The sequence below is a fragment of the Camellia sinensis genome, chromosome 10 (genome assembly GCF_055761805.1).
Source record: "Camellia sinensis isolate YWXY chromosome 10, ASM5576180v1, whole genome shotgun sequence".
NCBI classification, from domain to species: Eukaryota; Viridiplantae; Streptophyta; class Magnoliopsida; order Ericales; family Theaceae; genus Camellia; species Camellia sinensis.
In genome coordinates this window covers 126635078-126707166 of record NC_138970.1, presented here as the reverse complement: position 1 = coordinate 126707166, position 72089 = coordinate 126635078, and the positions used below count along the sequence as shown (strand labels likewise).

At 40.4% G+C, this 72089-nt stretch overlaps 2 protein-coding genes across 2 annotated transcripts; both read left to right on the top strand.

Annotated features, from left to right (window-relative positions):
- Positions 1 to 44070: 44070 nt before the first annotated feature.
- On the top strand, positions 44071 to 45962 carry LOC145800679 (uncharacterized). Its single transcript, XM_082890407.1, has 3 exons — positions 44071 to 45304; positions 45348 to 45492; positions 45635 to 45962. Exons 1-3 carry the CDS (start codon positions 44071 to 44073, stop codon positions 45960 to 45962), a joined length of 1707 nt encoding a protein of 568 aa, XP_082746533.1.
- Positions 45963 to 47127: 1165 nt separating this feature from the next.
- Positions 47128 to 50325, top strand: LOC145800678 (uncharacterized). Its single transcript, XM_082890406.1, has 8 exons — positions 47128 to 47445; positions 47590 to 47866; positions 47977 to 48230; positions 48327 to 48551; positions 48987 to 49160; positions 49718 to 49768; positions 49898 to 49957; positions 50194 to 50325. The coding sequence occupies exons 1-8, from the start codon at positions 47143 to 47145 to the stop codon at positions 50323 to 50325; spliced, it is 1476 nt and encodes a 491-aa protein (XP_082746532.1). The 5' UTR covers positions 47128 to 47142.
- The last annotated feature ends 21764 nt before the right edge of the window (positions 50326 to 72089 follow it).

The following is a 72089-nucleotide window of genomic DNA, read 5'->3' as shown; positions in this document are numbered from 1 at the left end:
TGGTTGTCTCTTGCATGCTCATTGCACTTGTAGTGCAATTTTGTTCACTGGCCCATTGTATTTGGTGTTTTAGTCTACTGATCTAGCATGTGTATGCTCTACTCCAGCACATTTTTGGCTATGTTTTAGCATGCTTTAGGTCTGGTTTGAGTGGTTTTGGTCATGCATGCTTGGCTTTGCATAGCTATAGTGTATTCGGCCTTACTAGCCTTGCACTTTGGGACCCCTAGCATGCTATATTTGTGATGTCTACATGACATGGCTTCATTTGATATGTAATTTCAGAGCTTATATTTCTGCCATACTCTCATGTTTATTACTCTTTCATTGTATTTAAGAGTTGTGCCCTTATGCCTTGTTTGTGAGCTAGTACGGGAGCATATCTTTCTTGCCATCTATGTTGCAAGTCTAGCTTGTTTTTGCTACCATTTTGACTTGCCTTAGGTCTATTTTGAGTGCTTAAGGTCATTTGAGCATTGCTTAGTATGGTTGTAGTGTAAAGCCCTTGACTAATTTTGTATTTCAAGTCTCTTGGTATGCTTTATTTGAGCTATTTGCATGATATGACTTCACTTGGCATGTAATTTCAGAGCATATGTCATTGCCACACTCTCACATTTTCCACTCCTTCAATGTGTTTGAGAGTTGTGTCTTCATGCCTTGTTGGCGAGCCATCAAACGTGCATATTTTCCTTGTGTTATATGCCTTGATCTTAGTATATTTCAGCCACTATTTTGGCATATTTAACCACTGTCCGGGGTTGGTTTGGTCATTTAGGCTTAGTATTGTATGCCTATAGTGCTATGCTCTTTGCTAGCTTTGATGCCTTAGCTTCTAAACATGACATGCATGAATTGTTTACATGATAGAGCCTTGTGCATGCCACTCTAGCATCGATATATGAGCATGTTGTTTGCATGTGTGTTGCATTGCATTGTGTTTGGATCGGATGTTAATCCAAACACGAGAAACAAGGGGCATTTCATACTTGAAGTGATGAAACGTGCCTCATTTCTTGGTCTTGTCCCCTTGATTGTGCATGATAGGGTGGAGGCCTTTCGAGTCTTATGTGTGCATTCATTGAGTTTTGCGCAAGCTTGATCCTTTGGCCACCATGCATTGAAAATGCTTGGTTGTTGGCTCGAGAGTCAAGTGCCATACTCCTTCGAGCATGAGATATGATAAGGAGTGTGGAAGTGTATACATTTTCTTGCAAATACACTGTCTTGCCTCTGTTTGTGCTCTGTTGCAGCAACAGGAGGAATTTCAGCCCTCAAGGTGTTCTTGAGATCCGAAAGAAGCAATTTGGAAATCGGTGTAATTTTCAAAGATTCAAAAGTGTGCAAATAGAGGCGTCTTGAGGCAAGGCGGTGGATTTCCTGGAGGACGCAACCGAGCATGCATATCCCCCTCGCCCGCGAGGCCATTTATCGCTTTTGCTAGCTAGTTATAGTTGATTACCTGTGTTGTAATTAATTTAGCTTAGTACTTTGTAATATTCTAATTAGCTTAGATTAGCAAGTTATTCAATTTGGTTTGTAATAATTAATTAGCTAGAGTAGTTAGTTAATTGGTTGATTTGTAATAGTTAGCTTAATTAGCATGGCTAGTTAGCTTTCATTTATTCGGACCCTCCGTCGAGAGGGCAAATGCTGTAATAAGTGTGCGTGTGTGTGTGAATGTCTTCCAACCCCACGTCTTTCTCCCTTTTACTTAACTGCTTTTGATGGTTAGTTTTAGGGCATATTTCAATTAGCATCCTTATGCTTGCATGCGTGCATCATTCATTTGTCTTGCATGCACCGGACTCGGCGCATCATTCAAACTGCATTGTATTTTAATACATTTACTTGAATACGTGTTTAACAGTATGTTATCAAATGTTGCATTCATATGCCATCTTAGCTAGTTGAGCCTATTTTAGTTGTATTTTGCATTTGTTGCATTTGGCATCTTGTATAATTAGGATCATGCATTGATTTCTAATTGGTTTCTGTTTTGGCTCGGAGTACACTGTAAGTGTTTATGCTTTAGCATCCTTGCATGTGTGTAAGTGACTTCCATGATAGCATGCTTGCCATGAGGCTATTTGCTTAAGTGATTAACTGTCATGACCCGAACCCGCCCCCATGGGTTAAGGACATGACCGGCCAGTAATCACGAGATTACCTACGGCCTCAAACCAAATAAGACAAAACTCATCAAAGTAAAGAGGCCAAACGGAAGCAAATTTAAAACTTTTGTCCATAGAGCTGTGCTTATATGACACGTCGTAACAAACCATGCATATACATGTTAATAACTCACATCAAAATATGTGCTAACACAAAGTTCTGTACATACAGGATCATTCAAGTCTAGGTCAGCCAATCAAAACTATATACAATCAAAAACCAAAGTCCCCGCCAACATGACAAAATAAAACACGATAGCAAAAGGTCAAAAACGAGTCTCGTGCGTGAGACGTGAGGGATGATTCTTCAAAACCTTGGTTGTTCCAAACTTCACTGAGGCTGGGTTTGGACCTCCCTTGGCTCACCTACAGACACATGAATGAGCGTGAGCAAAAATCCAGTGAATAATATCAAGTAAAGAAGTTACACAAACGGTATTTAGAACAACGTACTTCAAACGGCCTTGGGCCCAATTCGTATTTCTATCTAGTATATATATATATATATATAAATATAGGTCAAGTGACTGCGGTTCCAAACACATCATACGGCCTCGGGCCCAATTCATTCGTGACAGACTGGGCTTTGGCCCATTCATTCTTCTATTCATGTCAGACTGGGCTTTGGCCCAACCATTCTTCCATTCATGCCAGACTGGCCTTTGGCCCATTCATTCTTTCATTCATGTGAAACTGGCCTTTGGCCCATTCACCCTTTCATTCACGTCAAACTGGCCTTTGGCCCATTCATTCTTTCATTCATGTCAAACTGGCCTTTGGTCCATTCGTTCTTTCATTCATGTCAAACTGGCCTTTGGTCCATTTGTTCTTTCATTCATGTCAAACTGGCCTTTGGCCCATTCCTTCTTTCATTCATGTCAAACTGGCCTTTGGCCCATTCACTCTTTCATTCATGTCAAATTGGCCTTTGGCCCATTCGTTCTTTCATTCATGTCAAACTGGCCTTTGGCTCATTCGTTCTTCATTCATGTCAAACTGGCCTTTGGCCCATTCATTCGTGTCAGACTATTATTCATGTCAGACGGCCTCCGGCCCATTCATTTATAGCAAATGACCTTAGGCCTAACCATTTGGCATAGCAAACATTTGTCCACAATTCAACGTAACAAACTCATAAGACTTATAGAGAAGTGAGTAATTGGACAAATAACATACTTTGAAATATCTTTATTAAGATATTACTCACAGTGATCGGTTGGATGATTTGCCCTGGAGCTCGACCCTACACATTCCATGAACGCAATGGGTCACAAAAAATTCAATCCGTTCTTAATTCACATATTCCTCTTTAGGCTTCATTCTTATCCCTTTAACTCATTTACAATGCTTAATGCATGGCTAAGAGTACTTAGAAGTGAAAGAGAACGGAAAATGGAACACAGAACACATCTACAAAATTTCAAAAACAGGGGTCCCCACTCGAGCGTGGGCTTCCCCGCTCGAGCGGACCCATTAGGTCTGTAAAAGTTCTGGTTACCTCATTATTACGCTCGATCGTGAACTCGGATGCTCGAGCTAAAAGTCTTACTACATGGCTCCCCGCTCGAGTGTGAATGTCCCCGCTCGAGCGGACACCATGTCTACAAAACTTCTAGGAGCTCGTATTTCCCGCTTGAGCGGCGCCTTCCCCGTTCAAGCGGACATCCCAAATTCTGGAAAATCCAGAATTGTTCTTGAGCTCAAATTCAACATTCAAAGGCTTTAAAGCTCAAATTAAGGCACTAAAAACATGCAAATACATCATATAGCATATGGATGTAAACAACATGATGCTAATTATTCAAAATCACGGTTCAATCTTCAAAATTAATCAACATTTCCTTGTATAATCAAGGCTCATGCATTCAAACTTCATATAATCTCCATATCTTCAATATTCATGCATGCATGCCAATTTTTGACTTCAATTCCATTTCAAATGATGCAAATGGTGTCTATTCTCATGAAACTCAATAAAACCATGCTTGCATGTATGATCAAACCCCCAATCTTGCATAATTGGCATGCTACATGTTAGATTATGTAAATTCATGGCAATTCATAGTAATTCTATGCATGCATGAACATATCAACTTCAATTTCAACTTAATCAACTCAACTCATGATCTAACTCACCATTTAATCTTCAATTCACAAAATCACAACTCACACTCATGAGTTAAGGGTTGATTACTCACCTAGGAGCTTTAATCTTCCAAACTTATGCTTAATTCTTGAGTTGGTCTTCAAGATTCTCAAGCTTCTTGATCAAACCTTCAATCTCCTACACTCTTTCTCTCTCTCTCTCTCTCTCTCTCTCTCTCTCTCTCTCTAATTCGGTTCTCTCACTTTCTAGAGAACCAAAATCAGCCAAAATGAAATAAAGGAGAGGAATTGAGTGTATAAAGGTCCTTTTATAGTCCCACTAAATCAAATTTTATTATCGCTAATTAATAGCACTTAATTAATTGTTCTGAATCTAATTATTTTGATCCGAATAAATTTTCAATTAAATTTCACTGTAAGCTCTAAAAATTACACTGATCACAATGGCGTAGTCAATTTCGGTTTCTATGGCTGATAAGGCCTTCAATTTAAATTCCAAAGCAGATAATCAAACAGATATTCTTACGGTGAACAGATAGAAATTCAAAACCACATATTTTCGCATAAATGGCACACAAAATCGTATCAAACACATAATCACATTCATAATAAGGACCAATTAGCATAATACGGAACAGGGTTTTCACTTTAACTGCATTAATGCCTGTGGATAAAGGCTTAGTTGCTTGAATTGGGACAAATCGATGATTGCGAGTTTTTTAAGCCCACTTTGCGAAGTGGCAAAATCATGTTTTAAGCCCACTTGACGGTGGCAAATTAAAACCTTTTTTCGAAAACAAGCATTGAATTGTTTTGTTCCAATTCAGGCGATCTAGTCTGTACTTGTATGCTGTGCGCATCACATAGTAATTCTAGATTAATAATCGGAATAAGGACACATGTGTTTTCAAAACAACATATCATGTTTAGTAGAGGCTGATCCTTTGATCGGGCAAGCGGGGGTGCTCATTTCATGACCTTCTCCCCTCGTACCCAAGTTCCCGAGCTGAGGCAACTTTGGTGATGACGGACACGTGGCCTTAGGCACGAGTCGGTTTTCCTTAATTTCCCCAAAAAAACAAAATATTTAGGTGGCGACTCTAAAATCTGGCAAAGTAGTCAATGTTTGGCACTTTTTGATTAAAATCGATTTTCCAAAACGATTTGCCGAATTTGGACTCTTTGGTGATTTATCAGTCTTACATTGCACTTTGTGAGATTAGATTCAGAACCGTGACAAGAGTTCGAACTGTAGTAGCTAGAACACAAATTCGCGCTGTCTCCGAAAGGAGGGCAGGAAAGCGAGTTCGAGCGGTCTACAGTTTCTGGCAACTTTGCTGGGGATTTAGAGAATTTGACTCAAACATCATGATATGTTGTTTTGTTTACACTTATGTGTTTCTTTTCATTGCATTTGCATTGGTGCACCTAGGACACCGTGTTTGTCATCTGCTATTCCTGAACGGTTTGCCAGAGGCTTGCTTGGAAAAGCATGCCATAAGGCTGACCGATTATGGGCTCTGCCACGATGGAAACACAAACCTTGGTTTTTATCGAGGCACCCTTTTTGACCATTCAACCTAGTTGCATATCGAAAGCCATAGTGACCATTCCAAATTAGGAAAGATTGCTTACTCGATTGTAGGTTGTTTGAAACCGTTGTGTGTGTAGTGAAACCCTAGCTCCTGACAAGATAGGACAGGGAAACCCTATCCCTCCATAGGGGTGTTTTGCTCTCACTTACTTGATATGTGCTTTTAGAGTGTGTCTCTACAAGAATGTATGTATCAGTTTGCAAGTCTGGGTATTAATCTGAAGACATCAGTATTTGGGGTATCAGATTTGAGGCAGTGATTTGGGGGTAGTGATCAGCGTTGAGAATAGTGTGTTCAGCTTACAATATCAATTGTGTGTTGTGTTTATTTAAGCCGAAATGCTGCCCGTTTTTCTGCTTGTTGTTTTCTTATTTTGCTTTATTTATCTTTTTGCAAGGTAGTATAGCATCATTGCTTCCGAGGAGGCAGTTTCCCCTATAGCACTCTGGGTTAGAGGTAGAAGGCTTCATTGATCTGAGGATCTAGTTGACGGACAAGCAGTGCTCTTTTCATTACCCCCGGTTACATGGCATAGGGCAGTTAGGCAAGGAATATCAGTACAGCAGTCGTTGGTTCAATGATCATTGTCCGTCCCACCAATGAGTAGTCGGGCTGAGGTTTTCGTTTCTACCACAGAAAGAGATACACCTGTTCAGTTAGATCAGTGCCTTATGGCAGGTATGGAGGACAGGATGCGTCAGCTCCAAGAGACCATGCAAGCCATATGTAGACACCCCATTTTTGACCGCCCTTAAGACTTGGGCGCTACTGATGGTTTTCTCGATGATGAAAGGTGTGCAGGGCAAAGGTTCAATTTCATCGGCAATGAGAGGGTCAAATCCCAACTTCAAACCCCATTTTGGACCAAAGCTATTTTGAATGGTTTTTAAACCTTAAAACCCTCTCTTTCAAAACATTTTTAAAATAAAGTTTCTACGATGTTCCGAGGCTCACATTTTGTCAAAAAATGTGCTTTTCGATAAACCGAGCAAGGACAAAGTGAAAATGAACGAAAGAGATATGAAATCTTTGAAAAATCTTTCAAAAACACCTTGCTTAGGGGTTTGAAGTTGAAGAAAAGAGGAGAAGAGGGGAGAAGCCAAGTTGGAGAAGAAGACAGGCAAGAACTGCTAAGAGAGGGACGAGCAGTCCTCGCTACATCAAGCTTATTTGTCTATACACTTTGAGTTAAGCTATGAGGCCACCACCGTTGGAAAGAAGACTTCCGGGGCTTCATTTTTCATTCAAGAATCTCATAAATCCGCGACCGGAGGGCGGAGATATGATTGGTTGAAGTTGGGCATCATCCTGGTTGGACCGAAACTGAGCAGCCTTCACTAAAACAAGCATAACTTTTTTCACAGTTGGAATTTTGATGCAAGACTGGGTCCATTGGAAAGCTTACTTCCGGGGCTTCAATTTTGACACAAGAATGACCTGAAAAGGAGTTCATATGAAGAAGTTATGCCCGTTTGAAGTTGGACCTGCAGAGCAGATTTTTCCTGCCGACCGGCCAAAACAAATGGCCGACCGGCCAAATAGATGGCCGACCAGCCAGAAAATATGGCTGACCGACCAAGTTTGCTAGCCGATGACCTTCCGGAGTATTCTACAGATTGAATGGATGCCAGCTGTGCCAGCTGGAATGCACAGACTATGCTCCCCATGCACGTGCGTGGCTGTTTTGCACCTTTTGCAACCCTTTTGACCCTCTTTTTTTGCACCCTTTGCTAAACGCTTCTTGAGGAAGCTTTCACCCCTTGTCTTGGCTTCCTCAAGAAGCTTGCACCTTTGCATTAGCTTCTCTTAGAAGCTTGGTCCCTTTGACCCTTTTGTATAGCTTCTTTGAGAAGCTTTATGCTATTTCCTTGCTCTATAAAAGAAACCCATCCTCCTCCATTGTTTTGGGTCAGCAAAATCAGACCTAATACATACATATAACATATATATCACCCTCTCTCTCTATATCTCCCTCTCTCTCTACATTTGGGTGTGTTAGAGTGCTCAAAGACCCTTGTTCTTGGCCTATTTGCACTACACCCTATAGCACCACACCACCACTCCATTCCAGCAGCTTGGAGGGCCTTCTGAGAGGCTAGGAGTCAGCTTTTCTTGGTCCAAGAGGTAGCAAAGGATTGGTCTTCAAGGGTGAGTTGATTTCTCCCTCTTTCTAGCTCATTTTTGCAAGTTTTCTTAGCCCCTTTTGCTTGCTGTTTTGAGCTCTGACCATAACTGGAAATATCATTTTTCTGAGCTCATTTTTTTGTTTCATTAAGGGTCTTACCCTGTTTGGGACCCCCATCCGGCACTTGCTTCATTACCCCTTTGTATGCCATAATCTTGCATAGTATTTTTGGCCTATGTGTGATCTGTTTTGGAGCATGATGTAAACTGTAGATAGGCTTATTTTGAGCCCTTCTTCAGCATTGAAGAAGGGCTCATCACTGTTTGGGACCTCCATGTGCCACTTGTCATTATACCCCTCTTTGGTCCCCATTTTTACATGATTTATTAGCCTATTGTGTCTCTGTTTTTGGACTTTGGTCCAAACTGAAAATGGCCCTATTTCGACCCCCTCTTCATGTTTCATTAAGGGTCCATGGCTGTTTGAGACACCCTTTGTATACTTTATGTTGTAGCTCTTTTTTGGCCTTAATCTTACATAGTATTTTGAGCATACTTGTATACTGTTTTGGGCTTGGCCATCAACTGTAAAAGGTCATATTTTGGGCCCCTCTTCAACATTGTTGAAGGGCCCTAATCTGTTTGGGGTCAGCAGCTGTGAGTTACTTCTTTATCTCACATTTAGGGCCATTTTTGCATGCTAGTTTTGCCCTATGTGTGTTTACTGTTCGGCCTTGCTTAAAACTGAAAAAATTCTTGTTTTGGGGCTGCCTAGAATCTGTCTTCACATGTCATAATCGAATAATGCATGTTTTATATAGCAATAGGCCAATGCATGGGCCTAGTTTTACATTTCGGTTTCATTTCATGCATCGGGTGCTATTTTGCCGTGATTCGGGGCTGTTTTATACCACATTTCAGTGCTGAAATTACATGCTTGTATGCCATATTTCACGCCTCGCCATGCCTTGTTAGAGTTTCATACTATGCCTTAGGTTTGGTCCTCGGTTTGCGTGCATGCGTGCACGCGTTTCGAGAGTCTCATTTTCATCTAATGGCCACCGATTTTGGCATGCTTGCGAGCTATCCATGTTAGTTTTAGTCCATCATCGCATGTTGTTGCATGCCATGTTTACTTGCATGTTTAGGTTGCGCGCCGAGTATACATTGCTCATTTGCATGTTCATGTTGCATACTTAGCCTCCATGCCTAGGTTGCATTTCATTGAGCATGCATCCCTTGCCTCTCGATCAATCATGATAGGGGTTGGGGCCCTTTGATGTGTTTTGTGCTTGCATTTCATTTGATATCAAAGTTGCAAAACTTCGCCTCTTAGGCCATCATGCGTAATTGATGGCCCGAGGGTCGGGGGTCATGCTCCCTTGAGTCCCTTGCATGATAGGGAGTGTGCCCGCGCATACATGTGCTTGAAATTCTATGCCATGCACTGTCTGTCCTTGTTGCTGTCAAAAACCAGCTTCTGCAGGAAGTTTCTGCCGACCGGCACTGAAGAATGCCGACCGGCAAAGGATATGAGGCCGATGGACTTGAAAGCAGCCGATGGAAATTTCCCATGGCCGGTGGTCATTTCACTTAGCCGGTGGCGTTACACAGTTCTCATTGAAGATACCCTGAGACTTTGGCAATTTTCAGAGGAGCAGGGCAGCATTAACAGAGGCAGCAGTGGCATGGTATGGGTTTCTGGGCTTTCGGGGAAAGATAAATCCGAGCATGCATCATTCACGTATCCCGAGGCGGGGGCTGCGGCCATCCTCTCTTTGCATTTAATTTGTTAATTAGATTAGAAATTTTGTAATAATTAATTTAGTATTATTTATTCGGACTGTAATATTTATTTGGACCCTCTGAGTGAGGGCAATTCTGTAATAAGTGTGGGTGAGTGTGTGAAAGTCTTCCAACCCCCACTTCTTTCTTCCCTTTTATTTACCTGCTTATGATGGTAGATTAGGGCATGTTTAAATTAGCATACCTTATGCTATGCATACGTGCATCCATACATTTGTTTTGCATGCACCGGGCTCGGTACATCATTCGAACTGCATTTGTATTTCAATCCCAAATTGAATACGTGCATTAATTGGTTGCATTTCACATGCCATGTTTAGAATAGCCGAGCCTGTCTAGATTGCATCTTTGCATGTGTTGCACTAGCCATTTTTAACATGAACTAGGATCATGCATGTGATTACTAACTAGTTTTTGTTTTGGCACAGAGTACGATGTAAGTATTTATACTTTAGCATCCTTGCATGCGTGTGAGTGTTACCATGATAACATGATTACCATGAGGCTAGCTGCTTATGTGATATAACTGCTTGAATGCCTGTGGGTGAAGGTTGGATTGTCTGAGTTGGAATGATTCATTGAAATCCGTGCTTTAGCTTACTTGCGAGTAGCAAATTTCAAAACATTTTTCCAAAACAATCGGATATGCAATGCTTATTCTCAAATTAGGCAATCTAGTCTATACTTGTTTGCTGTGCGCATAACATAGTAATTCTAGGTTAATAAATGAAATAAGAACACATGACGTTTTCAAAAACGGATATCACGGTTAGTAGAGGCCGATCTTCGGATCGGGCGAGAGGGGGTGCTCATAGATGACCTTCCCCAATCGTACCCAAGTTCCCGAGCCGAGGCAACTTTGGTGATGACGGACACGTGGCCATTGGCACCGAGTCAGGGTTTCCTAAATTCCTCCCATTTTAAAATATTTAGGTGGCGACTCTATATCTGGCAAAGCAGTCCATGTTTGGCACTTCTTTTCAAAAATCTGTTTCTCAAAATGATTTGCCGGATTTGGACTCTTTGGTTCAGATTAAGAACCGTGACACGAATCGAGTCCGAACTGTAGTAGCGGAGTCCCTCGCGGGCGTGGTACACCATGTAGCGGGATGCTGCCTGCCAGGCCGAGGTTACTGCACGTCAGGCAGAAGCGGTAACTCAACAGGCAGAGCTGATTGCCAGACTTTAGCAACAGCAGCAACCACAACAAGCCGAAGCGTCTGCTTCACATCCACCCCCGTCCCCACCTAGAGTTCCAGCACTCGGGGATACTACAAACATCCAAGAAGATACGGACGCCCCAACAGGACTAGTCCCGCCACCAGTTCTACCGCAGATTTCAAAGACACCGGTCTTCTCAATAGATATACCTTTTGAATCTGAGATGGATCCAACCGCTCTGAAGATGAGTAAGCTTGAAAAGCTGTTTAAACGGGGCCCAGGGAGTCAACTTGATCCCGGACATAGAAGATGGTTACACTGATTCGGCGGTAACATTGCCGGACAGATTCAAGATGCCCCACATAGACCATTTTGACGGCTCGGGCGACCCTATGGTTCATCTGAGGTTGTTCTCGGATATTTTACGCCCGATGGGCTTAACGAGAGTCCAGAAACTATCACTCTTCGATCGGACCCTGTCAGGTATTGCGGCCATTTGGTGCGCCAAGCAGGAGGACTCAGTGAAAAGGAACTGGGAAGAGATGGCCGAGGCTTTCCTTGCTCAATATTCATACAACACCTAGATCGAGGTTACGACTTGTGATCTCGAGACAACCAAGTAGGAGTCGAAGGAAGGCTTTTCTGATTTTGTTACTCGATGAAGGGCTAAGGCCTCCATGATGACAACTCGGCCATTGGAGAAGGATCAGATAAGGATGGTTGTGCGCAACCTCCAGCCCAAGCTAATGCAAAAAAATGATCATCTTACCCCTTCCCACCTTTGTGAACTTACACGAGATTGGGGTACAAATTGAGGACGCTATGAAGTAGGGTCTAATCGACCAAGATAGGGAATAACCCAAGAGAGCATTTACACGCAGTTCGAATGTAGGCCCGAGTAGTGCTGCAGCTGCCAGAACATCTGATGTGGGCATGGTCACCACCACCACTCCAAAAACACCTACAACTACACCCTTCACCTGTGCGTCCGGTACCAGTTCACAAATAACCAAATACCCACCCCAGGGCCAGAGGACTTTTACCCTGCTGTATATGCCTTTGCCCAAAGCCCTTGGGGTTCTAATTAGGAAGGGGCATCTGAAGCCTTTGGAACCGCGCCCACTACCAAATAACCTTCCACCAACCCATAACCCGGCCCAATATTGTGTCTTTCACCAACAACACGGTCACGACACCGACCAGTGTTTCGAACTGCGTCATGAGATCCAGGATCTCATTGACAACAAGGTGATTGGGCCTCCAGAAAAGAAGAATGTCACCACTAACCCTCTCCTCCCACATAATCAAAACCCTCCACCGAGGCAGGTAAAATTCATCCAAACAACGGCCATCCCATATGATCCAAGCATATACATCACACCCTTCCACCTACCCAAGCTTGAGGTGTTCATCCCAGACAGCACAGACTTGTGCATGTTGAGTGCCTCCCTAACCCAGCCCGAACCAGTGGTGGTGACTGTCAAAGACAGAACTGGGATGACTTTGGAGGCAGATGGGAATGTTGATTCAGAGTCTGAAGGGTCTGGGAGCTTTGCGTACAACCCGAGTGGTTATATTACATCAACAGACCAGGCTAAGCCGAGGGTAGAGTTGCCAGTTGGGGCAGAGATCCGTGTGGTTCGAGAAAATGGACCAAGTCAGGGATTAGATGACCTAACAGAGCTGGAAGAGGATATTTCCAATCTACAGTTCTTCACCGAGCAGGACTCAGGGGATATGAACATCAACTGGTTCGACTTGGATGGATCAGCAAAGAATACTGGGTGGCTCAGCAACGAGCTAGATGTTGTTGAGGCGCCTCAGCTAGAACAGGGGCAATCAGAAGTTGGGACATCAGCAGTGGCCGGAATGGCCGAGAATTAGGGAGTGTCGTCGAAGAGCACTAGTGTGAAGAATTCTGCTTAGGATTCGGGCAGCTTGAGTACAGTAGACACTGAACATAAGGCTGCATTGAAGCGACTTCAGCAAGAAAAGATCAAGGATCTTGAGAGGGCTAGGAAGGCCAAAGCCCCTGCAGGGACAAAATGTGCTGTGAGCACAGAAACAGTTACGACAGAGCCGGATAGCTGTCTGTCGGTTGCCGACGGGATGTGGTGGGAAGACGACGACTTGCGTCTTGCCCATACTGACGAAGATTAGGGACAGAACCAACCAGATGATACCCGGTATGTTGAGGAGGTTGACCATATGACCAGGAGTGGGCGGTATTTCAAACCCCCACACTTGGACCAGCTGGAAGCGTCCGGGAAGGACAAGGAAGCAGAGAGGCAGAAATAAAAGCTGCTAGAGGAGGAAGCTGTGTTGAAACAGCTAAAGAAAATTCAAGCAGACATCTCCATCTGGGGACTGCTTATGGCCTCGAGGGTTCACAGACAAGCCGTCCTTACAGCCATGGATAGGGCCTAGCCTTCAATTGATACAACACCTAAGCAGATGGTAGGGTTGGTTTTCCCGGGAGGAGCTTCCCCGACCTTGACCTTCACCGACAAAGAGCTATCGCCTGAGGGCTCAAATCATAACAAACCGCTCTATATCTTTGTGGAGTGTAGAGAGAAATGGATATCGGTGGTCCTGGTCGACACGGGGTCCGCAATCATTGTATGTCCGTCGAGAACGGCGTATGCTATCGGGTTGAAACCCGCGGATTTCGTGCCTATGGTCCAGGTGATTCGGGCCTATGATAATACCAGCCGGGAGGTGATGGGGACGATACGGATTAAGACTCAGGTTGGCTCGGGGCAACAGGACATTGAGTTCCATGTCTTGGATGTCCCAGCCACCTTCAATCTGCTCCTTGGGCGGCCGTGGCTACACCAAGTGAAGGCTGTCTCTTCCACCTTATACCAGATGTTGAAGTACCCCCACGGGAAGGGGGTGGCAATCGTTTTTAGGAATTATTCAATACATTCGCCGCCAGAGGTTTCTACACCAGTTCTGGAGGTTGAGCATGGCGCGGAGGATGTATTTCTGTCAGGATTCACCCTAGCTGAGGCTCGGGTTGTACAGGATATGCTAGCTATTGATGAGGGGCTATACGTCAGTGCAGAGTCTGTCTACCTTATGAACAAGCTTCAACACATGCCCGGAATGGGATTGGGACGAAGTGGCTGGAAGGGCGTTGCAGCATTAGCCGAAGTGTCGCGCCACCCATATACCTTTGGCCTAGGTTTTCTACCTACCAAAGAGGATTGGGCAAGGAAAGGGAGAGAAATGGCCAGAAGAGCCAGAGCCAAACAAGTCGGGAAGCATTACAAGTTGATGCACAGACCCATCCTGGGGACCCTGAACGGACGCTTTGTCCAGGAGGGGGAAGACTTCCCGTTTTGCAGCTTTCTAGAGCCCTAGATGAATTCAGAGAAGCGGCGCTTGCCCAACTTCGAAATCTTTTTTGATCTTCAGTTGTTAGGGGATGAAGTTGTCGAAGAGTAGACAGACCCACCAGCTGAGGCTGAGCAGTGCAAGGAAGAGGATTCTGAGAGCATAGAAATTGAGATGGGGGTAGCGCTGGCTTGTCTCCTCTCAGATCGTTAGATCGTACCAGAGTGCTTGGGGGATAACTTCTCAATTTCCATGATCGGGGATGAAGCGGCTGTGGGCCCATTTTCAGGCATTCTCGACGCATCCATCATATCCTCCCTCATCTGGCAGTATGAGAAGGGCTTTTTATCAAGCAGTTCTGGGTCAAGTAGTGAGCCGGAATCTGATTCCACAGACTCTATGGAGTCGGAATCAGAGTCCAGCTCTTCTGAGTCTGAGTCCGGTATTAATGGAGGTGATAACTCGGTTGCCACTGTCCTGTCCAGGTCATCTTTTTTGTTTTACTTTGAGTCTGTTGTAACCGAAGGATCGGATGGACTGGATGTGATTAATGAGAATAGACAGGTGTGGCTTCCGAGTACTTTTCTGTGCCTTTAATTTATTGCATTAATCAAGACTTTCAAAATTTTGATGAAAACGACGAGGAAGAAATTCCTTCGGTTTTAAAATATTTGCTTGATCAAGAGCAAGAGAGGTTTGTAAAACCTTTGGTTGATGAAATCACCACAATTAATGTTGGTACTGAGAAGGACTCGCGGCTGGTCCAGATCAGGTCCACGTTGTTTTTGGAGGAGCGCGAGCGCTTAGTCGCTTTATTAAAAGATTTCAAAGATGCTTTCGCGTGGTCTTATGAAGACATGCCTGGAATCGATCCTGAGATTATACAGCACCAGATCCCTCTTGACCCAGAGGCCCGACCTATTAAGCAAAAGCTCCAAAGGATCAGCCCGGACTGGGCTCTGAAAATCAAAGAAGAGGTCACCAAGCAGATCGACGCAGGGTTCCTGTTAGTATCTGAGTACCTAACTTGGTTGGCTAATATAGTGCCGGTGTCGAAGAAAGATGGCAGAATTCGGGTATGTGTGGACTTCAGGGATTTGAACAAAGCCAGTCCAAAGGATGACTTTCCTCTGCCGTATATCAACGAATTAGTGGATTTCACTGCTGGGCATGCGCTGCTCTCATTCATGGATGGTTTTTCAGGACACAATCATATTTTGATGGCACCCGAAGACAGGGAGAAGACAGCTTTCACTACCTCGTGGGGAACCTATTGTTATAGGGTGATACCGTTTGGGCTGAAGAATGCTGGGGCTACATATCAGTGGGCTGCAACCGCAATCTTGCATGATATGATCCATAAAGAGGTTGAGCTGTACGTGGACGACATGATTGTCAAGTCCAAGGAAAGAGAGGGCCACTACACCACCTTGCATAAATTCTTCCAACGGATCAGAGAGTATCGGTTGCGGCAGAACCCTCAGAAATGTACTTTCGGTGTTATAGCAGGGAAAATGCTAGGGTTCTTGATCATACAAAGAGGTATCGAAGTCGATCCTTTCAAAATCAAGGCCATCTTAGAAATGCCATCACCGAGGACTACAAAGGAGGTATGGGGCTTTCTGGATAAAGTGCAATTCATAAGATGGTTTATTGCAAAATTAACCTTGACTTGTGAACCACTGTTTGGTCTCCTGAAGAAAGAAAAGAAGTTCCAATGGGACAACTGATGTCAGGTTGCTTTCGAGCAGATCAAGCAATATCTGCAGAACCCACCTGTGTTGTCACCGCCTGAGCTGGGGAAACAGTTGATTCTGTACCTATCAGTGACCGAAATGAAAATCGGCTGCATACTTGCATAGGAGTCTAAGGACAAAGCGGAGAAGGCTATCTACTACCTGAGCAAGAAAATGCTGGATTACGAGACCTGCTACACTCCGCTGGAGAAGGCTTGTCTGGCCTTGGTATGGGCTACCAGGAAGCTGAGACAGTACTTGTTAGCTCACTCTGTAATACTGGTTTCGAGATTAGATCCCATCAAATATCTCTTTGAGAAACCAGCACTTACGGGTAGGCTAGCCCGTTGGTTGCTTCTGCTTTCCGAATTCGATCTGAAGTACATGACACGCAAGTTAGTAAAAGGGAGAGCGGTAGCGGAGTTCCTAGCCAACCACCCAGTTGAAGGAGATGAAGCAGTTGAATGTCTATCCCCAGACAAGGCCATTCTACATGTCGAAGAAGAGACTCAGACGATGTACTTTGATGGAGCGTCAAACCAATACGAGTATGGGATTGGGGGGTTGCTGATAGCACTCGACAATTCCCGTATACCCTTAGCTTTCAAACTCTGGTTCAAAGTATCGAACAATGAGGCAGAGTATGAGGCATGTATTGCTGGATTGGAAGCTGCCCTGGAACTTGGGGCAAAACTGTTGGATGTCATCAGGGACTCGAACCTTGTTGTATCTCAAGCTAAAGGAGATTGGAAAGTTAAAGAAGAAATGATGAGAATCTATCACCAGACCTTGGACGTTCTGATCCCTCGGTTTGAAAAATTGAACTTCACTCATCTGTTAAGAGAGAACAACAGGTTCACCGATTTATTAGCAACTCTATCTTCTATGATAGACATCCCTTTTGGAGTCCGGATGTGTCCGATCATCATTAAACAGAAATTCGTGCCAGCCTACAAGCTGATTGCTGCCATAGATGAGGTACAAGATCAAAACCCGTGGTATTACGACATCTAGAACTTCTTGAAAAAGGAGGCGTATCCACCAGGGGCAAATGCCAAATATAAGAGGGCAATTCGAAGAATGGCTGCTTAGTTCATCGTTTGCAGGGGTAAACTGTACAAGCGGGGTCATCTCAGGATGCATAAGCTATGCGTTGATGCTGAAGAATCCAAGCGCCTGATGGAGGCCATCCACAGATGAGAGAGCAGAGCGCACATGAGCGTGGTGATGCTAGCCCGGAAGATCCTTAGACAGGGTTATTACTGGTCAATCATGGAGGAGGATTGTATTGGCTTTGTCTGGCGATGCCACAAATGTTAGATCCATGCAAACCGCATCAACATGCCGCCGTCGAAGCTGTACAACATGACTTCGCCGTGGCCGTTTTTAGTCTAGGGGATTGATGTGATTGGGGCTGTTACTCCGAAGGGGTCCAATGGGCATGAGTACATTCTAGTAGCGATGACTACTTCACGAAGTGGGTCGAGGCCCAATCTTACGCTGTGTTGAAGGCGTCGCACGTTGCTAAGTTCATCAGGAACAACATTATTTGTCGCTACGGGGTCCCGAATGTGATTATTTCGGATAATGGTTCCCACTTCAAGAAGGAGGTGATCTACTTGTTGGAGAAATACAATGTGATTTTTAATAAGTCATCTACATATCGGCCGCAAACCAATGGAGCTGTTGAGGCCACCAACAAGAATATCAAGAACATTCTGCAGAAGATGGTGGAAACCTACAGGGACTGGCCAAATAAGCTTCCATTTGCTCTTTGGGGTTGCCGGCCTTCAATTCGAACTTCTACTGGGGCAATTCCATATTCCTTGGTGTATGGGATGGAGGTTGTTCTACCTATCGAAGTTGAGGTTCCATCATTATCGGTATTGGCTGAGTGTCAGATAGCTGAGGCAGATTGACAGCAAAGCAGGTTCGAAGAACTCATGCTCTTTGACGAAAGAAGGCTGAAAACACTGTATCACGTCCAAGGTTATCAACGAAGAATTGCCAGGGCTTTTAACAAGAAGGTTAAGTCTAGGAATTTGAAAGAGGTAGATTTGGTACTTAAAGATAATCGAGATCCCATCCATGACCCTTGGGGCAAGTTCAGACCCAATTGGACTGGTCCCTACATCATCAAGTCTATCTGGTCGGGTGGAGTTGTCGTTCTGATGGACCTAGATGGCCCAGAGTTCTCCCAGCTGATCAACATTGACAAGTTGAAGAAATACTATCCCTGAGTGGCTTGCTAGGCCGAAAACCCGAAAGGGCGACCTAGGCAAAAGTTAGAGCACAGAAAATTTGAAATAATAAAAACTGAGCTCACAAGGTTGAAAACCCAGAAAGGGTGGCCTTGGCAAAAGTTAGAGTGCAAAAGGAGAGTGTTAATACACGAGTGAACCTGAACCGAACTACGTAAGGCTTGATTCTCATCTTCGGGATACGTAGGCAACTTCATTATGAAGTCCAGCCATAAACACTTCCAAATCAACTTTGTCTGTGTGATCATGTTGGTCATCTTCGCCTTTTCTATATTCAAGAGCTCGGTTGTGATCTCCAGTGTAGTGCTATTTAGACTAGGGGCAACTTTCCAGTTGCTGGATCCGGGGTTGTACATCTCAGTGATAGATCTCGGGTGTGTCTAGTTGTGATCCATATCGAAAATGATTTTGAAAAGTTTTAATAAAAGTTGATTTTGTTCAAATTGAAATGGGAAGTAAAAGACACAGTGTGTCAGGCTGATCAACTGAATCCTGGGCTGGCGAGACATGTTGTAGCTCAGCGCCGGTAAATTAAGCCAGGGGCAACGCCAAGCAGTGTTGACAGCAAACAGACTACACATCCATTCGCACCACTGTAGACGCGCCCTAGGGCCGCATGCTACAGTTTGGACTCGATTTGTGTCGGTTCTTTATCTGATCTCACAATGTGCAATGTGAGATTGATAAATCACCAATGACTCCAAATCCGGCAAATCGTTTTGGAAAAAAGATTTTTGTAAAGAAGTGCCAAGCATGGACCGCTTTGCCAGATACAGAGTCGCCACCTAAATATTTTATTTTGGGGGAATTTAGAAAACCCTGACTCATTTGCCTAAGACCACGTGTCCGTCATCACGAAAGTTGCCTCGGCTCGGGAACTTGGGTACGATCGGGGAAGGTCAGCTATGAGCACCCCCTCTCGCCCGATCTGAAGATCGACCTCTACTAACCATGATATCTAGTTTTGAAAACATTATGCATTTTTATTCCGGTTAATTAGCCTAGAATTACTATGTGATGTGCGCAACAAAACAAGTATAGACTAGATTGCCTAATTTGGAACAAAGCATCGCATATCCGTTTGTTTGAAAATGATTTGAAATTTGCTACTCACGAGTAGGCTAAAACACGGATTTCAATGAGTTGTTCTAACTCAAACAATCCAACCTTCACCCACAGGCATTCAGGCAGTAATATCATGTAAGCATATAGCCGCATGGTAGGCATGCTGTCATGTTAACATTCATATTCATGCGAGATGCTAAAGCATAAATACTTACATCGTACTCGGTGCCAAAACAATGAACTAGTCAGTAATCATGCATGATCCTAGTTTAAAAATGGCTAATGCATCGCATACAAAATGTCATTAGAATAGGCTCGGCTAATCTAAGGGTGACATGTGAAATACAACAATTTTGATGCACGTATTCAAGTTTGGAATTCAAAATACTATGCAGTTAGCATGATGCGCTGAGCTTGGTGCATGCAAGACTGATGAATGATGCACACATGCACAGCATAAGGTATGCTAAATTAAACATGCCCTAACACTAACCATCAAAACAGGTAAGTAAAAGGGAGAAAGAAGTGGGGTTGGAAGACATGCACACACGACCCACACTTATTACAAATTCGCCCTCGCTCGGAGGGACCAAAAGAATAATACAATTTAATTAACCTACAAGCTAATTAAATATTACAGACAATTAACTAGTTAAACAAATTAACTAAGCTAATTAAGTAGTAAAAATCAGCCTCGGGAAGAGGGTCCAATGCATGCACGCTCGGTTTCACTCGGAAATCCGCCACCATGTACAAGTTGCCTCTGTTTTCCCTGCTCTGCTCCTCTGAAAATGGCGCAATTCCCAAGGAACGCTCCATGGACACTGTGGATCATCACCGACCAAGTAGAAACATCACCGGCCATGGTGGGATGGTCATCGACCATTTGTTGAGCTCTCGGCCATCCATCTTTGGTTGGTTGGCACTCTATTCAGTCGACCGGCCAAAGCTTCCTGCAGAAACCTGTTTTGACAGCAGCAGAGGGCAAAATATGGCATGGCAATGCATTTCAAGCAAATGTGTGCACCAACACATCCCTTATCATGCTCATGACTTAAAGGGGTATGTTCCTTGATTCTTGGACCACTAATCGCGCATTTCAATGCGTGATGCCCAAGAAACCAAGTTGTGCATTTTCAATGTAGAATGAAATGCACATAAACAAATAATGAGCTCAACCTCTGTCATACTCAATTCAAAAGACAAAGCATGCATGCAAATGCAATGCAACCTAGGCATGTGAGCTAGTATGCAACATGAGCAAGAGGGCAAGTATGCAAGCTAGACACACAACCTAAGCAAACAAGCATGCAAGGTATGAAAACCAACAAGTATGCAAGATGAAATATGGGTGTTCAAGCATGCAAACAAGCATGTGATAAGCCAAGTATGCAACAACATGCAAGGCTAATGGACACGCAAGACATGATGCAATCAAAGCATGCAAAGTGTAAGACATGTAACAACATGTGAAGAGTGGACTTAGACTAATTTGGGCAGCTCTATACAAGGCCCAAAACAGTGGCCAAAAGCTATGGGGATAGGTCCAAATGCACATACAAGCATGCATGCAAACATGGTCCATCACTTAGGCATCAAAGAAGGACTTTTAAGCACACTTAAAAGGGAATAATCATGGACATATGGCATACATATCAAGCTTTGAAAATCATGCAAAGGTGATGCCAAATCAACCTACAATGCAAACAAGACATGCAACCAAGCCCAAGGACTTAAACTATGATCATATGACACATGAAGCAAATGACCAAATTGAATTAAAACAGTCCTGAATCATGCACAAGTGAGCCCCAAAAAATCACTTAGATGGCATCTAAATGATCTAATCCTAGAGGCATACACAATAGCACAAGCATGGAGCATAAGAGAACAACCTTTTAACACATTAAAGGGGCATCAAATGCAAGCATAAAGGCATGCTAAATGGACTGAAATGGCATGGCAAGTGGTTCCAAACCACTGAAACAAAGCAAGGATGGCATGCTAGAGGGGTCAACGCTCAAGGCCTACAAGGGGGATTGCATGGTAACTATACAAAGCAATGCATGGACGACCCAAATGACCAAAAATAGACCTTTATCATACTAAGACAAGCATAAAAGCTTTACAAAGCTAGGCCAAAACACATGGGCATGGTAGTCTAAATGCTATGCACATGTTAAGGCAAATCATGGCGTTACAAGACATGTATGCAAGGCAAGCATGGTGTGTCTAAACCAACTTAACATAGTGCTATATCATGGCAAAATAACACTAAATAACAGCTAGGACATGGCCAACATGAACCTAAACTAGATGCTCACTCATGAGGCTTAAAATGGCCATTATTGAAGACAACAAGGAGAGGGGATGGCCCTCTCCTTCTTAGGACCTCAAACCACCATCCTCAGCACTGAAATCTTAGGTGGTCCCGGAGCTCACCAAAATAGCACAAAAAAGGGGGTCAAACAAGCCCTAAGATGGGTCAAACAACCCAAAGCTCAAAGCAACCTTAAACAACTATTTTAAGCAAGTAAAAACAAAACTTTTATATGTTATATACTAAGCTCAAAAACAGATGCAAGGTAGGAAAAAGGACTATGCAAAAATGGGGAATAAAGGGTGAAGTTCTTACCCTTGTTGACCTCTTTCAAGAACTGAGCTCCACCCCCTTCTTCAAGCTTGAATCCACTCAAGAACACCAAGAACAGCTCCTCGGCACCTCAGTAGCCAAGGTAAGGTGTAACACGAGGTGTTTATGCACAAAAGTAAGACACAAACACACTTAGAGCAAAAAGAGAGGGAAAAATAGAGATAGAATACATACACTATGTAAACCCTAATCTCAGAGCTCTCTCTGGAATTTTTTGTAACCCTAGTGGAGGGAGGAGAGGCCTCCTCTTTATAAAAGATCACTCTTGCAAAGCATACCAAACAAGCTTGGCAAGAGTGAAATCCCTCCATACACGTGTATGGAGGGGGGAAAAGGTGTATGCCAGCTAGCATAGCTGGCGTAAAAATATCTGCAAAAGCAGATGCACAGTGATCGACCAGCCAAAAATGCTATTTTGACAAAATAAATGGCCGACCGACCATCTAGAGTGCCGACCAGCCAAACATCTGGCCGATGGCAACAAAACACTGGCCGGTGGCCTCAAGCCATGGCCAGTGATGTGTGGGGATGGCCCACAAGCCATTCCCTGTCCCTCCAAGGCAAAACACAAGTGTTTGGTGCAAAACAAAACACAAAATAGTCAAGTCGAGAGATTATGAGGCAAGGCACGTGGCCGAGACCTCCAGGAACTCAAGACGAACACAAACGTGGATGATTACCGAGTGTTCGAACGGTGACGTCGAAGTCTTGAGGACGGTCAAAAATTGGGTGTCTACAGTTGCCCCTCTTTGACAGAACTCGAAAGTCATAAGAATGACGGGAGTGAATGTCAAAGCCCAGAGACGACCCATTTTTGACAAGGCCGAAGACTTAGACAAAGTATGCAAGGTAAGCAAAGATATGTGCCCGAAGGCAGGGGCAAAAAGCAACTGATAATGCAAGTAGCCGAACATAACCTATGATCATGCAAATAAAGCTGTAACAAAGCATAACATGCGACATTTTTAAGCAATCAAACACAAATTCAACTACATTATAATGCAGAAAGGATGTAAAAGAATTATGTAATTCTCGATACGTCTCACTCGGAGAATACAATACCTGCCCGATTCGTCTGGTTGCACCAGCCTCAAATGAACCGTACATACAATATCGTGCCTGAAAGAGAAAGAGAACTCAACAGGTGCAATATTGTTAGTAATCATGCATAACAATGCGAAATGAATGCAAAATGCTAAAGCAATATATACAAAACTATGTATAAACAATGCAAATGATATGCAATGTATTCGAAATAATGCAAATGATATGCAATGTATTTGAAACATGATCAAATCATAAGCAGTTCAAAACCACACAAATGTCATAGAGATGATGGAGATGCAAAGTCCGTCTACCATAGAAAAGATGCCGCAACCCTCAAACCACAATATCAACAGTGGAATAGGCGTGTACACATGCAGAACTATGAGTATTGCAGACGGACACAAGCACAAGTAATTGGGTGGGATGAGAAAAGTGGGGAATGACCCGCTAAAGAAAGAACATGATCCTAAATGCTGGACGCAACAAATTACACTACAATGTAATATACACAATGGGTATGGCGCTCTGGCCAAACCAAATCTTGCCTAGGAAAGACATGTACACAAACAAACCGCATCTAACACAGAAACAGTGCCGCAACCCTCAAACCACAATACCAACAGTGGAATAGGCGCTTACACATGCAGAACTGTGCTTCAACGCGAAAAGTATGGGCACATACCAAACCAAGCTCAACATGGAAAGGCGCAAGTCATAGATGGATGTGATGCAGTGGATGCATGCAAGCTACAATGCAATATATACAATATGCACTGGATGGGTAGGATACAATGGATAAGGTACGCGGGCCAAAACAAATCTTGCCTAGGAAAGGCATGTACACAAACAAACCGCGTCTAACATAGAAAAGGTGCCGCAACCCTCAAACCACAATACCAGCAGTGGAATAGGCGCGTACACATGCAGAACTGTGCTTCGACGTGAAAATATGGGCACATACCAGACCAAGCTCAACATGGAAAGGCGCTAGCCATAGATGGATGTGATACAGTGAATGCATGCAAGCAGCAATGCAATATGTACAAATATACGATGGAATGGAATATTTACAATGGATGAGGCCTGCGGCCCAAATCGTATCTTGCTTAGGAACAACATGGACACAAACAAGCCACGTCTAACACAGAAAAGGTGCCGCAACCCTCAAACCACAATACCAGCAGGGGAATAGGTGCGTATACATGCAGAACTATGCTTTGACGTGAAAAGTATGGGTACATACCAGACCAGGCTCAACATGGAAAGGCGCAAGCCATAGATGGGGGTGATGCAGCGAATGCATGCAAGCTACAATGCAATATTTACAAATATACGATGGAATGGAATATATACAGTAAAATGCATGACATATGCAATATTTACAGTAATGCATGACATATGCACTATTTACAATGATGCACGACATAATGATGCATGACATATGCACTATTTACAGTGAAGTGCATGACATATGCATGTTTGTTTTTTGAATGCATGACAATGCATGATGAAGGGAAAATGCATGATAACGCATGTTTTTTTTCTTGTGTTTTTGTTTTTGAAATGCAAATGATGCATGTTGTTTTTGTTGTTTTCTTTTTTTTTTTTGAAATGCAAATGCATGATGGTGCATGATTTTGAAACGCGTGACAACGCGCGGCTTTTGAGATGCATGACAATGCAAATGATCTTGGAATGCGCGACAATGCGCGGCTTTTGAAATGCATGTGAACTCGAATATGCGATGATGCGCATCGCTTGAAATGCATGGTAATGCACGTGGACTCGAATGTGCGACAACGCGTGTTGCTTGAGATGCATGATAATGCATGTGGACTCGAATGCGCGACAACGTGTGTCGCTTGAGATGCATGATAATGCATGTGAGCAGTGCACATCAATGCAAGTTGTGCTTGTTGCGACGTGTGTATGCATGCAAAAACCAAAGGTCTTACATCTTTAGAGGATTTAAGGTCTCCTAGGGAGAGCGTGTTTAAGGTCTCGCCAGACCGTTGTGAGGTGCATACAATGCAAGCATAAATTGTAAAGCAACGCATGTAAGGTGCGTATGACAACGCGTGATGAGGATCATGCATGACAATGCAGACCGACGGATTTAAGGTCTCCCAGACCGAGGGGGTTTAAGGTCTCGCCAGACTGCGCGAGGGTGCAAAACAATGCGAGTTGTGTGCATGATAATGCGTGTAAACATGCATAACAATGCAATGTATCTGAAGTAGTTCCCAAACCTTTGCAAGGTACAAAAAGGATACGAAAAGGATACACCTTGCACGTATTCGAGGATCGCGCACAGAAGACGCGGCCCGAGGTCAAAACGGAGACCAGTTAAGCTTCGGAAACGCCTTTCTTGCACTGTCTTGAGCAATGAAGGCCCCAAACCACACATATGACCCAAACAAGGGTGTAGGAGGCTCACCGGCCACTGGAGGAGATCACCGGCCATCCATCAGCCACCAAAAAAGTATATCGACAAAATATTTGGCCGACCAGCCAACAGTAAAACAACTCAAACGACCCACTGCTCAATCTGAACACACAGCCCATAACACAGTGCTTGGTTTACTCTGCATACAGCCTATACACACAGTTCATACAACGCATTGCTTATTTTGAACACACAGCCCATTCTGAACACTGCTCATTTGGAACTCATAGCCCACAGCAGCATATTACCCATTCTGGATACCCGATTCATTCTGAACTCTGCAGAAGTTGAAACATACTCAGATGCTTCAAAATTTCTTGCTCTGCAATCCGAAACCCAAAAGCTTCAGATAGGTCCAGGTTTTTTCTGTTCACACTTATTGGGGCTGGGCCCTGCAGTTTTATGAGAGAACCAAATCATGTTTTGCACAAATGTGGGGAATGGCACAGCACTCTGAGCACAAAATGATTTGAGGAGAGGGTTTTCAACCGAGTATTGAGCCTACGACTAAACACAGCATACTACGACTCAACCAAAGGTATACAACCTAAACACAACAAGACACGCTTGGAACAGACCCAAAACAAGAGTTAAGGTAAACAAAACAAAAGACACGACACACAGACCCGTTATAAGGATGAGAGACCCCAGAAATCACGAGGAGCCAGTTTCTTTGGGTATTATTTCCCACCCTTTCTTATTTGTGATTCTCACATCACTCGGCCCTCAGGCTCGGTTTTTCTCTCAAAACCCCTCTGCTCACTTTTCTCTCAACTCACACCTCTCTATTCTTCACTCTCTCATTTTTCATCCCTTCCCAGATATGGTTGGTGAATAAGCAAGAGGTCGTGGGTTCATGCCCAACACTGTTAGCTCGTAGCTATTTCCTCCAGTGACGTGTAGTCGATGTTCTTGATGAGGGAGTAGAGTATCTTGATCCATTCTGTTTCGTGCTTCGCACTTGGCTTGATACCTCGTTGCTCGGAGGTTGAGAGAGCTTTCAGCCCTTTGTCGACAACTTCAGCTGTGCCCTTCTGGCATGTGGAGTGCCCTTCTTGGCAAGTATGTTGAAAATAGGGGAAAGACAGGAAGCCTGACTCAACTGTGCCCCTAGTGCATTATTTTGACCATTTTTGTTTTTGGCTTTCTACTAAAACAATTTTGACCAAGATGAGAGTAAGATTAACATGCTTGTTCAATTTTTGATTTGAAATCATGCAAGTTAGGCTATGAGCACTAAAAATTTTCCTTTTTTGGGTGCAAGAAAATGGTCCAGTTTTAGAGAAATGAAATAATTTTTGAGAAAATAGTAAACCTCAGTAAAAAATTCTCAAAGATCATTTTGGCAAACAGCCAGTGCTCAACGAGCATGAAACTTACTCTCGAGATGTATAACCTCGGATCGGAGGTAATGGAAAATTGCCCCTTGTTCCAAAGGGCACAGCATGGCAACGGAAAATTGCCCCTGGTTTGGATGGTGACTCATGGCAATGGAAAGTTGCCCCCTTGTCTAGATGACTCCGCAGCATACTGTAAACGGTCCTTGTTAGTGATGATCGCAACCGAACTCTCGGATGAAGAGAAGACAAAGATGGTCAAAACCAATATATGGACATAGTCACTTTGAAAGGGCATGGGGCTAGACTTTAGGATGAATTTGCCTACGCATCCCAAACATAGGAATCAAGCCATATGTAGTTCCGATCATGTCACAACTGAACTATCGGATTCAGAAAAGGCAAGGATGATCGAAACCATTACATGGACACACTTTGTAACTTCCTCAAAATAATACATAAAACCCATCGCTTTAAACATGCATTGATATAAAAGAAACCAACCATTTCTATTCATCAGAGTAGTTCTTACAACAGTATTACATGTTAACAACAAAAGCAAATGCCCTGTGGGCTTACAGCTTTCCAAGTCAACACCTGGTTACACAAAAGAAGAGTACTAACTCTATACACGATAAGCCCTTGGCTTGATATACATGCAATACAAACAAAATAAACCAAAAAGAGTCCTCAACACTCATCATCATCCAAGCTATGTCCTTAGAGGTGGCATACTACCTATACCTAAAAATAATGTCCCATATAGGGTGAGCCAACGCCCAGTAGAAATATGCTAAACACAGTATGAGCAATAACTAAGACATTAGCAACTGATAAATGTTCAATTTCTATAAATCAATTCATTACCCATTTCCATTTCATGACCACTGTGTTCATATTTCATTTCATTTTCCATTTCTTATCAATTTCACAATTTACATCAATGGCGCAGAACCTGGCCAACCACTTATATAAGACAGTGACTCATATTAAACGTTTCCCATTTTACAATAAATGAACATACTAGTTGTATCAACATCTCAACAGATAAGCATATTAGCTATATCAACACTTCCAAAGATAAGCATATGAGCTGTATCAACACTTCCAAAGATAAGCATATGAGCTGTATCAACACTTCCATAGATAAGCATATAAGCTATATCAACACGTTAACTGACAAGCATATGAGCTGTATCAGCGGAGTCCATCCCCTATCTCCTCCCGAACAACATCCGGTTTAGAGGTCCATCCCCTATCTTCCCCTAAACCGTGGAGTACATCCCCTATCTCTTCCTACACACACAACGCATATACACATAGGTCATATACACAATCAATCAATACATAATGTTAATGTATTCTATCAACCATCATACTCTATGACATATCCAATTGATTAGTTTTAGTTTACGTAATCATCATGCATTGTCTACAACAATCAAAACTACCCTCCACCGGTAGCCCAATCAATTATTTCTAAACAGATAATAAAAGCTCCAACAGATAAAATATCAATGTTTTCAAAAGTGAGCGATTAATAAATCCAACTCCACTATTCTACTATATAATGAGTCAATTTCATTATTTCCAACTCAATTCCATATAACGACAATTTTCCCAAATTAATCATACCAATTAATTTATACAACCAATTAGGGTTTTCTACCCCATTTCCCAATATTGACCTAATGGTCTATATATCAACAACCAACAACAATACCATTATTTTCAAACCCACAATACATATTTTAGAATTAAAATAACAAAACCCTCTTTTAACATTTTGAAACCCCAAGTCCCAAAATTACCCAACTTCAACACTTTATCAAAACAACCAAAAATCTATGTCAAAGACCATAAGAGTGAATAGGAATCCCTACCTCAAAAGTTGACACCCAACGAAGAAGATGAAGAAAATGGAAATGCTCCAAATCCCGAGATTCTTGGATCAAAAGATAGCCCTTGACGATCAGCAACTTTTTTGTAAAGGCCAAAGGTGAGGAAACAACTCTTACTAGATCAATACCTAGAGAGAAGGCAAGGTTCTAGAGAGAGAAGCTCTCAAATGGCGTTTTGGAAAAGTAAGAGAGAGAGTGGAAGTGTAGAAAATGATTCAAAAGTGCCAAGCTGCCCTCTGTTATACGACATTCTCGCTCGAGCGAAAAACTTAACGCTCGAGCGTCAAGAACAAAAAACTAGGCCTGCTCGAGCGCCAAGACACAAGAATAAAGTACATCCGCTGGAGTGCGAAAACCAGTCCGCTCGAGCATAGATTTTCATCTCCTAGAACTTTTTAGAAAAAGAACTACCCGCTCGAGCGCAAACAAGCCCGCTCGAGCGCGACCCGCTCGAGCGCAGTAAACCCGCTCGAGCGTAGAAAACACACCTGCAGAAGTTTTGCAGGGACACGAAATACTGGAAGGGCGTAAACCATGCTCGAGCGCAGAATGACCCGCTCGAGCGGACCATACAAAAACTAGGCAACAACAATGGGAGCCAAAGCTCTACCAACCTGCAACAACCAAGCCCAACACAACCTATAACTCAAACGAAAGGAATCATAGGACGACAACAAGGTAGATACAACTACCAACTCCACGGAACCAAAGTCCGGAATACAACAGATACAGAAAGGGAAAACCAAGATCGCTATAACCTTCCCCCCTTAAAAAATTTCATCCCCGAAATTAAATTCAGGTTTTTCAAAAACAAGATTTTCTCAATTCCCAACATTATTACAATGTGAAATTTAACAACTCGACCCATTACCGGTCTTTCCATCTCTATTCAAGAGGCAATTCACCACATATCTCAATATGTATCAACAACATGCTTTTCCCGGAATTCAATAATTTCTACATACATGTTTCACAACTTTATATCATATTCAACATTCATGATATACTTCCATTTCTACAATACATTGATCATATGAAATGTTATAACAAATTTTCATTGACCAAAACATTCACAATGTTTTACAACTTAAGACATATATAATGCTCTTAAAGTTCAACGATATTACAACATTACCAATGCATGGTTACACATCAACAAACAAGTCCGGATATTTCTCGCGGACTTCCAACTCACGTTCCCAAGTGGCTTCCTCCATTCCGTGATGTTTCCACAAAACCTTTACCAAAGGAATGGTCTTGCCACGCAGGACTTGATCCCGCCTATCCAAGACCCGAACCGGTCTCTCTTCATACGAGGCATCCTCATCTACCTCTAAGTCGGTCCAATCTAACACATGGGACGGATACGGCTCATACTTCCGAAGCATACTCACATGAAATATGCCATGCACTCCGGACAATTGCGGTGGCAAAGCTAAACGATAAGCAACTTCTGCAATCCTCTCAAGGATCTCAAAGGGACTGATAAACCGAGGGGATAATTTCCCACTCTTCCCGAACCTCATCAAACCTCGCCTAGGTGATATTTTCAAGAAGACATGATCGCCTACCTCAAACGCCAAAGGCCTTCTCCTACGGTCGGCATAACTCTTTTGGCGACTCTGGGCTGTAACAAGCCTCCTACAGATAAGCTCAACTTTCTCCGTCGTCTCCCTAACCAACTCCGGACCCAACAAAGGTGCATCACCCACCTCGGCCCATCACACTGGAGACCTACACGGTCGGCCATACAAGGCCTCAAACGGTGCCATACCGATGCTATACTAAAAACTGTTGTTGTAGGCAAACTCCACCAAGGGCAAGTACCTCTCTCACGTCCCACTAAAGTCAAGGACATAACCTTGAAGCATATCCTCAAGGATCTGAATAGTACGCTCGGACTGCCCGTCAGTCTGAGGATGATAAGCCGTACTAAAGGTCAACTTAGTGCCCAAGGCACTCTGCAAACTCTGCCACAACCTAACAGGAAAACGAAGATCTCTATCTGAGACGATCGTCACTGGGACCCCGTGCAATCTCACTATGTCCCGAATATATAAGTCGGTGAGATGATCTACCGAATCTCTCACGCGCATAGGGATAAAGTGCATCGACTTAGTCAACCGGTCTACAACCACCCAAATGGCATCACTACCCCACTAAGTCCTCGAAAGACCTACAACGAAGTCCATAGTGACATGCTCCCACTTCCACTCAGCAATAGGCAAGGGTTGCAACAAACCCGCTGGCCTCTGATGCTCGGCCTTCACTTGTTAACAAGTAAGGTACCTTGCTACGAAAACAGCCACATCTCTCTTCATACCCCGCCACCAAAACTAGCGACCCAAATCCCGATACATCTTAGTGCCTCCCAGATGCACCGCAAGGCGTGAATGATGGAACTCTCAGAGTACTTCCTCTCGGCAAGACTCTGGCACAAACAAACGGTCTCGGTATCTCACACTCTGGTCGAGATACACCGTCAAACCCTTCTCAACTTTCCCACTAGAGATCTTCTCTCGGAGGGACTCTACCTCAAGGTCACCTCTCTGTGCCTCTAACACTTATGTCACAAGTGTAGGCTGTGCAACAACAGAAAACAAGGCCGCAGCCTCAACAGATTCACCCAGAAGCAAATCAAACTCGCCAAGTGCACCCAACATCTCCCATTCCCGGATGGCTATACAAGCTACATCACTAATGGATTTCCTACTAAGGGCATCGGCCACAACATTGGCCTTCCCCGGATGATAATGCAACTCAAAATCATAGTCCTCTATGAACTCCATCCATCTCCTCTGTCTTAAATTCAAATCTCTCTGTGTAAACAGATTCCTCAAACTCTCGTGATCTGAGAACACCTCGAATCTCTCACCATAAAGGTAGTGCCTCCAGATTTTCAAGGCAAAGGTCACTGCTGCTAGCTCTAGGTCATGTGTAGGGTAATTCTTCTCGTGTATTTTCAACTGACGTGAGCCATAAGCTACCACTTTCCCCTCTCGCATCAACACACAACCCAAACCCTCTCGTGAGGCATCACAATAAATCGCATAACCCAACCCTTTCTCCGGAATAATCAAAATCGGAGTAGTGGTCAATCTAACTTTCAACTCCTGGAACGGCTTTTTGCAAGTCTCACTCCACACAAGCTTGACCCCTTTCCGCGTCAATCTAGTCAACGGCGAAGCTAGCCTGGAGAAATCTTTCACAAACCGACGGTAATGCCTAGCTAATCCCAAAAAACTGTGGATCTCAAACACACTCTTAGGCTGTGCCCAGTCTTGCACTGTCTCTACCTTGGATGTATCAACAGACACCCCTTCCCCAGATACCACATGGCCTAAGAATTTGACCTCTCCTAGCCAGAACTCACACTTCCCAAACTTGGCATACAGCCTATGGGCTCTAAGCAACTCAAGCACCACTCTCAAGTGTTCCTCATGCTCCTCCCCAGAATGTGAATAGATAAGAATGTCATCCATGAAAACGACCACAAAGCGATCTAGGAATTCCGGAAAGATCCGGTTCATCAAGTCCATAAAGACTGCTGGTGCATTGGTGAGCCCAAATGGCATCACCAGAAACTCATAATGGCCATGCCGCGTACGGAATGCCGTCTTCGGAATATCCTCGTCCCTGACTCTCAACTGGTGGTAACCCGATCTCAAGTCTATCTTAGAGAAACAACGGGAACCCTTCTACTGGTCAAACAAATCATTTATACGGGGCATAGGGTACTTATTCTTAACTGTAGCCCGATTCAACTTTCAGTAGTCGATACACAATCTCAAGGCACCATCTTTTTTTTAGCAAAGAGGGCCGGTGCTCCCTATGGCGAAACACTAGGGCGAACAAAACCCTTAGCTAGCAATTCCTGGAGCTGAATCTTCAACTCACTCAACTCGGTTGGGGCAAAACGATAAGGTGCCATAGAAATCGGCGCTGTGCCGGGCACTAAATCAATAGAGAACTCTATCTCTCGGTGAGGTGGTAAACTAACGAGATCCTAGGGAAAAACATCTGAATACTCACAAACCACCCTCGGCAATACAATCTGGGTCTCATCACACTCATCGCTCATAAAGCTAGCAAGTAGACCACTAAGCTTACTCCACCCTCGCGGATCATACATCGGTGGCAACACACTACTAACCCGATCCCCCAAGAAATGGAAACACTCCTCGCTCAAGGTACAAACTGTGACCCTCTGCCGATAGCAATCAATAACAGCCCGGTATGACGATAGCCAGTCCACACCCAAAATAACATCGAAACCCTTCATAGGCATAACAACAAAGGGAAAAGGAAGCCTATGGTCGGCGACCTCTATATCACAACCTCTACATCCGTGTTTCAAAATCAATTCACCCCCAACAGGTGATACTACACAAATAGGAGATGCTAACAGTGCCAACTCTAACTCCAACACAGATGCAAATGCAGCAGATACAAAAGAATGAGACACACCTATATCAATCAATACACTAGCAACCGAGTTGCAAAACAGAAAGGTACCTCTCACTACTGATGGAGCCGGTACTAGGTCCTGCGCGGTAACAGTATACACGCGCCCTGTAGGCCCCTGATCCAGCTGCTCACCTCTAGGAGCAAAAGACTGCTGCACTGACTGGGATGACGAAGCTCCCAGATTGGCCCTCGTGGCCTGCACAGGCTGAGCTGGCTGATAACTCTACATCTGCCTAGAACCAGACGCTCCTGAAGTGGCACTCAACTGTGGGCAATACCTCTTTAGGTGCCCAGGCTGACCACACTGATAGTAAGACAAAGGCTGGCCCCTGCCCTGACTCTGGCCCTGAGGTCTAGCTGAAGAAGAAGCAGCTCGCTGACCCCCTCCCTTCTGCGGGAAAACCGAAGACTTGTGACCCAGCTGGCCACACGCAAAACAAGTCAAGCCTCCTTGACTACCTCTCCCAGAGCCCGCACTCGGCACTGGAAAGGTTGATCTAGCCAAACCACCCTGAGACTGCTGAGGGTTAGAACCCCTCTATCTCCTGCCGTCACCCTGACCATCTTGGCTCCTCTTGGAGCCTCTCTGCCCTTCATCCTCCTCCTGCATTATAATTTCCATATGAGCTGCAGCATCAACCAAATGTCTGTACTCTTGGATAAAGGACCCTCCAACTCTCAGCTTGAGTCCACGCCTCAACCACCGCTCAAACTCAAAGCAACGGCGTTCCTCGGACACCACAAGTTCTGGTGCAAACCTGGACACACTAGTAAAAGTAGCCTCAAACTCGGCCACTGACAAGCCCTGCTGTTTAAGCTGGCAAAACTGCTCCCTCAGCTTCTCCCTAGCAACTGAAGATAAAAACTTCTCCTGGAAGGTATTCACAAAAGCCTCCCATGCACCCCCAACGCTGCCCTTCTCGTACTTCCACCATTGACCCGCATCTCCCTTCAATTGGAAGGATGCCAAGGTCACCTTCAAAGCCCCGTCCTCGATGCCAAGCATCTCGAACGTCTTCTCCATCTATTCCAACCACTCGTCAGCCTTAAGTGGCTCCTTCGGATCCCCAACAAACTCGTCCGGGTTTGATTGGAAGAATTCCCTCTTCAAGAAGGAAGCCCCTGCCTCAACTGCGTGGGCCTGCTCCTGATTCCCAGCTCTGAGAATACCCAAAGCTCCTGATATTTCTCAGGCCAAGGCACTCATAGCCTGCTGACCCGCTGGCTCGGCCACATTGGCCTGACCAACTCCCTCTTGCTGTGCCGAAATATCATCGGTAAAGGCATCTCCTGCCTATCACGCCTGCCACGCCTACCACGTCCTCGTCCTGACATCCTAATAAAGGTAACCAAGACCATTAGCACATTCACAAATGTGCCGAAGCTATAACACTCACGTCCTAATGCATGGACAACTGTAATTCACTCCACGTAAGCACATAATCATATAAGCAATTACGAATTTCATTCCCGGATAATGATAGTCCCGAGGCGTTAATAGAGTTCCGGTTGGAAACAGCATTGATCTAGTGCTTTTCCAACAAGACTTCCAGAAACCCAAGGATCCAATCAACATCCTAGAAACTACATTCCATACCCACATAGTCACATAAACATGTTATCACATAAGCACATAACAGTACATCTAAGTCTCTAACCAAGCGAGACAAACCCATTGTGATCCTAATCACTTCCCACGTACCCAAAGTATTCGAACCCGGTAAGCTCTGATACCAAGTTGTAACGTCCTCAAAATAATGCATAAAACCCATCGCTTTAGACATGCATTGAAATAAAAGGAACCAACCATTTCTATTCATCAGAGTAGTTCTTGCTCTTTCATTAGTTACTGGCAACAATCTTTGCACAAGGTTAGAGTTTCTTGAGTTTGTTTGATTGAAATTTTGTTATTGGAATTGTGACTGTTATTGATTTGCAATATGATATAATATTTGAGGGGGAAAAAAAAAAAACAAAACAAACGTGATGGTAACATATTTGGAATAGTGAGATTAGATGGAATTGGCATGTGAAAATGGAATTTGATTTGGTGGGATTTGGAATTAATAAAATCTTTTCTAGTCTTATTACCCAAACTAATCTTATCTAGTCTTATTGCTTCTTGTAGTGAAGCAAAAGCAGGCACTGAGGAACAAGGAAGTGGGATGTAATAAAACTGACATGTAATAATAATCATGTATCATGATGGGATAGAGTGAATAAAAATTGACATAAAAAGAAATCATAATATAATCACTATATTTGATTTTAGTTTTTTAAAAATTAATTTTTTTTGTATTCATTTGTTTTTAATGAATATTTTTAAAATTTTAAACAATTTTTTATATTTTTTTAGATGCACCTTATTTAGATGTATGTAAATAGTAAAATATTTGTCAAAAAATACTTTTAAAAAATTAGTAAATACACAAAAATACGAAAAATGTATTGAATTTTCATATATATATATATATATATTGTATTTTTAGTGTTTAATAAATTGTTTAAAGATTATTTCACAAATATTATATACTTTTTAAGTGTATTTATGTTAGGTGTGCCTAAAAATTAAAAAAAAAAATTCTTAAAATATTACAAAAATTTCATTGAAAAGAAAAAAAAAATTTCTAAAAAATATTTTCTGACAATCAAAACCAAACAAGCAAGTAATTAATCAAACCAAATCTTGACTAGTGATTTTGCCACTTTCGTTTCCCTCACATGCTCTCATCTTCTTGTTGTAGTATAAAATAATGTTTCATATTACTCCTTAACTCACTCACTCTCTCTCTCGCTCTCTCTCTAAGCCTCGTTGATCTCCACTTTTCGGATTCATTGATCACTCACTCTCATCTCTCGACAGTTCGGGTTGATCTTTCATGTTTTTTTTTTTTTTTGGTTATATTTTTTGTTTTTACGAGTTCCATTTGTGGTATAAAATAATGTCTTATACTTACTTCTTAACTCTATCTATGAGACTCTTTGATCTCTCATTTGCTTATTGAATAAATTATATCAATAATGTCAATAATTTCTTACGAATTCTAGTTTAGTTCTTCTAATTTTGCACGTTTTATATTTCCTTCCAAAATATTAATTACAATTATTGAAAAACCATATTAACACCAAATTGAAAACGTGAGAGAAATGAATAAATTATATCAATATTCTTAATAACTCCTTAGGAATCCTAGTTTAGTTCTTCTAATTTCGCACGTTTTATATTTCCTTTCAAAATATTAATGACAATTATTGAAAAACCATATTAACACCAAATTGAAAACGTGAGAGAAATGGATAAATTATATCAATAATCTCAATAACTTCTTGATCTCTCATTTTTCAGATTCTCATCTCTCAGCGGTTTGGATTGCTCTCCTTCACCAACCATTTCAGAAGCTGCTCTCTCGGTACCATTTCGGTGAGGGATTTCACGGCTTTTTCTTTGTTATGTGCCTCGTTTGTAGTAGAAAATAATATCTCATACTTCTTAACTCTATCTCTCATTTTGTAGATTCTTATCTCTCGGCGGTTCGAATCGATCTCCCCCACTAACCACTTCAGAAACGATTCTCTCGCTACCATTTTGGTGAGGGATTTAATGTTTTTTTAATTGTTATGTGCTTTGTTTGCAATAGAAAATCGTTAGCTTTTGATAAAACTCTCTCTAGATTGAACTATTATTTTGTATTGAATTTAACTTGTATTGATCTTGAATTTTCCTCTTATTTGATTTCTTTGTCCATAGGCTTGGGGAAATGGCTTCAATATCAAATTCTATGAACCCAATAGAAAATCCTTTCCATAGTGTGGCATTGAACCTAAATCACCATGAACACAAACCTCTGCTAATAGGGAAAAACTAAAATATGAAGGCCATTGGGGTATGGCCATTGTTTCAATGTGGACCCAAAATGGTATAACTATAACGCCCTCAAAATAATACAATTAACCCAACTCATAAGAGAAATAAATCTAACATAATTGGTATACTTTCATATATTAGAATTTGTGTTAAAAGGGGATTACATGCGTTATACATTCATAAACATTCATTCTGAATCTATAACATTTAAATACAAGTTGATGACAACAAAATAAATGCCCTATGGGCTTACATCTTTCCAAGATAATACTTGGTTAAAAGTAAAAGAGAGTCATAATATAGCGACCCCGGTTTTTTTTTCCTTTTGGTTGTTGTATCCGGACTTAGGTTCCCTGGATTCTCTCAATGTATAATTGTGGTTGTCATCCTTTATTTTCTCTTTTGAGTTATCGGATGTGTTGGGCAGATTTGTTTTAGATTGGTTGGGTTTGGAAACTAGGTGTTACTGTCCAGAATTTGGATTGGTCGCTTGAGCGATGGTTGAGTTTTGTGTCTGGTGGCTCGATCTAGGGTTTCTTCGCTCGAGCGAGTGTTTGCGTCTAGTATAGACCTGAGTGCAGTGTTTCTTCGCTCGAGCGAGCGTTTCTTCGATCGAGCGAGCTTCTGGGTTGCAGACCTAAAGCATCGAGTTTTTGGCTCGAGCGAGCTTTTCTTTGCTCGAGCGAGGCTTTCCTGTGTCTGGTCGCTCGAGCTACCAAGTCTTCGCTCGAGCGAGCCTGTCCAGTTTAAATAGGCAGCAGCGGGTTTTTGATCAGTTTTTCATCCTCTTCTAGTTTCCAAACCCTAGGTCCGACTTCTCTCTCTCTAAACTCATCTTTTCTCTAGGTTTTCATTTACTTCTAGTGTGAATCCATCTTAAGTTCTTTGTAAGAAAGATAGAGGGCAGCTTGGGCTTCATTCTAATCTGAAAAATAGTGGATTAGGAGCACTTGGATTTTGGGTCATCTTCTCCATTTGTGTTCTTCGTTCGAGGTAGGGATTCTCCTTGTTTCTTTTCAATACTTCGTCTATAGATAGACATGTGGTAGTTTTTGCATTGCATAAAAATTGTATCATGATGGATTTGTGAAAATCATGGGACTGAACCTTGGGTTGGTTGTTGAATTTGGGTTTATTATCATTAGTTGTGGTTTGGGCTAATTGGAGTGTTAATTAGCATGTGGTTGTTGAAAGGAGAGGAAACCCTAAATTTTCTTATTTGATTTAATAAATTAATTGAGGGGTTTTGATCTTTGGGCAAATACTTAGGTATTTTGAGTCTAAATTGTGGTTATTGTTGTTTGTTGATGTTAATTGGGCCTTTTTGGTCAATATTGAGAAAGAGGAAGGAAAAACCCTAATTTATTGTTTATGACCTAATTTGCATAATTAGTTCGAAATGGCTTTGAAAAGAATGTAGTGAATTATTGAGGTATGGCTTTTGTCCATGGGAGTGATTTTGTGAAAACAAAGGAAGTGGAATTCATTTTGTGAAATGGGAAAGGTATTTTGAAACAAGTATAAGAAAATTGGAATGTTGTATTTTGAGTGTTGAACACACTTGTGTGGGTATAGCTTTAACTACCATGTTCATGTTGTTGCTGAGTTTTGTAATCTCATGTTAGTTGGGTCTGTTAATAGATGTACAATATGCATGCATCTAGAGATTTTGGTCATCGGTGGAGGATGATAAGGTTGCGTTGAATTGTTGTGTATGCATTACACCATTGTTGATTGAACATCGTATGTGATGAAATGCTGAATTACATTATATTTGTATACTGGTTGGGGAGAAGAGAGGGGTTGTACTCCAGTGTGTGTGAGAAGATAGGGGATGGACTCCACACACCTATGTGTTCATATATATATACTCTGCGCTTATAATAAAAGGTATCATACCCTTCCAGCTAGTGCCTGGAGAACTGACGCGCTGATAATCTAAGGTACCATACCCTTCCAGCTAGCGCCTGGTAAACTGGTAGATTGTTGTGAGAAGTGTATCTTTGGCTTACTACGCATATAGCTAGTAGAGCAGAGTTGTTTTGTTATTGTTTCAGTGTATCTGGAAACATTGTGGATTGTATTGGTTACAGTGTTGGAGGGACGAGTTGCCTCATTGATTTATTTTATGCATGTAGTTGAGTTGTTATCTCCCTTTTTATAGAGGTGTGCATGGATAACTATGATAGAATTGGGATTGAACTGAAATGCCCTTTAATCTTTTGGAAGTGTAAGAAAATCAAACATTTTAGAAATATGTTTTGAAAAGGCACATCTGTTGTATGTGTGGAAAATGGGAGAGAGTAATGGGCTTTGTGAATCTATTTTCCTAAGTAGTTGTTAATGTTATAAAAGATTGGGAACGGGGGTTAATGAAAGGAAAAAGGAAAGATGAATCGCTTATAGCGTTGAATTAAATAGTTGTTTTCGAGAAAAGTTCATATATATATACTTTGTATAAACTGTCACATTATTATTCTAGTATGAGAATGAGTGTTCATGATCATAGCTATCTGTAATGTTGTTATTGTTGAGGATCATGTTGAGATCCCTACTGGACTATATGTTCATCCCACGTTGTTGAATCTTTTTCAGGTATTTAGCAGGAGATGCTACAAGATTTGGATCTTTTTATTTGTTGGCCACGGGGCCTCTTTGTTGTTGGCAGAATGCCATATGTGTAAAAGGGTTACACCCTTCATTTGATTATTTAATGTTGTAAGCACTGAGGGCAATTCATTTAAGGATGCTCATGTTGTATTTAGTTTTCATTTGAATGAGAGAGTTGTTGTTCATTACTTCCAATTGAACATTTGAGTTTATTTCTGCATGTTATCTCTAAAATTGAATTAAGTTAAGGAACTTGGTAATGACGTCGAGTAATAAAAAGTGGGGTGTGACACATAAGCTCTACACATTTAAAGCCCTTGGCTTAAGTTAACATTTAAACACAAAAGTAGCAAAACAAAGCCTCTAACTCCTAAGTCCTCCAAAGCTACGCCTTTGGAGGGGGCAGGTCACCTGTACCTGAAAATGGTTTCCCAAGTAAGGTGAGCCAAAGCCCAGTAGAGATAAACTAACACAATATATGAGATTTAACTAAGATATAAATGTCAGATAAAAGTTCAATACTCAAGGCCAACTTACATTCTCCCCATTACCATTCAATATTGATAACCACATCTTAATCTATTTCCATTCATTCATTTCAATTCAATGCATAAGTGTAGTTCTGTATCATCTAAACAATCCCAAATAAGACTACAACTCATTCATTTATAATTCAATAACATTCATTATTCAAACACTTCAAACTTCTTGCCATTTTACGGATTCTCGTCTGAGGGAATCGGCACCCAAATATACACATATAAGGTTTCGAGACTTTCACCCTGGACACTCCGACCAACTGAATTTAAAATGGAGTCCATCCCCTATCTCCTCTAAAACAATGGAGTACATCTCCTATCTCCTCCCAAACAATGATACATATACAATGTATTTAAAAGCGTTGTCATATACAATGGCTATTCAAATCACATATTCAACGGTTTAATCAAACCATCATATTCAATGACATAATCCAAATGACCAGTTTCAATTCACCTAGTCCTCATACAGTTTCTACAACAATCATAGCTATCCTCTACCGATAGCCCAAAACAGATATTTCTAAACAGATGTACAATTTATCAAACATATAATTTATCAAATTTTTCTTAGGTGAGTGATTTATCAAATCCAACTACACCATTCATTCACACATCCTCCCAATTTCATATTTCTCATATCAATTTCATTATTTATACAAAATAACTATTTAACACAGATTAGGGCAATTTTTCCTCTTTTTCAAATATCAATCCCAAGTCCAAATATCATCATTTTAACCCATATAACCTCATATTCAATACCCCGTATATATATTCATGGAACCCAACATAAAAATCCCTCTTTTAAATTTTGGACCCAAACCCTAACACTACAAGAAATTGCACTTTTGGCCACTACTTTTGGCGACGACGTCAATTTTTCATCGCCAAAAGTATATTTTTGGCGACACAGTGATCAATTTCGTTGGTAAAAGTATACCTTTACCGACGCAATTTGTTGCCGTCGCTAAAAAGGCATAACATTATTTTAGCGCCAAATTTTTTGGTTGGCGCCAAAATTTCAAAACTTTTACCTACGAGGCTTATGTTTTAGGAACACAAAGAGCGTTCTATTAGTGTGCTTACTTTTGGCGACGACAAGTTGACGTGGGCAAAGAGTTAACCTTTAGCGACGATGACACTATTCGTCGGCAAAAGTTTTGCTAGTGGAATGATGTGATTTAGTGATTTGTGTTTTTGATTATAATTTTTGAAAGAGCTTTAAATATTTTAGTTACTGAATTGTAAAATTAAAATAATCATTGAATTAGATCACAAAATGAACCCATTGAGCCCAAACACACTCTTAAGTTGATATGATTAATTTGAGATAATTTAAACTTTTTCAAAGAATATGGTTAGATTATCAATTTCAATATGTTTGTTTTTATTTTCAGAAAATAGTTTCAAATTTTTTTTCCCTAAAAAACTAAAAAAAAAATTGGGTGAAAAAATAAACTTATTATTTTTGTATATTTTTATCTTTTAGGTCATAAATACTTTTTAGAATTTGAAAAACATAATTTTGATTTTTATTGCTTTCAAATTATTTTTAATTTTTTCAAAAAAAACAAATCTAAATTTTTTTTTGTTTTTTTTTAATCTTTTAGGTCATAAATACTTTTTAAAATTTTAAAAATATAATTTTAATTTTTATTGCTCTGAAATTATTTTTATTTTTTTAAAAAAAACAAATCTAAAAATTATTTTGAATATTTTATTTTATTTTATTTTATTTATTTTTTTGGGGTAGAGCAGGTAAAGATCAGGGGATCAGCGGTGACATTTCCCTCTTAAAATTCCCTCCTTTTTTTTTCCCTCATCAATTCTCCCCAAATCAATCACCACGATTTCACTCTTTTACATCCTTTTCTCAGAATTCGTAGTTCTCTCTCCCTCACGATTTCACTCTTGATCGTAGGGTTTGTGCTGTTTGCTGCTGCCGTGCGAGATCGGTGCATCAGTCTCCCATTACAGGTTTGTTCCCTTTTGCTTTGTATCTCAATGCCCCTGCTTCTCTCTCTCAATTTCTTAAATGAATCTATGTTTGTCTATTTTCACTTCTTCTATTATTTAGATTTTGGGGTTCTCTGAAGGATGCTTTTTCCAAACAAATTCCATGCTTGAGTTGGGGAAGATGGGGCCTTTACGGGTTGTCCAGTACAATATCATTTTGAAATGCAAAACTAAAAGGATATGAAATTTTAATGAACACCTAACCTGAATCCACATCAAACGTTTAGGTTAGAACATGGATTTGCCTCTGTATGAGAGAATGCCTGTGCCCATTCACCAGGAATTTATTCATCTTCTCAGTGGGCCTCTTACTTCAAATATTAATAAGAACCCACAGTGACTATTTATGTAAGGTAATAAAATAAGAACACTTCTACTGGTGCATTTGAATAAGAGAGGCTTTAAAATCCGTTCCATCTTAAACCCAATACAAGTCACCAATTCTGAGCCTGTTAGTGCCCCTACTATGAGTGTTGACATTTCATCCTTGCCCCCAGGGCATAGAGGTGGCTTATTTGTCATACCTTAAGTAACCCACTTCCATGCTGAAGCTTACTGGGATTCTCTTTCATGTAGCTTTGCTCACTGAAGCACCTATTCAGGAGTTGAAATTCTGTCTCACAAAGGAAATGGTCTATTGCATCCAGTATAAGAACACTCTGGAGACAATGTAATGTTAGAAATAGAGGATGCAGTAAGATATTATACCATAAAGCTTAAGGGCCAACTTCTGATTTTTTACATGTTTGAATGTGAATATAAAAGCATAAATACAATCTAGTAATTGAAAGCACATGCTTTAGTAGTTAAAATTTGCAACCAACTTAATTTAAAATTTGAGAACACATGCTTTAGTAGTTGTATATAAAAAGGCTGTTTGGTTTCCACTTATTTGCAACTTATTTTGTTTAAATTTTGAAAACACATGCATTAGTAGTTATACCTAAAATTGTAGGGTGTTTGGTTCCACTTATTTTGTTTTCAGCTTATTTTCCTTTTCAGCTCAAAAAAAGTTTAAATAGTTTAGTTTTTTAAGTTGGGTTTTAGATGGTTTTTTAAGCTAAGAGAGTGTTTGGGGTGTACTACAAAAGTGCACTTTTTATTTTGATCTTTTTATCTTGGGCGAATTATACTAACGGTCCCTATAGTTTGAGGTTTGTGTCACTTTGGTTCCCGACTTTTCAATTGGTTCATTAATAGAAAATTTAGAGGCAGTGGCTGGATGTAATTTGTGCTAGGGCTTTTTAGGAGAGCTGAAAATCCCTTTTAGATAAACATAGAAGTTTCATCAAAGAGGGGGTATTGATTGGTGTAGTGGTAAATGCTTGAGTTCCCGTGTATGAAAATATGGGTTGGAATTAAAAAATGTAGTCCCTTCTCACAAATATTACAGAGGTTAGGCCTGTAGCCACCCTTACTCCTTCCCTATGCCCTTAATTTGTAGGAGCCCATTAGGTAATGTCCTTTAAGAAAGATATTGGAATGAATTGGAATGGTACATTGCCATGCTAGCTGCCTTTTACCATTTAACAGACATTAAAAATATATATATTTTCTTGTTTTTTTGTTGATAAATGTAAAAAACACTTAACTTAATACATAATATATGCAGATATAATAGAACTTTAAAGGATTTGTTGGTCGAAACCTTGATACAAAATTAAAAAAGCCTATAGGTAGATGCACCTTTATTGACGATGATGTGTCACTCTACACTTATATTAACTGCTTTGTCTTCATGTTTAAAGAATAAATGAACAAAAAATAAAAAATAAAAGGTTGTGTCCTATTGATATTAACTACTATCTTATGATCAGACATGGACAGGAGTTGGATGTTAATTTCTGATAGATTCAGTCAGCCATATGTAGATGGGGTGAACTCATTTATTGAATTTGCAAAGGTTCATTTGGGTGAGGCTAGAGAGATTAAGTGCCCATGCATCAATTGTTGTAACTTTTATAAGCAGGAGTATGATAGTGTGAAGGCTCATTTGCTCATAAGTGGGATGATAGTATCATACACCACTTGGTTAGAACATGGTGAACTTCCAAAACACAATAACCATGATGAAAGCAATGGTGAGAATGATGAGGATGAAGATGAATATGATGAACTGATAGAGGACTATCAGAGAGGGAATTTTATGGAGGGTGATACTCTAGAAAGAGAGGATGTACGACATTTTGATAAATTGTTAGATGCTTCCCAATGTTGCTTGTACCCAGGTTGCAAAAACTCAGATACTTTGTTATCATTCGTTATTCAGATGCTACGTGTGAAGGTAGAAAATAGGTGGAGCAATAAGTCTTTTGACAAGGTTTTGGAGATACAAAGGCGATTCTTACCAAAAGGCCACGTGGTGCCAGGGTCAATTTACGAGTGCAAGAAGTTGCTACGTGACTTGGGCTTGGGGTACGAGCTCATCGATGCATGTAAACATGATTGTGTACTATTCTGGAAGGAGAATGCTCACTTGGAAAAATGTCCCACATGTCAAGCATCTAGGTACAGAGTGAATGATAGCAAGGGTAAGAAGATCCCTCACAAGATATTGCGTTACTTCCCATTGACACCTAGGTTGAGAAGATTGTACATGTCTAGGAAGACGGCAAAAGACATGAGATGGCATAGTGATAAGCGTGTGGATGATGGTGTAGGGAGGCATCCGGCTGATTGTAAAGAGTGGAAGGAATTTGATTTGCATTATCCAGAGTTTGCCCAGGAGACTCGTAATGTTAGGTTGGGCCTAGCCACCGATGGGTTCAACCCTTTTGGGAACATGAGCACTTCCTATAGCATGTGGCCTGTCATACTCATGCCCTATAACCTCCCACCTTGGAGATGTATGAAGGCCCCATTTTTCATGATGTCCTTACTTATTCCTGGACGTAATCAACCAGGGACTGATATTGATGTCTACCTAAGGCCATTGATTGATGAGTTGAAGGAGTTATGGGAGAATGGCGTGATGACTTACGATGCCTCCACTAAACATACCTTCCGAATGCATGCAGCTGTAATGTGGACCATAAATGACTTCCCTGCGTATGGTGACTTATCTGGATGGAGAACTAAAGGTTATTTGTCTTGCAGAACGAATTGTGTTCATACTTTGCAAGTTGGAGAAAAGTTTTCCTCCAGCTTTCTTTGATGTGATGGTCCATTTGGCTGTTCACTTGCCCCGTGAGGCCATGTTTGCTGGACCGGTGCAATATCGATGGATGTACCCGATCGAAAGGTAATCATTATGAACATATGGCTATTTATTAATTTGTTATAACTAAACTATTGTACAAAAATCCACCCATAAAAGACTAATGTTTAAGAAATAATTTTCTTGCATCAAGAAGCATAATTTTCATTGTCAATTTTTGTTGAAGGTTTCTCGGGACTTTGAAAGGGTATGTCAGTAATAGAGCATGTCCAGAAGGTTCTATCGCTGAGGCTTACATTGTGAAAGAGTGTCTTACTTTTTGTTCAATGTACTTAAAAGGGATTGATAAACCTGAACGAAATGATGATGGTGGTGAACGTGGTCCCGGGATGGAGGTCTTTACCCAAAATGCTCGTCTATTCTCACCTATCACAAGGGCTCTTGACCCTTCACAAAATGAACGAGAAATGGCTCACTGGTTTGTGTTGTACAATAGCTCAGAGGTGGAGCCATATATTGAGTATGTATTTAAGTTTAATTACGTTTATGCATAATCGTTCCATTTTGTTTCGAACTCTCAAAGTTAATTACATATATCACATTTCCTTGGGTAGGGAGCAGAAGAATATTTTACATAATCTACAAGGATGTGACATAACTCGGGTACAACGAGAAGAATTTCCAAAATGGTTCAAAAATCGTGTAAGATATACTAAAGAAAATAACTAAATACAATTGTTGAAACTTTCAATTCACATTAACTTAGTACACTTGTCATATGGTGTTTTATGTAAATGAATGATTTGCGAACGAAAAGGTCACCTGAAGCAACTGACGAATTGTGGTCATTAGCAAATGGTCCTGGATCGGTAGTTGACTTTTATTCTGGGTGCATCTATAATGGAATTCGATTCCATACTAGAAACCGTGAAAATCGTCGTACCTGCCAAAATAGTGGGTTGGTCGTAGAAGGGGACCATAATAGGAACCAAATTAATTTTTACGGCTATTTGTGCAAAATATGGGAATTGAAAAACTTGCATGGGGGTACAGTGGTTTTGTTCCAATGTGAATGGTATGACACCGGTCACAAGAATAGAATATACTCCGATGAACATGTCACAAGTATTGATGTTACAAGACTTTGGTATAAAGATGACCAATTTGTTCTACCTAGTCAGGTAAGACAAGTATTCTACGTCAATGATACCAGCAAAGGCAAAAATTGGAGAGTCGTTGAACGTGTTAAGCATCGGGGAGTATGGGATATACCAGAGCGGGATGATGTCTCTAATGATGCTTTTCAATAGGAAGAAACCACTGATGGTGTTGGGGTAGTGATCCAAGATAATGATGTTCAATACAGCAGGGGTGATATGGATCCTGAGATCATTTTCAATGACCAACTAATGGCAGAGAATTTAGTTCACAATGATGACGAGGACGACACAATCATAGAGTATAATGATGATGAAGATGATGAACTGCATAGACAACCTGATGTTGATGTAGATCCTGATATAGATCTTGATATAGATTATGATATGTAGTGTTTGATATAGATCTTGATATAGATTATGATATGTAGTGTTTAATTTTTAATTATATGGACAAGTGTTATAATTTAATAATAAATTGCTTGGTTTACATTGCATGGCATTGTTTTTCAAATTTCATAGCATTGTTTCTCTATTTCATTTCATTTAATTATATGCCATATGTACAGTTACAAAGATGTCCAGAAACGGTAAATCATTTCTTAAGCCCGGCGGCTTAGTCCAGAAGATGACGAAATATGAGAAGGATAGGAAAAAAACAATCCAGAAAAATAAAATCAGATTTGATGCTCTAGGGATAAAGTCCCTCAAGAATTCAATGTTTGGTTCTATTGAAAAGGACAATAGTGAAAGTTGTAGGGTGGGAAAGAGAAAGGTGGGTGAAACTGATAATGACGAGGACTATCAACCACTTGATGATGATGAAGGACTGAGTTCTTCAAGTGATAATGGCGAGCCTTTTGATTCTCAAGTGATTGAGGTAATAAATTTGTGTTTAAAAAGTAATTTCTCTATTTTTTTCACTTGTTACTTGTGGTATGTTTAGTTATTTCAAATTTATTTTTTATTAAGCAACCTTAAATTATTGAAAATGTACTAACAATTCTTTTTTATATTATGTCAGGATATTCATATGGGTCCTGGTAGGAAAACAAATAGGTGTGCAGCTCGCCTAATAGCTTCACAAACACCTAGGGAAAAGAGAAGTACTGTTGATGAAGATACACTTACTCTTCCGAGACGACCTGTAGCTGCACAAGTTAATCATTCAGAGAGCACACCTGAGGTCTCGACCCAACCTATCCATCTTCCCGCCTTACATACTAGGCCCGATCAGCTCCCTACCTCCGCCACTCAACCTAACCACCTTTCAAGTCCATGTACTGTGACTAACAGTGGAGGTGAGAAATAAATGACCACTTAAATGAAATGATAATTTCTTATCTCAATATTTATTTAGTGCATTCATGTTTTATGTCGACTAAATTGAATAAAATTTTGGTCATAGTAGCATCAATTCCAGTTTTGGGCAAGAAATGTGTACGAGGACCGACCCGAGGAAAGAATGTGGAGAAGATTAGAAAGGAACGTGGTGATCGAATACCCGTTACACTTTACCGTTTGACCAAAGCAATAGAAGGGGATTACGCCACACCGCTAGCAGCTGCTCTTGGTCAACAAATTCGAGTTCATGCCCCAGTTCGAAATGATGGATGGCTAGAAATTGCCTTTGGGTTAAGAGAGTCCATTGTTACAAGAGTTGGGGTAATTTGAAATATATGTGTTATATATTTAACATGTTATTTATGTTAATCGAAATGATATATAAAATATATTGAATTTTATTATTTCCAATTGCAGCAAACTTTTGACTTTGGGGACTACAATAATGATGTGGATGTGAGACGTATTATTGATCAAAAGTGCCAAACTTTGTACAGTGAATGGAAAAGTAGATTACACACACACTACAAATCCCTTAAAAAAGACAATGTATCTGACCTCAAAAGTCAGATACTATATCCTTGTACAAAGGATGATTGGGAATGGATGATTGAAAATTTGTGGGAAAATGATGATTGGAAGGTATTTATAAAAATATTTACTAAAGTAACATCCTCCTGTATATTAATGCCAATTTTTTTTTTTTTAATTTGTAGCTAAAGTCAGAGAATGCGATGAAAGCGAGAGGTTGTGTGAAGTATAATCATACGAGCGGCTCGAGATCATTTGCATCGCGAGCATCTATCATTGTAAGTGTAGATTTACAAATTTGAACATACTAAATTATAAATATAGAATTTTTTGATTGACTAGAAAATCTAATGAAATGAAAGGTACAAGGAAGCAAACCGACTATTACGAAACTATTCGAGGACACCCACAAACGTCACCGGCATGGGGGAGTGTGGATAAATAACACAGCTGAGGAACATCATGTAACCACAACTATTTCAATTTCAATAATAAATGTTTGCATTTTGATATTATGTTTTAAGGTTATTTATGTTTCATTCATAGGCCACTATGGTTTCAAAGATCGCTGAGCAATCTCAACCTAGTGTCACACATCCATTGTCTGAGGAGCAGATTTCCAGAGAAGTACTTGGGAAGAGGTCGGTCTTCTTGATGGGATACGGGATCCGCAAGGACAGTACTTCATCTTCTACACATTTTGAGGCTCCTAACTCCGAGGTGATTGTTCTTCAACAACAGTTAGTTGACCAGTGACAACAATTAGCTGACCAAGGAAAGCAGTTAGTTGACCAGGCTCAAAACATGAGTACAATGCAAACTATTATTCAAATGTTGGTAGCAAAAAATGGGATAGATCTAGCAAACATTCCGGGGTTAGTTCCAAGCAACAATGTCGGGGAGGATGCATCGGGTGTAAGCGAGGATGAAACTTCTCTCGGTTGAAATAGAGGTAAATTTGACACCTCATTAAATTCATTTACTTTATTTAACCAATCCTAACATGTGTCAACAATATAAAATTATATAAACTTTGTAGTACAATCCTAGCATTACAACCTTTGTATACAATAGCTTGATAAAACAATAGCTTCACAACAATTTTTTGATTAATTTTAACTATATTTGTATATTATTGTTGAAGTTAATGCATTAATAAAATACTCATGTTTTTATCCTTTGTTCACAGGTTGGTGATGGATGTTCGTGGTTCAATAGTGATATATATCGTTTTGCACGTTGGCATTCATTTAATTTTTGTTTGTTTCGTTCTATAGGTTTTTCTGTTGAATGTTTATATACTTTTTGGAATTATTATGTTTGGGATTGTTGGATATAGTTAGACGCATTTTAGGATTCTTATGTTTAGTATAGTTGGATATTTGAATAAAATTTGGGATATTGAAATGCATTTGATATTAATTTGGTTACATTACTAATTGTTATGATATGTTCAGTTTAGTTTTTACGCAATGTTATGTAAAGGTTTTTTTGGAATGTTTTACAGAGAAATACAGGTTACTTAGAAATACACGTTCAGGAAGTGGATCAATTAGGATTTAGGTGTAGTATGAATTGCTAAGTAATAATAGGTCATGAGAAGCTAAGATTGAATTTCTTTTAGATGGTTAGGCTGACAATATTTTAATCATCAGGAAAAAAGTATAGGGTGTCAATGTGTCTTATTTTATCTTGCATTTTTTATATTCATTTGCAGTAACTTGTTTTCAAATTCTTTTTTTGTTCCCAAAAGAAAGATAAAATGGCTTCATCTTTAATTCTGCTGGCTGCTGCTGCTGCTGCTGCTGCTGCTGCCGTGGTGGCTGATGCTTGCTGCGGCTGCTGCAATGTTGCTGTGAGGCGTGCATACTGCCAATCCATCTGATGAAGAACTTACTGAATCAGCAGTTGTGATATGTGAAACTTCTACAACATGTGGTGTGGTGTCCTGTGTATACAACTAAGGAAGTGAATGGTTTGCGGAATGTGGGTGAAGTTGCACCTGTCGAACATGCATGTTGAAGGGAAGGTAATGACTAGTATATTCTTACTTTTAGACTAGATTGTGGTTGGTTCATATGTTCTTGTTTTAGTAACAACAGATATGAATGATATCTGTACCAAAATTGCCCTGGGTCAGGTTGGATCAATCAATGACGGAACAAGACCTAGTGAAGCCCTTGTTAGAAATGTCTTTTAAAATCTCACTACATTTGATATGCAGGAAAAAATGTGAGCCCAGCAATCCAAATTTTTGGCAAGCATTAATTCAATTACAGATGATGGGTTGGATGGTTCAGAAGGTGGAGAAGAAGCATGCCCCTCTGATATCAGAAGCGACACTGGAGAGCCCACACAAGATGTCTGCTCTCTTTGCCATGATCCAAATTCTAAAGGTCCACTATCTTTTCTGATTCTTCTCCAGGTAAGTGACTACCTGACGTATGTTTGTGTTTATTTTTGTCTCTTTTTATTGCTAAATTATAACAATATTCAACATGTAGCTATTGAACCATTGGAGACTAGAAAATTCACAAGACAGCACTAGGAAACCATAGGAGATTTTTTTTACTTGACAGGAATACAAGAACTGATAGGCTGCTTCTTAGTAGTGATATGGCTTTGATAACATGTAAATATTGGAAACAAAAAGTGGAATTAAAATTTGGTTAAAAAAAAAAAAAAAACTAATGGCTTTGCGCAGAAAACAACACCTGACCTAATATTACACTAGTGATTGTGTAAACCAAGTCAAATCTAATTTACTATAAACTTACAACTAAATGATTCTTGAATATTCCAATACAAATTTAAGTAATTTCATATCTTTGAACAATGCTTTTCAAATGATAATTTAATTGTGTCTTGGTTGTGCCACTTGATAGTAAATTTGTTTGTGCTAGGTGTGTAACCCAATTTAACAGGGAATGGCACAGGGGAATGGCCCTTTTTCTTTGTTTATTTATGTTAGGTGTTCTAATATCATATTAGATGATGTTATTGTTAATGTCTACTTTTCTTTTTTAAATTGCAGCAAAATTAAAATGGTAATAGAGCTGCTTGAGGGCATTCATTTTGTTTCTTCTGTGGAGGCCATTTCTCTTGGTGCCCAAGCTGGTATTCATCCATGGATAATTTATGACATTATTTCTAATGCTGCTGGAAATTCATGGTAAATTATTGTTCACAATTCTTTACTGAGGATTATGTTGTGTGTTTAAAATTTAAATATTTCTAGTCCTGAAGCATTCCTTATAAGCATTCTGATCTGAAATTGCTAATTCTAGATCAGGCACAACCGTGATAGATGAGACTGCTAATAATCTGATTTGCACCATGGGCAGCAGTTAAGACCATGGCACTGATTGGCACTTTCTGTTTCTGACAATGAACTGATTTTGTAGAACCCATGCCTTTAAAGAAATTAGCTGCAAAATTTATTGAACACTGAAAGCCCTTCTTGTTATGTGCTTACATGTATACACATACATGGGAACATCTGTTTACTTTCAAAGATCTGTGCATTTTATACTAACTCAATAGGTATTCAAGGCTTTGGTGGTTGGTGTTGGTATATGTAAATGCCGTAGTTAGTGTTTTTTTTTCATGACATTCCTGGAATTTGCTAGCGTTTTCTTAAGCAGATACTGTGTTACCTTGCTACTAGACATCCTTCCGTTGGATTCAATTTTACAGGGTTTTCAAGAATCATGTTCCCCAATTGCTAAGGGATAATCAAACCAAACATCTCCTGAATACTTTGTTCAAAATTTGGTAAGTCTTCTCATGTTGTAAGTTTCTTAGTGTTGTTCAAGTGTATTATGAGTAATTTCTTTTCTTCTTGACTTTGAAATTAAGTTCAATGGGGATTTTGGGTGAATTAAATGCTGACTGCAGTTTTATAATTCCATTCAAATTATGCTTCCTTTCTTGTGGTGGATTTAGCATTTAGGACATTTACTTGAGGACCATCTACTAAATGCATACTAAAATTTTAGACTTGAACACCACTCGGTAATCATTTCTTCATCAATGAATTTGGACACATTGAGACTTTCAATAATGATTTTTGAGATATTGATACTGTAAGGTAGAACTCAATTCAGAATCACATTCTTAAATGGGTCTCTTATCCACTTATTTTTTTAAGAACTCATTATTGATAAAATAAAGTAATGTACGAAATAAGTTCACATTAAGAAAACTTATGTTTTTATGAAGTAGAAAATAGAAAAGACTTATTTGGCTAGGCATTGAAGTGTAGAAGTGCTAATGTGAGAAAAAAATAAGCTGGTTATCTTAAATACTAAAATCCTATTCAGCGTAATCACTTTATTGGAAAGACCTTAAGTGGACAGCTTTGTCATTCTAATCTAAACAAATTCTTGTTCAAATCTTTGAACTCTTATTCAATAGAGATCTCTTTGTGAACTGCAAAGCTAAAACTAAACCAAACCAAACTAAGCCTTGTGTCCCCAATCAAGTGGCGTCAGTTACATGAATCATTTTCCTCTATTTCGCTCTATCAAGGGCTGGATGAGTCAATTATGCCTAATGGGTTTTTGTCCAACTTGAAGGGTATTGTTTTGGATATGGCCAAATCATGTACATTTCCTCTTCCACTTCTGGCAGTTGCTTTTCAATATCTAATAGCAGGTATGTATCTGCATGATTTACAGTTTCTCACAACCATAATCCGTAGGTGGAAGCTATTAATGTTTTGGAGCAACCTGATACTCACTTTGTTTATTTCCAATTGTCCTTTCACAGGCTCCTCTCATGGTCATGGAAATGATGGTGATGACACATTGATCAAGGTTGTTCTCATGAACTAATTTCTTTTATATAAAAGTTATATTATGTGGATTTTTTACTTGCTTTGAGGTTATGTAAATATTAACATGCCATTTGCTAAGTAGACACACCTGTTCTTGCACAGGCTTGGGAGAAAGTATATGGGGTGAACATTACCAATGCTGTCAATATGGTACAAACTTATTTATGAAAAAAAATATTAATAAAATGTCATTCTGAGTCAAGTCTGCTGCATCAGATAGTCAATTAGGTATCATATATTACACTGCAGAACAGCATCTGCTGTCTCTCCTAAAGTTTGTGTTGACTAAAAGGCATTCTACTGGTGGTCTTCTATTTCTTTGTAGTTGAGGTAATAATGCCATTGTCGTATATCTATTATAGATGTAGTGTAATAAGTTGCTTGTTGCTTTGATAATTGTTTCAGATATGTTGAAAATTTGCTGCCGAAGTCTAGATACGACTTGTATTGCTCATCAATAAATTGCATCTCTAGATTATGCTGGTCCATTTTCTCTTAGAAGTGGGAGTTGTTTCTTGACTACAGATGACTATATATCAGTTATAGAATAAATAGAAAACTTATGTTTAGTAAAATTTACCCAAATCTATATGTCGTTTTCAATCTATAAGTTTAGTAAAAACATATAAGATTTATCGATTTCAATTAACCCATTGTGGTGTACTTGAATTGAGTGTTTTTATATAACTCACTCTCCTAGTGTAAACATGACAGCCAGTGAATTAGTTTGAATTTTTACTTAACTTAACTTCTGTTAACCTGATGGCTTAAAAGTTACTAAGAATTGTATAGTTTTGAGGGCTGTTTGAACAATTGATGTAGCTTGTTTGGTGGATACTTTTGTGGCATGATGCTGTGTTGCGTTGAATATGGTGCTGATTGGCTCTGTTCTGTGTGCTCTGCCTCTGATGCAGCTTTTGATTGATGCGATCTGTTTGTCCTGATTTCTGATTTGGTTGAGTTGTTTTGTTGCTGGTTTTGTTTGATTTGTTTTCTGACTGTTTTAGTAAATGAGGTAAATTGCTGCGTCAATTCTGATTTGGTTATATGATTTTGTTTGGGTTGCCAAGTTGAAATGGTTTTCTGAACTGGTGATGATCTGTGTTGAATCAGTTTGCTGATCTGCTATTCTTCTGGTGCTGCTGTTGCTGAGATGCTGTGGTGATGCTGCTGTGATGGTGTTTGTTACGATACGGTGTTGCTGTGTTGTTGTTGGATGCTTGCTGGTGTTGCTGGTGTTGTTGATGTTTGGAAGGGTGCATGACTTTTTGTCCAATCTGTAATAGATCAGGTTTTCATTAATGGGGGTTGTCATTAGGTTTAAGTTCGGACAACTGCTGGTGTTTTGGCTGGAAGGGTATGGAGGGGGTATTTTGTGTGATTTCATATCCATGTTATTAGTTTGTTATAGTGGTGCCTGAGGGATGCCTCTTGTAAATCTGTAAATTTTTTAAAAAATTATAAATGAGTTTCAATTATTTTTGCCGTTGCAAATTTGTCGTTGTTAAAAAGTGAAGCTTTCTCGACAAATAACTAGTCGGTAAATGTGTAGCTAAAAGTTTATTTTTGCCCACTCATATTGTGTTGGTAAAAGGGTATTTTTTGCCAATGTCAATTTGTCGTTGCCAAAACTAAAGCTTTATCGACAACCAAATCGTTGGCAAATGGCAACATTTACAGATGTAAATGTGTCACTAAAAGTTACTTTTCCCCACTCATATTGTGTTGGTAGAAGTGTATTTTTTGCCAATGCCAATTTGTCGTTGCCAAAAGTAAAGCTTTAGCGACAAACAAATCGTCGGCAAATGGCAACATTTGCCGACGTAAATGTGTCGCCAAAAGTTTACTTTTGCCAACGCATATGTTGTTGCTAAAAGTATATTTTTTGCCCATGCAAATTTGTGTCGCGAAAAGTGCCACACAATCATCCTATTTGAATGACTTTTACCAACGCAAGGTAAATTGCCGACGATGGATGGAGGCTTTTAGCGACGACTATGTTCGTCGCTAAAGGCATTACTTTTACCAATGCAATCATAATTTTGTCGGCAAAAACTTTTGCCAACTCACTTTTGCCTACGGGTTGCCAACGCAGCTTTGTGTGTCGGCAAAACTCTTTGCCAACGAATTTTCCCTTTTAGCAACATATTTTGTTGCGTTGCGAAAAATGCAATTTCTTGTAGTGTAACTTCACCCAAATCCTCCCAAATTCTACCACTTATACAAAATGACAAATACCTAGGTTAAAGACATATCAAGGTGTAGAATATCTCTACCTCAAGTGTAGAAGCCTAAAGGAGAAGAAGGGGATCTTCAAAAGTGCACAAAACCAAGCTTGGTACGGATGGAATGGAAGCCCACAAGATGCTCCACCTTTTTCTCAAAGGAAATAGGGTAGTGGTGCTTGGATCAAAGAGTATTTGTAGAGAGAGAGTGTGTGTTTTAGAGAGAGATAGTGCCGGATTAGGGTTTCTTGCCAAAAGGAAGTCAAAAAGTGATATAAAACTCCTCTACTGTGAACTGATATATGCGACCTTCGCTCGAGCGAAGGAGTTTTTGCTCGAGCAACTAGACACAACAAGTGATCTCGCTCGAGCACAAGAATCTTCGCTCGAGCGCAGAATGCAAAGCTTCAGAAGTTTTACAGATGCACACGCTCGCTCGAGCGCAAGAAGCCTTGCTCGAGCGAAGAACTTTACCTTCCTAGAGAAATTCTGTGTCTGGGAAAGAAACCTGAGAACTCTCAAATCTCGCTCGAGCGAAAAAACAAATTTCACAAGGCTACTCGAGCGCAAGAAGCCTCGTTCGAGCGAATAAGCCAAAACCTGTGCAACAACAATCTAGACCAACTAACAACCGACCTGTTCCAAACACGCCCAACATGTTCCAAGGCTCAAATTCAAATATTTAAAGGAGGAAAACAAGACATGGATACAATATTAAACCATGAAACCCGAGTCCAGAATGTAACAAAGCACGAGTCAAAACCAGGATCGCTATAATAACCAGAAAGGCAGTGCAACCTAATAACGGTCTTCAATATTTCTCCTCCTATAAACACTATTATCATATTTGTATTAGAACTCAAATGGTAACATATTTGGAATAGTGGGATTAGATGGAATTGGCATTTGAAAATGGAATTTGATTTTGTGGGATTTGGAATTAATAAAATCTTACCGAGTCTTATTACCCAAACTACACTCCACATCTTTGGTTTTGATCTAATCTTATCTAGTCTTATTGCTTCTTGTAGTGAAGCGAAAGCAGGCACTGAGGAATAGGGAAGTGGGATGCAATAATAATCACCTATCATGGTGGGATAGAGTGAATAAAAATTGACATAAAAGAAATAATAATATAATCTCTATATTTGATTATAGTTTTTTAAATTTAGTTTTTTAAAAATTAAATTTTTTATTTTTTTGTAATTTTTTGTTTTTAATGAATATTTTTAAAATTTTAAACAATTTTTTTTTTACTTTTTTAGATGCACATTACTTAGATGTATGTAAATAGTAAAATATTTGTCAAAAAATAATTAAAAAATTAATAAACACACAAAAATACAAAAAACGTATTGAATATATATATATATATATTGTATTTTTAGTATTTAATGAATTGTTTAAAGATTTTTTTCACAAATATTACACTTTTTAAGTGTATTTATGTTAGGTGTGTCTAAAAATTAAAAAAAAAAAAATTGTTGGAAAAAAAATTACAAAGAATAAAAAAATAGAATTTTCTAAAAAATATTTTGTGAAAGTCAAAACCAAACAAGCAAGTAATTAATCACACCAAATCTTGACTAGTGTTTCTATCATTCTCGTTTCTCTCATATGCTCTAATCTTCTTGTTGTAGTATCAAGTAATGTTTCATGTTACTCCTTAACTCTCTCTCTTTCTCTAAGATTCATTGATCTCCACTTTTCGGATTCATTGATCACTCACTCTCATCTCTCGGCGGTTCGGGTAGATCAATATTCAACTTATAAGTGGAGTACATTATACAAATGAAATTCAAAACTCTCTTCTCTAGTTGTGTATCTTCTTCTAGTCTAGTACACCGACATAGTTCACCTAATTTTGCACGTTTTACATTTCCTTCCAAAATATTAATGACAATTATTGAAAAAACATATTAACACCAAATTGAAAACGTGAGAGAAATGAATAAATTATATCAATAATCACAATAACTTCTTAGGAATCCTAGTTTATTTCTTTTAATTTCGCACGTTTTATATTTCCTTTCAAAATATTAATGACAATTGTTGAAAAACCATATTAAAACCAAATTGAAAACGTGAGGAAAATAAATAAATTATATCAATAATGTCAATAATTTCTTTCGAATTCTAGTTTAGTTCTTCTAATTTTGCACGTTTTATATTTCCTTCCAAAATATTAATGACAATTATTGAAAAACCATATTAACACCAAATTGAAAATGTGAGAGAAATGAATAAATTATATCAATAATCTCAATAACTTCTTAGGAATCCAAGTTTAGTTCTTCTAATTTCATACATTTTATATTTCCTTTCAAAATATTAATGACAATTATTGAAAAATCATATAAACACCAAAGTGAAAACGTGTGAGAAATGAATAAATTATATCAATAATCTCAATAACTTCTTGATCTCTCATTTTTTAGATTCTCATCTCTCAGCGGTTTGGATTGATCTCCTCCACCAACCATTTAAGAAGCTGCTCTCTCGCTACCATTTCGGTGAGGGATTTCACGCATTTTTCTTTGTTATGTGCCTCATTTGTAGTAGAAAATAATGTCTCATACTTCCTAACTCTATCTCTCATTTAGCAAATTCTCTCATCTCTCAGCGATTCGAATCGATCTACTTCACCAACCACTTCAGAAGCGTTTCTCTCGCTATCATTTTGGTGAGGGATTTAATGTTTTTTTAATTGTTATGACAAGCTGTCACATCAAACCCATAATCATTTCATTTTTTTTTCTCACAAACATCACATCCAATTACAAAAAAATCCACTTATCTTTCCAAACACAAAAATTTTAGACTCCTAAAATAGTCAAAAACTAAAATAGCTTACTAAAATAGTAACTTCCCAAACATCCACATATCCAATGCGTAATACACGAAAGAAAAAAAAGAAAGAAAAAAAGATTGACTCAAGAGATGGTTTGGTGTTCAAAGCTAGGGAGACACATTTTGGTACCATATATTCAACGCATAATATCGTCTTCCGCAACGGTAAAAAAACACAGCTCTCTCTCTCTCTTTCCATCGTTAACAGTTCTCCATGGTCAACAGTTTGCTCTGCATATAATTGTGGTTTGCATTTATGTATAACGTTATTATTTTGGATATTTATTATAATTTTATGATTTGCGCGATTTTCATTGTCATAAATAATTAAAAAAACAAAATAAACATTTTATGCATTAAAATTAACAAACATGTTTTTGAGTTTTTTTTTTTAATTTTTTTTTTAAATATTTTTTTTTATTTTTTCAAAAAAAAACCAAAACTAGCTTATAATTTTTTCATAAACATAAACAAAAAAACGTATACTTTACCGAACGGTAACTAAACATTAATATTAAAAAAAAATGTCCAACATGTAAAAAAGAAAAATTGCAGTTTACTGGTTGACCGGGCGGATGACTGGTAAAACTCTAAGCCGAACAGACTATTTTCTAATACCGCTACCTTGCCCAGACTAACAATACCCTCGTCAAGCCCTATCGTAGTCTGAAGGAGACTACAAATCCAAAACTCCAAAACCAAAACAAACATGAGACATTTCACTGTTCATCATTCACAGTCTGAAATAGGCTGTGAAATGGACTGTGATAAAGGGAAACAAATGGGCCTTAAATCAATGGAGTGGTCTTATATTTGTGAGTGTTGTTATTCACTCCAACAACTTAACGCACTTTGATTTGCACGTAATGCTAAATCACATTGAGTCAGATTCGAAAGAGAATGCGGACTGTTTATCCATTTTTCATGTTTTGTCACTAAGTGAAAGGTTAGGCAGTCGAGTTGATAAAAAGGCGACCTCTTTAAGTTGTAATTTAATTTTATTAATAAATTAATATTTGATAATCTTGAGAAAAAATAAATAAATTAACATCTATTGATTTATGCCCAAACACTGCCATATATTTTCCCGTTTCATGTCTTATTGTGTGGAGGAGGGGAGGGATGGAGAGAGGGAAGAAAACTCAACGGGAAAAAGAATCTGAACCGTTGGCGTTTGTCTTCGTTGTCATCACCATCATCCATGGTGTTTGAAGCGTTGGTCTGGTGTATGTCCCAACACAAGCTTAAGAAATGATTTTTCAATGGACGAAAAATAACATTAAAAAATTACGATACCTGAAGAAACTCATGATCAAGCTTTTGACATTGGTCTTCTCCAACGAGCTCAACACGATCAATGCAACAAATATAATAAACCCTCCCAAGTGCCTGCGAAAATTCAAATTCAAATTCAAATTCAAATTCAAACTCAAACTCAAACTCAAAAAGAAACTGATTTCAATTTAATTTACGATTCATTCATGAGATTGAGTCCTTTCGATTCGAACAACAACGAATGACTCACGTCCAGATGTTTAGGGTTTCGTTGTGCCAAGCGAAGATGCTGAACATCGTCTCCTTCAACCGTCGTTTACATCGGTAATAGTCCAATATGAACTCGTTGTTCTTCAAGTACTCAGGCAAGCTCTTGTACTTCACCAATCGCCTCTTGAATCCTTGCTTAATGTTTTGGCCCGAGTTAACTCGGCTAGCTCTCTCTTCTTCGCCATTACCACTGAGCATTTTGCTGTTCCCGCCTCTCTGTTTCATCTTCACCGGAAAATCCCCCAACGCTTCTCTATTTTCGGCGAGCTATTCGCCAGAAATATCTCTATTTTCCAATGCCTCTCTCTGTCTCTCTCTCTCTCTCTCTCGCTCCCTCCCTCCCTCCTCCTATCTCAAAATCTATAAATATGCAATTATTTATGTTTGTGCATATATAGTAGTAGATAATATATGTATATATGCGTGTATGTATGTCAAGCTAGTGCCGAGATTGGAGCTTCAGAGAATTTATAGCTAGCGAGGAATGTGTGATCGAATTAAATAGAAAATGATTTTTTTTTTCTTTTTGTTTAAAATAATAATAATTAAAAAAAAAGAAGCAATTACTAGTATTTTTAAATAATCAGCCAGATGGAAAAGGATGAATGGCCATGTGTCAGAATTTGGTTGATTTGACTACGGAGCGAAAGTCAATAAATGAATGTATGTAACGCGTCATTTTTGGATTTCCAAAAATATTTTTCAGAAAATTTTATTTTATAAATTTTTGTATTTTTTTATTTTTATTGAATTTTTTTAATATTTTAAGTAATTTTTTTTTAGTTTTTAACACAAATACATAAAAAAAATATAATTTTTGTGAAAAAAATCTTTTGAAAATTCACTATTAAATTAACACACATTGTAATGCCTTCAAAATAAATCGGATAAACCAACCCAAGAGATCCATATACATAATAAGAAATATATTACTTTTATTCATCAGAGTCTACATTACAAAAGATATTACATGCGTTACACTTTCATAAATGTTCATTTTGAAACTATAGCATGTAACTCTGATTGGTAACGACAAAATAAATGCCCTACGAGCTTACATCTTTCCAAGAGATAACTTGGTTACAACAAAAGAGAGTCATAAGCTCTTTATAATTAAAGCCCTTGGCTTAAGGAGAAAACATTTAAACATAGAAATAACAAGAATAGAGCCTTCAACCCTGTCCTCCCAAGCTATGCCCTTAGAGGTGGCATGTCACCTGTACCTGAAAATGGTTTCCCAAGTAGGGTGAGCCAAAGCCCAGTAGAGATATGCTAAAACAATAAATGTGATTTAACTAAGATATAAGAATCAGATAAATGTCTAATAATCATAATATCACAGGTTCTTTCCAAAGCCATTCAATATAGCTAATCATACCTCAATCCATTTCCTTTCACCCATGTCGGGTTAATCTACTTACCAAATTCAATGTTATCCAATCAATCGAAATGAGTTTACAACTCAATGGTTCACAACTCAATACATTCATCAATCCAACACCTCTATTTTTCTTGCCATTTTACAGAATTCACATCCGAGGGAACCGGCACCCATATACATATAAGATTTCAGGACTTTCACCCTGGACACTCCAGCCAACTTAGTTTTCAATGGAGTCCATTCCCTATCTCCTCTGAAACAATGGAGTACATCCCCTATCTCCTCCCAAACAACGATACATGTACAATGTATTTAAAAGCGTCGTCATATACAATGACTAACTAAATCACATATTCAATGGTTTACTCAGACCGTCATATTCAATGTCATGATTGAAATGATTAGTTTCAATTTACCTAATCCTCATGCAGTTTCTACAACAATCATAGCTATCCTCCATCGATAGCCCAAAAGAAATATTTCTAAACATATATACTATTTATCAACAGATAAATTATCAAATTTTCCACAGGTGTGTGATTTATCAAATCCAACTACACCATTCATGAATATAACCTCCCAATTGCATGTTCCCCATATCAATTTCATTATTTAAACAAAATAATTATTGGGCACAAATTAGGGCAAATTTCCCCTTTTTCAAATATCAACCCCAAGTCCTAATTTTATCATTTTAACCCACATAACATCACATTCAACACCCCATATACATATTCACAGAGCCCAATATAAAAACTCCCTTTTTAATTTTGAAACCAAACCCCAACTTCACCAAAGCCTTCCCAAATCCCACTATTTATGCCTAACAATAATTACCTAGGTTAAAATGCATATTAATGTGTAGAATATCCCTACCTCAAGTGTAGAAGCTTAAAAGAGAAGATGGAGACACTTCAAGCAAGCCAAAACTACGATCTACTCGGATTAACACGGAGCCCTCAAGGTGTTCTACCTCTTTGACCAAGGAACTTGGGTTGAGAGATCCCCAAATCAAGGTATATCTATAGAGAGAGGAGGAGCTGGGCTAGGATTTTTGTGTGAGAAAATGGGCCAAAAGTGATACAAAATATCGCTGTTGCGAACTGATATTCGCGACCTTCGCTCGAGCGAAGGAGTTGTCGCTCGAGCAACCAGACACAACAAGTGACCTCGCTCGAGCACAGAATGCAAAGCTTCAGGTCTGCCACAGATGCACACGCTCGCTCGAGTGAAGAAACAATTTCACAAGGCTCGCTCGAGCGAAGAACTTCACCTTCCAAAAAAATCTACGTCTGGGAAAGAAACCTGAGGACTCTCAATTCTCGTTCGAGCGCAAGAAGCCTCACTCAAGCGAAGAAGCAAAATACACAAGGCTCGCTCGAGCGCAAGAAACCTCGCTCGAGCGAAGAAGCCAAAATCTAGGCAACAACAATCTAAACCAACTAACAACCAACTTGTTCCAAACAGGCCAGCAAGTCCCAAAACTCAAATTTAAAGAATTAAAGGAAGAATACAAGACATAGACAACAACATACAATCATAGAACCCGAGTCCAGAACATAATAAAGGTCGGGTCAAGAACTGGGATCGCTATAACCTTTCCCCCTTAAAGAATTTCGTCCCCGAAATTTTGTACAAGTTTCAAAACGATGATTATCCAATTTTCAAAATGATTACAATTCAATTCTCATCATCATGACCCACCCACCGGTCATTCCATCTCTTCTTAAGAGAACAATTTCACAAAATATAGCTTAACATATATTATCAATATGCATATTCCGAAATTTAGCTAATTTCAACACATACATCTCAAGTTTTTCCCAAACATATTCAATGTTTTATTACAAGTTTACATTTCCAAGAACTTAAACAACACACATAATGTTTTCATAAATTCAAAACATATACAACGTCTTTATAGTTCATGAACGAAACTTTAAAATCTTAACATACACTCAAACATCAACAAACTTATAATTCATGCTCCCAAGTTGCTTCCTCGACCCCATGATGTTTCCACAGTATTTTGACCAAGGGAATTGTCTTGCCTCGCAAGACTTGTTCGCATCTATCCAAGACTCTCACTGGTTTCTCCTCATATGAGTTGGATCCATCGCATGCATTTGATTGGACTGACTTAGATGTAGACGAGGATGACTTGTTCCCATCTATCCAAGACTCTCACCGGTCTCTCCTCATACGAGACATCCTCGTCTACATCTAAGTCAGTCCAATCAAATACATGCGATGGATCCAACTCATATTTTTGAAGCATACTAATATGAAACACGTCATGTACTCTGGAAAGTTGTGGCGGTAACGCCAAACGATAGGTAACTTCCCCAATCCGCTCAAGGATCTCAAAAGGGCCAATAAACTGAGGAGATAACTTCTCACTCTTCCCAAATCTCATCAAACCCCGTCGAGGTGATATTTTCAAAAAGACATGATGACCCATCTCGAATGACAAGGGTCTCCTCCTACAGTCGGCATAACTCTTTTGGCGACTCTGGGCTGTAACCAACATCTTACGGATAAGTGCCACTTTCTCTGTCATTTCCCGAATCAACTTTGGACCCAACAAAGGTGCCTCACCCACCTCGGCCCAACACACTAGAGATCTATACAGTCGGCCATACAAGGCCTCAAACGGTGCCATGCTAATACTCGATTGGAAACTGTTATTGTAGACAAACTCCACTAAGGGTTAGTGTCTCTCCTACGACCCTTTAAAGTCAAGGACACAACCTCAAAGCATATCCTCAAGGATCTGAATAGTATGCTCAGATTTCCCGTCAGTCTGAGGATGCTAAGCAGTACTAAAGGTCATTCTAGTGCCCAAGGCACTCTGCAAGCTCTGCCACAAGCAAGCAGTGAAATGCGGATCTCTATTCGAGACAATCATCACAAGGACCCTGTGCAACCTCGCTGTGTCTCGAATGTACAAGTCAGCAAGGTAATCTACTGAATCTCTTACGAGCATAGGAATAAAATGCGCCGACTTGGTCAACCGGTCAACTACCACCCATATGGCATCGCTACCCCGTTGAGTCCTCGGAAGGCCCACAACAAAATCTATTGTGACATGCTCCTATTTCCACTCAGCTATAGGCAAGGGTTGTAACAAACCCGCTGGCCTCTGATCTTCGACCTTCACTTGCTGACAGGTAAGGCACTTCGAAACAAACACTGCCACATCCTTCTTCATACCCTTCCACAAAAACTGGCGACTAAGATCATGATACATCTTTGTGCCTCCCGGATGCACCGCAAGGCGTGAATAGTGAAACTCTCTGAGTACTTCCTCTCGGCAAGACTCTGGCACAAACAAGCGGTCACGGTATCTCACACTCAGGTCGGGATACAAAGTCAAACCCTTCTCTACCTTCCTACTGGAGATTTTCTCCCGGATGGATTCTACCTCAAAGTCACCCTTCTATGCTTCTAACACTCGTTTCACAATTGTAGGTTGTGTAACTACAGAAAACAAGGCTGCAGACTCGACAGACTCGGCCAGATGCAAGTCAAATTCACCAAGGGCACCCAACATCTCCCATTCCCGGATAGCAATACAAGCTACACTGCTAATGGATTTCCTACTTAGGGCATCAACCACAACATTGGCCTTCACTGGATGGTAATGTAACTCAAAGTCATAAGCCTCTATGAACTCCATCCACTTTCTCTGCCTCAAATTCAAGTCCTTCTGTGTGAACAGATACTTCAGACTCTTATGATAAGAAAACACCTCAAATTTCTCATCATACAGATAGTGCCTCTAAATCTTCAAGGCAAAAATCACAGCTGCTAACTCTAAATCATGAGTAGGGTAATTTCTCTCGTGTGTTCTCAACTAACGTGAGCCATAGGCTACTACGTTCCCCTCTTGCATTAACATACAACCTAAACCTTCTCGTAAGGCATCACAATTCACTGAATAACCTAAAACCCTTTCTGGAATAATCAAGACTGGACCGGTGGTAAGTCTAACTTTAAGCTCTTGGAACGACTTTTCACAAGTCTCACTCCATACAAATTTAACCCCTTTCCTCGTCAATCTAGTTACAGGCGAAGCTAATCTGGAGAAATCTTTCACAAATTGGTGATAATACCCGGCTAACCCCAAGAAACTACGAATCTCGAAAGCATTCCTACGTTGTGCCAAATCCTGCACTACCTCAATTTTGGATGAATCTACAGTCACACCTTCCCCGGAAACCATATGGCCTAAAAACTTAACCTCCTTCAGCCAAAACTCACACTTCCCGAACTTAGCATACAGTTTATGGGCTCTAAGCAACTCAAGCACCACTTGCTGGTGTTCCTCATGCTCCTCCTCAGAGGGAGAGTGAATCAAAATGTCATCCACAAAGACGACCACAAAGTGATCTAAGAACTCCCGGAAGATCCAATTCATCAAGTCAATAAACACAACCGGTGCATTGGTTAGCCCAAAAGGCATCACCAGAAACTCATAATGGCCATACTGCGTACAGAATGCCGTCTTTGGCATATCCTCCTCCCTGACCCTCAACTGGTGGTAACCCGATCTTAGGTCTATCTTGGAGAATCTATCTTGGAGAATAAATAAGACTCTTTCAATTGGTCAAACAGGTCGTCAATACGAGGCATAGGATACTTGTTCTTAACCGTAACCCGGTTCAACTTTCAGTAATCAATACAAAGTCGCAAGGCCCCATCTTTTTTTTTTTAGCAAAGAGGATCGGTGCTCCCCAAGGTGAAGTACTAGGGCGTATGAAACCCTTATCTAGTAATTCCTGGAGCTGAACCTTCAGCTTAGTCAACCCTGCTGGTGCAAAATGATACGGTGCCATGGAAATTGGTGCCGCACCAGGCACTAAATCAATAGAGAACTCGATCTCTCAGTGAAGTGGTAAACTAATAAGATCCTCGAGAAAGGCATCTGAGTACTCACGAACCACTCTTGGCAACTCAACTTGAACTTCATCACACTCACTACTCAAAAAGCTAGCAAGAAGACAACTAAGTTCGCTTCGCCCATGCGAATCATACACCGGTGGTAAAACTTTACCAACCCGATCTCCCAAGAAATGAAAACAATCACCGCTCAAGGTATATACAGTAACCCTCTGACGGTAGCAATCTATAACAGCTCGGTATGACGATAACTAGTCCATACCCAAAATAACATCAAAACCAGACATATCCATCAATATAAAAGAAAAAGGGAGCTGACAATCGGCGACCTCTATACTACTGCCCTGACACCCCTGTTTCAAAACCATCTCACCCCCAATAGGTGATACGACACATATAGGAGATGCTAATTGTGCCAACTCCAACCCCAAAACTGATGCAAATGCAGAAGATATAAAGGAGTGGGATGCACCCGTATCAATTAACACACTAGCAACTGAATTACAAAACAGGAAGGTACCTCTCACTACTAATGGAGTCGGTACAAGATCTGGTGCTGTAACAGCATACACAGGCCCCGTAGGCCTCTGATCAACCTGCTCACCTCTCGAAGCAATAAGACTGCTACACAGACTGAGCCAAAGAGGCTCCCTAATTGGCCCTCGAGGCCTGTAATAACTGCGTTGGCTGGTGTCTTTGTGTCTGCCTCGAACCAGACGCACTAGGTGTGCCACCTAACTGTGGGCAAAACCTATTCAGGTGCCCCGCCTGTCCACACTAATAACAAAGTGAGCGATTGGCCTCTACCCTGGCATTGGCCCTGAGAACGGGCCGAAGATGATGTTGCTTGCTGCCCTCCTCTCTTCTGTGGGCAAGCTGGAGACTTGTGGCCCAACCGGCCATATTCGAGGCATACGATGTCCCCCTGACCACCTTTCCCAGAACCTGAACACGGCACTGGAAAAGTAGACCTCGAATGTGCTTCCTAGGACTGCTGGGGATTAAAACCCCTCTACTTTTTACTGTCCCTCAGGCCATCCTAACTGTCACGCCCTCAAAATAAACCCATTATATATATATCATTAACATGCAATATTAAAAGAAAACAATTCATTATCTCATTCATCAGAGTATTACTAAATGAAAACATTACATGTAATATCAAATTAAATGCCCTATGGGCTTACATCTTTCCAAGCCAACACTTGGACACAAAAATATGAGTTCTAACTCAAATACAAATAAAGCCCTAGGCTTGAATGTTTACATGTACTATAGCGATCCCGGGTTTACCCTTGTTGTACAGTGATCCGGACATGTGTCCGTGGATGTTAGTTGTGGTTTATTATTTTGTTTACATCCTTTTTACTTCGTAATTGAGTTATAGGATGTGTTGGGCAGGTTTGTTACAGGGTGGTTGAGTTTAGAAACCAAAACTAGTTGCCCAGATTTTGGCCTGTACGCTCGAGCGGGGATTTGGGCGCTCGAGCGGAGAATACACCAATCCAGTATTTCCTGTGTAGTGTTGGACGCTCGAGCGTGGGATTGACCGCTCGAGCGGGAGTGTTGTGTGTGACGCTCGAGCGGGGGAGTTGGAGCTCGAGCGGAGACCTGATTCTGTAAAAGTGCTGGGAGTGTGTATCCGGCGCTCGAGCTGGAGTTTGGTCGCTCGAGCGGAAGTCTGTGAGTGACGCTCGAGCGGGGGTTTTGACGCTCGAGCGGAGAGACTTTTATATAAATCCGAGATCCGACTTTTGAATCACTTTTTCAAGATCTTTTCTCTCTCTTACCTTTCCAAAAAGCCATTTTCAGAGCTTCTCACTCTAAACCGGCCCTTCTCTCTTAGATTTGATCTAGTAGGGGTTGTTTGCTCGCCTTTGGTCTTCACGAAAGTTGTGTTGATCGTCGAGGGCATCCTTTTAATATGAAAATTTCGAGATTTGGAGCGTTTTGGTTTTGGTCTTCATCTCCTTTGGGGCTCCGAATTTGAGGTAGGGATATCCTACTCCTCTCTATGGGTTTTGGCTTTAAATTTTGGTATTTTGAGAAGTTGGGGTTGGTTTGGTAATTTTGTGAAAGTTTGGGACTTTTGTGCAATTTTACAAAAGTTGGGGTTTTATTTATAATAAACCTATATGCATGTTTGGCATAGAGAAATGGAATAAATGTTAAATCATTGATGAAAATGGGACCTAAGGGTTGAAATGTTAATTATGGGAATTGACCTAATTACATTGTTTAATTAATTGGGATAATTAATTGAGAAGAATGTGGAAATGAAATGTTGATTGAATATCCATTGTGCATTTATTTTCTGTTTAGAAATATCTGCTTTGGGCTATCGGTGGAGGATAGTCGTGATTGTTGTAGACAATGCATGATGATTAGGCAAATCGAAACTAATCAATGAAATGTGTCATGGAACTTGACGGTTGATAGAATACATTAATTGTATGTATTGGGTGATTGTATATAGAACCATTGTGTTTGTATACGTTATGTGTAGAGGAGGAGAAAGGGGATGTACTCCGCGGTTTAGGGGAAGATAGGGGATGTACCTCTAAACCGGATAAGTATTGGGAGGAGATAGGGGATGAACTCCGTAGACACAGCTCATATGCTTGTCCAGAGAAGTGAAGATAGAGCTCATATGCTTATCTTTGTGAAGTGTGGATATAGCTTATATGCTTATCTGTGGATATTGTTGTTATACATATCTGGTGAGAATGTGGATATAGCTTGTATGCTTATCTGTATGTGGGATATAGTTTTTATACATATCTGTGGAAATGATGATAGAGTTAGCATGCTTGTCTATTGAATAAGGGAAAATGAAAAGTGACTTGGACTCATTAGTCGGTTGACATAAATGTGTGATTTATGTGATTGTATCAGTATTGGCCATCTATCAATTGCTAATATTTTAGTCATTGTTCATGGTTGGTTTAGTGTATTTCTCCTGGGTTGTGGCTCACCCTATATGGGAATATCATTTTCAGGTGCAGGAAGCATGCCACCTCCAAGGACATAGCTTGGGAGGCTTGAGGCGGACATAATGATGTCGTTTTATTTTTTTTTGATGTATTACATGTAAATACAAGCCAAGGGCTTAAGGTGTATGAGTTAGTACTCTTTTGTTGTAACCAAGTGTTAACTTGGAAAGCTGTAAGCCCGTAGGGCATTTTGCTTTTATTGTTGACATGTAATACTTTTTGTAGTGAAACACTGATGAATGGAAGAATGTGGTTATTTCATATGTTAATGAATGTTTTGTTTGATGGGTTTATTGTTACATTTTTTTGAGGGCGTTACAACTTGGTATCAGAGCGTACCGGGTTCGAATACTTTGGGTACGTGGGAAGTGATTAGTATCACAATGGGTTTGTCTCGCTTGATAGAGACTTAGATGTAGTAGCATATGCCATGTGTTTACTTGATAACATGCTTGTGTGACTATGTGGGTATGGAATTTAATTTATGGGATGTTGATTGGATCCTTGAGTTTCTGGGAGTCTTGTTGGAAAGGCACTTGATCAATGCTATTTCAAACCGGAACTCTAGTAATGCCTCGGGACTATCATTATCCGGAAATGAAATTTGTAAGTGCTTATGTGTTTTATGTGCTTACGTGGAGTGAATTACTGTTGTCCATGCATTAGGACGTGAGTGTTTAGTTTTGGCACATTTGTGAATGTGCTAACGTTCTGTGTTGCCTTTATTAGGATGTCAGGACGAGGAAGAGGTGCTAGGCGTGGTAGACCTGCGAGGCAGGAAGTACCGTTACAGGGTGAGACTCCGGCAGTGCAGGAGGGAGTTGGTCAGGCCAATGTGGCTGAGCCAGTGGGTCAGCAGGCTATGGGTGCCTTGGCCAGAGAGATAGCAGGAGCTTTGGGTATTCTTAGAGCTGGGAATCAGGCAACTGAGGCAGGACCTTCCTTCTTGAAGAGGGAGTTCTTTAGGTGTAATCCGGATGAGTTTGTTGGGGATCCGAAGGAGCCACTGAAGGCTGATGAGTGGCTAGAGCAAATGAGTAAGACGTTCGAGATGCTTGGCATCGAGGACGGAGCATTGAAAGTGACCTTGGCATCCTTCCAACTGAAGGGAGATGCGGGTCAATGGTGGAAGTACGAGAAGGCTCGTGTTGGTGGTACTTGGGAGGCATTTGTGAATGCTTTTCAGGAGAGGTTTTTGTCTGCAGTAGCTAGGGAGAAGCTGAGGGACCAGTTTAGCCGGCTTAATCAGTAGGGCTTGTCAGTGGCCGAGTTTGAGGCTACTTTTACCAGTCTGTCCAGGTTTGCACCGGAACTGGTGGCGTCTGAGGAACGCCGTTGCTATGAGTTTGAGCGGAAGTTGAGGCGGGGCCTCAAGTTGAGAGTTGGTGGGTCATACATCCGAGAGTATAGACACCTAGTGGACGCTGCAGCTCATATGGAGCTCATGATGCAGGAGGAGGATGAGGGGCAGAGAGGCTCCAAGAGGAGTCAGGATAGTCAGGGTGATGGCAGGAGGCAGAGGGGTTCTAACCCTCAGCAGTCGCAGGGTGGTGTTGCTAGATCGACCTTCCCAGTGCCGAGTGCAGGCTCCGGGAGAGGTGGTCAGGGGGAATTTACCTGTTACAAATGTGGCCAGCCGGGTCACAAGGTTTCTGTTTGCCCGCAGAAGGGTGGGGGTCAGAGAGCTGCTTCTTCTTCAGCTAGACCGCAGAGTCAGAGTTCGGGCAGAGGGCAGCTCTTGACTTGTTATCAGTGTGGACAGCCTGGGCACCTGAAGAGGTTTTGCCTGCAGTTGAGTGCCACTTCGGGAGCGTCTGGTTCCAGGCCGACGCAAAGTTTTCAGCCAACTCAGTCTGTGCAGGCCTCGAGGGCCAATCCGGGAGCTTCGTCATCCCAGTCTGTGCAGCAGTCTTTTGCTCCGCGAGGTGAGCAGGTAGATCAGGGGCCTACAGGGCGCGTGTATGCTGTTACCGCGCAGGATTTAGTACCAGCTCCATCGGTAGTGAGAGGTACTTTTCTGTTTTGCAACTCGGTTGCTAATGTGTTGATAGACACGGGTGCATCTCATTCTTTTATATCTGCTGCATTTGCATCTGTTTTGGAATTGGAGTTAGCACAGTTAGCATCTCCTATTTGTGTGGTATCGCCTTTGGGTGGTGAGTTAATCCTGAAACAGGGTGTTAGAGGATGTGATATAGAGGTCGCCGACTATAGGCTTCCTTTTCCGTTTGTTGTCATGCCCATGAGGGGTTTTGATGTTATTTTGGGTATGGACTGGTTATCGTCATACCGGGCTGTTATTGATTGCTACCGCCAGAGGGTCACGTTATGTACCTTGAGCGGGGAGTGGTTCCATTTCTTGGGAGACCGGGTTGGTAGTGTTTTGCCACCAGGGTATGATTCGCGAGGGCGAAGTGAGCTTAGTGGTTTACTTGCTAGCTTTGAGAGTAGCGAGTGTGTTGAGACTCAGATTGTGTTGCCGAGGGTGGTTTGTGAGTATTCAGATGTCTTTCCCGAAGAACTTGTTAGTTTGCCACCTCACCGAGAGATAGAGTTCTCTATTGATTTAGTGCCCGGCACGGCGCCGATTTCTATGGCACCTTATCGTTTTGCTCCAGCAGAATTGGTTGAGCTGAAAGTTCAGCTCCAGGAATTGCTAGATAAGGGTTTTGTTCGCCCTAGTGTTTCGCCGTGGGGAGCACCGGCCCTCTTTGTTAAAAAGAAAGATGGTGCCTTGAGATTGTGTATTGACTACTGGAAGTTGAATCGTGCTACGGTTAAGAACAAGTACCCTATGCCCCGTATAGATGATTTGTTTGACCAATTGAAGGGTTCCCGTTGTTTCTCTAAGATAGACTTGAGATCGGGTTACCACCAGTTGAGGGTCAGGGAAGAGGATATTCCGAAGACGGCATT

Coding starts and splice junctions, on each gene's coding strand:
- LOC145800679 (XM_082890407.1), top strand. CDS start 44,071: ATGGACAGGAGTTGGATGTTAATTTCTGATAGATTCAGTCAGCCATAT. Junction 45,305..45,347: donor AAATGACTTCCCTGCGTATG/GTGACTTATCTG, acceptor TTTGTCTTGCAG/AACGAATTGTGTTCATACTT. Junction 45,493..45,634: donor TGGATGTACCCGATCGAAAG/GTAATCATTATG, acceptor TTTTTGTTGAAG/GTTTCTCGGGACTTTGAAAG.
- LOC145800678 (XM_082890406.1), top strand. CDS start 47,143: ATGTCCAGAAACGGTAAATCATTTCTTAAGCCCGGCGGCTTAGTCCAG. Junction 47,867..47,976: donor TACTGTGACTAACAGTGGAG/GTGAGAAATAAA, acceptor TGGTCATAGTAG/CATCAATTCCAGTTTTGGGC. Junction 49,161..49,717: donor TTGAGGCTCCTAACTCCGAG/GTGATTGTTCTT, acceptor TTCGTTCTATAG/GTTTTTCTGTTGAATGTTTA.